Raw genomic sequence first — 72089 nt, 5'->3', positions numbered from 1 at the left:
TTTACGATCTAATAGAGCTGTTTCGGATAGGAGGGAATGCGCCTGATACAAATTATCTCTTCATGGGAGATTATGTAGGTATGTTTGTCACTTTTTCATAGGGTTCTTTCCCTGTTCTTTTAACTTTTTGGTGGATTATTTGAAGTTTGTTGTATTGATTTAAGAGCTGTCCGTTTTCCTAGTCCTTCCTCTTTTTTCTTTTAATTTTCTGAATAATATTTGCTGAGTTTGTTTTTGTTTTAAGAGTTGGAACTCATGAAAAAAATAAGGTTAGATAAACCTCTAGTTTTTGAAATCTATTAATTAGAAAATAATAGGTTGGCCGTAAATCTATTTTACACCTTATTTTTAGTAGGATTGCAAATAAATTTTTAATCCTAGTGTTAAATTAAAATTCTAGGGTAACTTATTATCCTAACCATCGATATGCCTGATAATTAACAAGACTGATAATATAATAGCATAATGAACAAAAAAAAAAAGCTCCATAGAATAGCATAATATAATAGCATAATGAACAAAAAAAAAAAGCTCCATAGAATAGCATAATAGTGGTAGCTTCCGTGTTATATTATCATGTTACTAAAATTGAGAAAACAAAAATGCCTTTCAGCATCGCCCCTTAGATGCTTAAAACTGCTGAGAATTTTGGGTAGGAATGGTATTTGAGCTTGCCCTGCTTGGTCTAAACTGTTGGCAGTCTTTTTGATTAGTTTCTTACCTCTGAGGTGGAGTTGTACTGTGAGACTAAGTTCTTGGACTAAGTTTGGACTTTCAGCTTTTTAGGGAATTTTTCTATGTACTAGAAATAATAGCCACTATTGCGTCAATCCTTATAAAAGTGAAGTTGCTACCTTGTCTAAAGCTTTTAGATGGTAAAGGGAGTGGGATGTAGGTAGAAGTCAGGACATTTTATAGTGCCTATATAATTTCTGCTGTATGCAAATCCATATTTATGAATTGGAAAGGGGTTTTATTTTAACCTTATTGCATATGTGCAGATCGTGGGTACTACTCAGTTGAGACTGTCACACTCTTGGTGGCACTAAAAGTCCGTTATAGAGATAGAATCACAATCCTTAGAGGAAATCACGAGAGCCGTCAGATTACACAAGTGTAAGATCTTTTCACCTGCATTTCCTCCTAACATTTTAGGTTTTCTTGGTACAAAGGATGAAAGGGGTGTAGGATAAAACATTGTTGATCCAATGGTTAAGTTACAATAAGTGCTTACGAAATTTAATTGTGAGGTTTAACAAATGTTCCCTCCTTACCCCTTTCTACCCTGTTTGGTCTTTGTTAAGCTGACTGACTTAAAAGGTCTTCAGGATTTGTGAAAGAATTTATTTAAATTGGGGGGTGCTTAGCTAATTTGGATATTTGTAATTGAACAAGTTTAGTTGATCAATCATCTTGGAGTTACTTCTTATATTTGACCGAGTTGTTATTGCTATTTTCATATTTTTGTGGGAGGATTTAACAATTAACATACAGCAATTGAGCAGCTTTAGTTAATCAATCATCTTAAAATTACTTCTTATATTTGTTTGAGTTGTATTGCTAATTTCATAAATCCCAGGGAGGATTTAACATGCACGTCCATGTCACATGCATGTCAGAGATGGGTTGTTGGTTTGATTAGTAAAATCTGTCTTGAAACAAATCACATGATCAGTTGTTAGCTAATTATTAATTATTGGCCATTCACAATGTTCTGATGATATGCTTTCAATTTAGTCTTGCACGAGAAGCATGTTTATTAACTGTTAGTTTGGGGCCAACCACCTTGCACTTATGATGTCAAAACCCCCTCTCTGCCTTTTCCCTTTAGTATGGGTTTCACCTATATTACCTTGACTCTTCATTCTATTTTGAAGTACCCATGTTTGACATATAGTATGGAGGTTTGATCCTCTGAAAGGCCCTTCAAAAACATGAAAATTGAACATACCCATGTTGGACACATGCCCATGTTCAACACTTGCATCCGAGCCTGAGTTACATAGCTTTTCACTTCTTAAATTTCTTTATTTCCAATGGAAGAAAACTACAGAGCATTGCTAATTGGATGCCTGCTTAGTTACCCCCTCCCCACCAGACCTCTTTATCCTTTTTGCATTTCTCTGTATGCTTGTAACTTCTTACTTTCTCTATTTCCAATGGTATGCAGTATGACTATTTAGATGCTGCGAAATGTTTGTTTAGCTGCTTTTTTTTTTTTTTTGTTGTTCAATCATATTTATACTCTTATTGAGTACTCGGACTTGTGTGAAGAAACAAGAACTGTAGGTGTGAGGCTCTATGTTCCTGCTGGGTGTCTCATATTACTATATAAAACTGATTTACACGAGTTAAAGGAGATATGAAACAGATTTGGATTGTGATTAGTCAACTTTCTCAATGTTAAAATCATAATAAAGTCTTTGAATGTCCTGAGGCTGAAATCCCATGGACTGGAGCAATGTATAGATAATAGGAATAAGGATGTCAATTTTGACATGAACCAATAGTTACAAACATCATGGTGGCTCATGAATGCTGACAAAGAATCGTTGGATTTCATTTATTAAGGTTGGAAACTTGCTCAAATTGTATGAGGTGGTATATTGGGTTCTATATTTATGGTTTCACAACTTAAGGTCTTATTTTCCCTCCTTTTCAGGTATGGTTTTTATGATGAATGCTTGAGAAAATACGGAAATGCTAATGTATGGAAGCATTTTACAGATCTGTTTGATTATTTACCCCTCACAGCTCTTATTGAGAGTCAGGTTTGACTTTAAACCGTAGTAGACTGTTTTAAGTTGATTAATATCTTTACAGCTTATTACAGCCATGGAATTTGACATCACAGGTCTTTTGTTTGCATGGAGGACTTTCACCATCGTTGGACACATTAGACAATGTTCGAGCATTGGATCGTATACAGGAGGTATATAACTGATTCTCTCAACTTTTTTTAATCACTTTGTTCCATGTCCATGGAGAGTACTGCTAATTTGCCATGTACTTTGAATCGTGCACAACCAGTTACATGAATGAGGACTTGTTAAATTATTAATGATGGGATAGTTGAGAAAATGGGCAAGAATTGGGATCTTAGTATTAAAATTATTTTCTCCTCTGGTGTTGAGGATAGAACTGATTTGTAGTCAAGTTGCCTCAGATATTTGATGCATTACTTTGAAATTTTATGATTGCTATTGATTACTTGGTTGGTTCATTGGTGTGGAATTTATGTATTTATGGATAGGTTCCTCATGAAGGACCAATGTGTGATCTCTTGTGGTCTGATCCTGATGACCGCTGTGGATGGGGTATATCTCCGCGTGGTGCTGGTTATACGTTCGGACAAGATATTGCAGCTCAGTTCAACCATACCAATGGTCTCAGTCTGATTTCAAGAGCCCATCAACTCGTCATGGAAGGATACAATTGGTGTCAGGTGTGAAACCCAAAATGAAACAGTTTAGCCTGGTTTTAGAACAATGTTTGCTTTTTATACATATTATTATTATTATTGTAAATAATATTATAATATCATGTGATATCTTTCAGGAGAAGAATGTGGTGACTGTCTTCAGCGCCCCAAACTATTGTTACCGATGTGGGAACATGGCTGCAATTTTAGAGATTGGGGAGAATATGGACCAGAATTTTCTTCAGTTTGATCCGGCACCCCGGCAAGTTGAACCTGACACCACACGCAAGACTCCTGATTATTTTTTATAAATTCTTTTTTAATTCATATAATATATACTACATGTAATATATATTCCTGCTATAGCTGTTTCTATCCCCTGTTTGGAAGCGAGAAGCTATTTGTTGGTTTAAGTTGAGGTTCATCGACAAGATCATTCATTCATTGAGTTTTGTTAATTTTGCTTTAGAATCGCATAGCAGTACTGATGAAGGTTCCCCAATGGGCCCTCGTCTGTATATTTCTTAGAATTAGGGAGGAGCATCAATAACGTGTTTATCATGTGTTCTGTAGTTTTGCAGTTTCCAGGGTAAGTTTCTAGCATTGTCATTCGTACACCTATTTGTATGGCTCACCGGGATTACACCAGTAAACATAAGACACCAAAATCAAATTTACGCCAATTAGACGTCGGTTCTATTTATTTGTTTTGTTTCTATCACTGGAAATAACTTGCAATTAATGGTTTACCTTCAATCAATCAAAATATGTAACGGATGGTACCAAGTGATGTTCAAATGTGTTCTGTCCATTAAGGTTCCTTCAGCCCTCATTTAGCTTTTATTACACACTTCAATTCTTTTGAATGTAGGTTATGATGGCCTTGACTGAGGTTCTGTGGGAACAATTTCTGTTCTTTTGAATGTAGGTTGTGATAGCCTTGGCTGAGATTCTGTGGGAACAATTTAAATAAAACGTAGATTCCATCTAGGAATTGGCATGGAGTGATGAGATTGATGGTGAAGGATTGAAGATGCCCTGAGACCGGTGGAGGGGTTATGGTGATCGTGGAAGAGCTGGAGATGGTAGAGGTGAGTGTTAAGGTGGATAAAGATTTTCCGGGTTTGCAAAGAGTTTAGAAGATTTTTTTTTCTAGTATTTTTAGATATTTGGTGTTTGAACTTGGACGAAGCCTAAATATTAGAGTAGTAATTTCACCCTTCAGCAATTACAAAAAGATTTAAGTTATATGTTTAACTGATAGAGTGTAATTGCACAATTATTTCTTATTTTATGTTTGCTTACACAAAGTAATTACACAATTATATAATATTAAATTCTAAAAAATAAAATTAATTATTATACAGACCATCAATAATAATTGAGAAAAACATTTATTTAAATGAGTAATAATACTTAAAATCAAATCGTTGTACATAATATGGTAGTACAAAAAGAAAAGCATTTGAGCTATTCCTTCTCTAAAATTAAACATATACTATTAGTCATCATTGGTTGGTTCTTCATCATGAATAAATAATTAATATAAATATTATATAATTTAGTTAAAATTAGTATAAATATTTTATAATAAATATTATGTAATTACTTAAATATTTAGTAGGTCAAAATGTATATAAAATGATCTCTCATCAATAAAAATTTTAAATTATTTAAACAAGGTTAGTAAAATGAAATATAATTTATTTTAAAAGAATATATGTTTCAAAATCAAAGTACTAATTTTATTATATAAAAGTAGCTTTTAGATTTAAATAATGTACGAGTATGTTTGTAAAGTCTTAAGATAATTGAATTTAAGTGCAATTGTTTGTAATTATTTACATAATTACTCAAATTTTAAATCTTTAATTGGGGTGTTTTAATTATACAATTCATTGAGACCTACTAATTATTATGGTTAGTAAAAACATGTCACATATGTGTAATTGCACTCAACTACAAATACTATATGACTTTCAAACGCACCATTTTCTAATTTTTATATTTTGAAAATTTTAGAATTTTTAAGTAATATATATTTGAAATTTATATATTTTAAATAAAAATCAGGTGATTAATATGTATAATCCCATAATATCATGTCTTCGCCATATAGTAAAAACTTTGAAAAATTAAAATTTTAAGTTCCAATCTAGTAAAAGAAAAGTCTGGGAAAGCCAAAACCAGGGGTGCAAAACTAAAAAGCACAAATACTTGTTTTTGGAGCAAATTAAACTTTCCTAAAACGTAAACTTAATTAAAATTTTCTCTTAATTTGTTTAATAAAAAATAAACATAATTAAAAAATAATTTAATAGTTTTATAAAATTTTAAACCCTAAAATCTAATCATTAAAATTTTAGACTTTAAAACCTTAAGCAATTTATAAACATAATTAAAAAATTTTAAATAAAAACAATTACTGACAATTGTCTGTAAGTTTATAAAGAGTTTCCTTCATGAGTGTGACTTTTCTCAAAGCAAATAACCCTAAACCTTAACCACTAAAATTATAGACACTAAAACCTAAAACTTAAAATCTTAAACCATTCAAGTTAAACCCTAAATATAATTAAAATAATAAAAATAATCAATGGTTCACAATTGTCCGTGGAAATATGAACTGTCAGCATACCATATTCTTATACGGGTGTGACTTTTCTCACAGCCCCTAATCCTAAACCCTAAACACTATTAAAATTTTAAACCATAAAATCTTAAATATTAGGCCTTAAAACCCTAAACACTTATAATTAAACCATAAACTTAATTAAAAATTTTAAAAAATAAATAAATAATGGTTCACAATTCTTCGTGAGTCTACGTGTCAATATATCGTTTTCCTTTATGTGCATGACATTAACCCTAATCCCTAAAATCATAGACCATTAAACCCTAAACACTAGACCTTAAAAATCAAAACCTTCCAAGCCAAACTCTAAACATAATTAAAACATTAAAAATAAAAATAAATAATGGTTGACAATTGTCATAAAGTTTATGGACAGTCAGCATACCACTTTCTTTTATGGGCGTGACTTTCCTCACAATTTGTCCAATAACAAACAATTTTAAGTCCTTGGATTGTAACACTAATAATAGTATTATTATTTTAGATGTAACATTATTAAAAAATTGGAAAGTATTGTAAAATTCTAAAATCATAAACTTTAACCACTAAAATCATAGACTCTAAAACCTTAAACCTTAAAACCCCAAACTTAGTTAAAACTACTTCAAAAATCAAAATAATCAATGGTTGATGATTGTCAATGAATCTACGGATAGTCAACATACCATTTTCCTTTATGGGTATGACTTTCCTTATAACCCCTAAACTAAAACCCTAACCACTAAAATCAAAGGACCCTAAAATCCTAAATGAAAACAATTAAAAGAAAGAAATTCAAGAATAAACAAATAAAAATTCAAAACAAAGATAAATGAAAAACACAAAAATTAAAAGGTGGAGGATAGATAAAATAAACTGATGGGTATGGATAGAAGATAGTTGTCCAACTAAACCCTTTAAGATATAAACCCAACAAATTCAATTAATGGCTCTAATCAATCCTCCAAGAAATAATCTTTGGGAAATTAAAGGATGAATAATGAATTACCACGACTCTTTGAAAAAATCGAGAAGAAAAAGAGCTTCTAAAAATCACAAGAAAGCAATTTTGCATGAAAGAAATCAATTCCCAAAGTTCAACATTTTATTAATTACTGAATGAATAAATTGGTCAATTTTTATCCCTTCAATGAACAATGAAGAAACCTTTATATAAGCTAGCTAATTACATCCAAATAAAACTTTCAATTATAATGAAGATCTAATTAATCTAAACTCTTATTAATCTAAAAGGAAGTAGTTTTCGAGAACTAAACTTTCTTGTTGACTAACAAATATAAAACTCCTAAACAACTTTAAATACTTAAAAATATCTTGAAATTTGGAATAAATAAATAATAAAAGAACAAACCTAATAAATACAATATTGAGCTCATATATAATAAAAATCAAGCCCAATATGATTTAAACTTGAATTAAAGCCTGAAACTCGTAATTTCTTGCAATAATCCTGTCCAGAAATTCTACTCGCGCAATCTTCACTAAAATGGACATAATTTGAGCTCTCGAACTCAAAATCTAGTAATTCAAAGTGCGCTTCGAATCTAAAAGATAGATCTTTGAATGCTATGTAGACATCTAAATCCAGAAATGCTTGGATCCCATAAAAAAAGTTGTCACAAGTCGACTGATTTTCCAAACTTGAAAATTGGTAGCTTTGGTGAATGGAATTTAATAAAATTCACCCCATCCGTACATGTATCACTAAATTACAAATATAAAAACCCTAAACACTCCAAGATAAACCCTTAAATTAATTAAAAGTTTTAAAAAATAAAAGTAATCAACGATTAACAATTGTTCATGTGTTTATGGACTGTCAGCATACCATTTTCCTTTATGGGCATGACTTTCCTCATAGTTCTAAACCCTAAACCCTACACTTTAAAATCTTAAACCCATAAAGCTAAACACTAAATTTAATTAAAAATTTCAAAAAAATAGAAATAACTAGTGGTTGAAAATTTCCCGTGACTCTATGGAATGTCAGCATACCATTTTCCTTTATTGGCGTGACTTTCCTCACAACCTTAAACCCTAACAATTGAAATCCTAGACCTTCAAACAGTAAACACTGGACCTTAAATCCTAAATCCTAAAATCTTAAACACTAGACCTTAAAATCCTAAATCCTTCAAATTAAACATTAAACTTAATTAACAACTTAAAAAATAAAAATAATTAATGGTTGACAATTGTCCTAGAGTTTACAGGCTGTTAACATTCCATTTCCCTTTCTAGGCATGACTTTTTTCACAACCCTAAACCCTAAATCATAAGTCTAAAACCTTAAACCCTTTAAGCTAAATCCTAAACTTAATTAAAAAAATCAGTGGTTGATAATTCTCCGTGAGTCTACAGACTGTCAAATACCATTTTCCTTTATGGGCATGACTTTCCTCACAACTCGAAACCTTACACCCTAAACCAAATACCTAAAAGCACTAAACCTTTCAAGCTAAATCTTAAACTTAATTAAAAAATTAAAAAAATTAGTGGCTAACAATTGTCTTAGAGTCTATGGATTGTCAGCATACTATTTTCCTTTGTGGGCTTGATTTTCCTCATAACCCTAAACTTTAAATCCTAACTACTAATATCCTAAACCATGAAACCTTAAACACTAGATCTTAAATCCCTAAACCTTTCATGATAAACCCTAAACTTGATTAATTTTTTTAAAATAAATGAATGTTGATAATTGTTCGAGAGTCTATGGATTGTCAGGATATCATTTCTTTATAGGTGTGACTTTTCTCACAACACATTACCTTAAACCTTAACCATTAAAATCTTATACTCTAAAACATAAAAATTTAGAGTTGAAAACCCTAGCCACTTCAATCTAAATCCTAAATATAATTAAATAAATTAAAAATTAGAAATGATAAATGGCTAACAATTGTCTATGAGTATACGATGTGTCAACATTCCATTTTCAAAATACTAAACCTTAAAATCTTAAACACTAGTTCTTAAAACCCTTAAACCTTCCAACTAAACCTTAAAATTAATTAAAATATTAAAAATAAAAATAAATAATGCCTAAAATTTTTCCTAGAGTATACAGACTGTCATCATACCATTTTCCTTTATGGGCGTGACTTTCCTCACAGTTCATCCAATAACGAACAATTTCAAGCCCTTAAATTGTAACTATAATATTGATAGTATTATTTTATATTTAAAATATTTAAAAATTATAGTTTTATAAAATTTTAAAACCTAAATCCTAACCACTAAAATCCTATACCTTAAAACTCTAAACTTAATTATAAAATTGTAAAGAATAAAAAAAATCAATGGTTAACAATTATCAATGAGTCTACGGATTGTCAACATACCATTTTCCCTTACGGGCATTACTTTCTTCATAGCCCCTAAACTAGCCACTAAAAGCAAAAGCCCTAAAACCTAAAATAATATACATGAAAACCCTAAAAACTCTAAACTAAACCATAAACTTAATTAAAAAAATTTTAAAATAAAAATAATCAATGGCTGGTAATTGCTCATGCTTCTACGGACTATTGACATATTGTTTTCCTTTATGTAAAAAAAAATAACAATAAGCAATTGTTGAGAATTGTCTGTGAGTCTATGAACTATCAGCATACCATTTTTGTTTATGGGTCTGACTTTTCACACAACCCGAGACCTTAATAACTAAAGTTCAACTTCTTGGAAATTGGTCCATTGTGATGTTTATAAGCCCATCGTGAAGTTTAAAGGACTCAGTTGAAAATTAGGTCAAATTGTCAAAGTGGCCCAATTTGTAAACTTTTATTATTTTTTTGTCAAATTTTATTTAATAAGTGGACCAATATGTAAAGTTTTGGCCAAATAGCACATTTAGAACCTTGGACGAATTTCCTATCATATTTCCATAGTTAGATATCTTTTCATGTTAATTAGTTAGTTATTAGTTGATGAGTTTTTATGTTTAGTCGGCATACTTATCACATTCATTAAATTTAAGAGATTAATTAGGGATTGATAGGCTATAAATAGGGTGTTTCACCCCCTTATTGATTTATTCATTATTCACTTTTGAGTTGATAAAATTCTCTTTGACCCCAAAAAAGGAGTTCTTTTCTTTTCTTGTTGATTTGAATTATTTTGCTACAAAATAATTTTTATTTTGCTTAATTCCTTATTCTACTAAACTGTTTTGTTCTCTTATTTTCATATCTGTTTGGGGGCTTCTTTGAAGTTCAAGAGTGGTTTCATCTCACCCAAAAAACCCTAGTTTGGCCATTCTTGGACTCTTTTCTAGTCGCCTTTCTGTAACATCCCGAGATCGAGCCTGGAAGTTTTGGCCTTGCAAGTAAGGGTTCGCCAAAGGGGGGAGTCCACCAAAAGTGTATCAACAAAGAGTTCGTTAATGTTTTAGCATAACAATATACCTAAAAAGATACAGTAAAGGGTTTACCAGATTTATTGCGGTGTGTGTTTACTAGTATGATTGGTGAACTAGGGGTTCGCCAGTTGAGTTGTGAACTAGGGGGTTCACTAGTCAAAGATTGAGTTAGACTTGAATTAGGAAATAAAGTTATGGTGTATCTAGGGGTACTTTACATGCAAGTAACACCTTTCCTAAGTCAAGTAGGGCATCTTAAGATTTCAAGGACACTTAGGTTTATAAATAAAACCCTTAATTCATGAGAATTCTCTCATTGAATATTCTTCCATTAAGTCTCTATTTTGAATCAAGTTTATAGCACCCAAGGTAAGTCTCTGTCTGTTAGACGATCGTCCAGAAAGCTAGGTTTGCTTGCATATGTGAATTCTGTAAATATGGTCTATTTAAGTAATCTGCGTGTTTGTTCATATTGCGAACCAGCAAGACCATCCACCAGCAAGGGTAAAACCAAAGCCAAGCTTATCTAGTTTCTCAGTTTTTTGGTGAGTGATTTGGATCATCATGAGTATGTTCACTATCATGATTTTTAGTATGAATGTTTAAGGTTCGTATCTTGTGTGCGAATTATGATAGTTTTCAAGAATTTTGTTTTTAAACTAAGTTTCAAAAGAAATTTTTCGATAAAACCTTGTTTTCAAGTTCTGAGACTTTAAGTTTTTGACAAAACCTTGTTTTTAAGTTCTAAGACTTTGTTTTCAAAACATGTTTTATGTTAGCTCCTAAGCGAACCGATGTTTTTAAGTATGTTTTTAAAACAGTTTTATAAACTGTGTTTTTACGAGCTTTTGTGCGAGCTCTTTATAGTGTTTTCAAGCAAAGCTGCCTATACGAACTTTTTATGATAAGTAAGCTCCCTATGCGAGCTCTCTAGGATATGTCTCTGTGCGTGCTCCTTTGTGAGCCATGTTGGATATATTGGTATAGCAAATGATTGTGAGTACTCACCTTTTTGAATCTGTGATTTTGGGCGTTGAGGCTCTAGGACATGTGGAGAGATAAGGGAATGTCGAGCTATGCTCCATTCACTAAGATATGTTGGTGTACAGGAGAGTGTATTGCCTCGCACTGCACTTATAGGACATGTTATAATGACTCTTTTAGTCATTCTAAGGCATTATAAGGAGATTCACATGTCCAACGAGACTAATATAAGTATGGGTTTGAACATATCTCATGTTCCTCAACCATTCTGATAAGTGTGTTAAGTGCGAGAACATATTTTAAGTTTCTCAGCCATGTTGATAAGATAAGTATGTGAGCATAATTTCATATTGTATAAGTTATGTTTTCAAAAAAGTACAAGCTAAGTTTTTAAGTATGATTTTCAGTAACACATGCGAAACTATTTTACAATTGTTGTTTTCTGACAGGATCTGTGAACTGGGTCTTGCAACCTCACCTGCAAACCCAGCAAACGAAACGATTTTAAGACTAATTCTTCTATCTATTTTTTAAAAGCTCAATTTTAAAGCATACATTGTTGATTCATGATTAATCACTGAGTTCACAATGAATTCACCCACTCCTCTCTTACTCCGCAGGTAAGTAGGTCACGGATAGCAGTGGCGAGGTAGTTGACTTGGCGGGGCTCACTCCTGACTAGATATTGGCAATCCTAGGAATATAGGGGATGGGGTTTGTTTTATATTTTGATTCTGTTAGCCAAATAATTCCTTTAAAGTTTTAGTTATTTTGTTTGGCGAACCATAACTTTGAATACTTTATTATCTTTTATTATGAATAAAATTGATGTTTTCCATGCATGAGTGTTACATTTATTTGCTATTAAAATATGAGAGTTAAATTTATTACTAAGTATTGTCTCCTACGATCCCTGTATGTATATGATTTTAAAAATTACATGCGTACCTTTGATTTAGCGAAGCCATGCATGTATGATACTTTTGGTTCGAAGACTGTTTGTTTACAAAACTATACTGCATGTTACAAACATAGGTACTATGCGAACTATTGGTATCTAGCGACCCTATACTACTGTATGCGAACCTATGCCATTGTACGAACTCATACTTAGTGTGCGAACTCATGTTGAATGCTACTAAGTGAGCTTATGTTATTCGATGTATGCGAACTCTTAAGTTTTTCTATTGTTTGGCACGTTAAATTTTCCTTTGATGTTTTGTAAGCTCGATGTTTACAGTTTGTCTATGAAAATAATTCTGTTGCAGTGTTTTTATTTAAGGCATTATTGTCGCAAGTAAGTGGTGTGTTGGAGGTTAGGTTGGGAGTTAAAGGAGAGTCACTTCGATGGCTAATGTAGCTCGCCGATTCGGGTCAAACCTACTCGACCGAATTTGAAGTGTTACACTTTCTCTTTCTTTCAATTTTGGGTTTTTCTTTCATTAAATTTTGTTCAAGTATGAATCTGTTTTATTTCTCTTGTTTAGATCTCAATTCGCCAGCTTCTTTTCATCAAAGAATGGTTTAAGTGTCCTTCAAACACTTGGTTCTTCATTTTTCTTGGCTGGCCAAATCTTTTTTGGAATTTTCTTTTATGATTTCATTCGGCTTGTAGCATTTAATATTTTAATTCACTTCTAACCGACTGTGTTTCTTGATTAGTAGCCTGTTTAACTGAATTTCATCAAGAATAAGTGTAACACCCATAACCCGTTACCGTCACCAAAATTCAGTTACAGAGTATTATCGTACAATTTGGAACATTCTATAATAATAACCTTGAATTAATCAAATTAATTAACAATATACATTAATGATTCAAAATGAAGCAAGACATACATTCATGGGTCTTAAATCAAACCTATGAGGCCTTAAAAATAGTTTAAAAACAATCAAGGACCAATTTGAAACAAAACAAGAGATTTGAGACAAAAATGAAAATTTTCTAAAACAGGGGTCACACAGCCATGTGTCCCGACCGTGTGATAGAGCTAGGACCATGTGGCTCCAAACATGGCCGTTTGGTTATCTCATGTGCCAGTGTGTGATCTCACACGCCAATGTGCATGAGCTGTATAACTCTCTGACTTGGGTCACACAACCATATCGCAGGCTGTGCCCCCACCCATGTGAACCCTGCACCTAACACGCTAAGGGCACACACTCGTGTGGGCCGCCCATGTGTGACACACGACTGTGTGGCATCCTATTTCCCAGGCCGTATGTACCCAAAAGTGACCAAAATCATGCTCACTTTTCATCCCATTACAAAGGTACCTAAACCAATTCATAACACATGATCATAAGACTATAACCACACCTAAATACAACAAAAACATACCAATTTCAACCACCTAAGACCAAACCAAAGTGTCATATAAGAATATACAAAATAATGCTCATACTCAAACATTATCATTTCATATCACCTACAAGTCAAAACATATACACCAACTAACCTATTGCAATCTCATCATAATGTACTTAAAAATGATACTTACCATTCCTTGGACAAACACTCAAGCTCAACTTTGAGTTTAACAAGCATACCATATAAGGTTACCATTCCACAACATCAAACATGCCAAAACACCACACATAGCTAAGAAACATTACAACCTAATCATTTGTCCTATTACATGCCATACAACCAAAATATTTACAAAATTTATCGAAGAGTCCTCAGGGTAGTGTGATTCTGTGAGTCGATTCGATCTTTTGATCAGAAAAAATGTTATCTACAAAACAAAGGGCAAGGCACAAGTAAGCTTACTTGAAGCTTAGTAAGTTTGCTAAATTAAACAACAAATCTTACCATAATAACATAACAAATAAAATTATAAGATCAAATAACGAAGTTCCTGTCAAACACAACTCACAATAGGTGAGAATTACACAATACATTAATTTACATCACATTCCTAGTTGTTGCATTAATAAGATCTAATATCAGGTAATCAGAGGGTATCACTCATTCGAGTTAATTTATGAGTTTTAACCGGCTCATGATGTTGCTTACACAAGCTGTAGAGAATTCGCAACAGATGCAGGATCTCAAGCCATTGTTATGGTCTGTATGACCGGTACATAGTACCTACTAAATAATCACCTGCTCATGATACTATTCACACAAGCTGTAGAGATTCCGCAACACATGCGGGATCTTAGTCATCGCTACGGCCTGTATCACCGGCTCAAGGCCTGATAGTTAATATTCATATTCATTTATCATGTAATCTCTAATCCATCCATAGTTAAGTATAACATTGAATATAATCATAATAAACATGAAATATTTAGGTATAATATAGAAATAACGGTATGAACTTACAAGACTAATTTGTAGTAATGACTCAAGTATAAGGACTACTTCGCAATCTTTTCTTTTCCACGATTGTCAACATGTTCTTGATCTAAAAAAACAATTCCATTCAATTAACTAAATCAATAGCAAAATTAAATCATTTTATGCAATTAAGTCCCTTTTTGGCATTTTACAAAATTACCTTAAACTTTTCACTTTCATTCAATTTAGTACCTAAGCCTCAAAACATGCAAATTAACCATTTTTTAAATCCAAGTTTAGCCGAATATTCAATGAACTCAATACAACCCATATTTGCAATTATTTCTTATCAAGTCCTTTTAATTTGTCACTTTAACAATTTAATCCTTAAACCTTAAAATCATAAAAGAACTGCTTTACAAAATAATCCCATATAACAACCATAATCAATAACCTTCCATAAAATTTCAATAATGACTCAAACTTAACAATGGCACAACTCAAAACATTTAGCAGTTTCACAAATTAGTCATCGAGTTAGCTAGATTAAGCTAATACGAGCTCAAAAATATAAAAATGACTAAAAACGGGCTAAGTTTCACTTGCTAATTTAAGCTTTAAAATTTCAAGCATGAAAATCTAATTAATAAAGAAAAGATGAAAACCTGGTGTGTAACACCCCAAACCTGGCCCAACCGTTATGGTCGAATCTAGCGTGTCACATCAAAGCGTCGATGAAATACTGAGTTTGTCGTTAAAAGTTCATTTCTATGTTTAAATCCTTTTTCTCGAGTCTAGCAAATCATCTCGTCAAAAACGTTTACTTAATGTCTGGCATTGATACTTTAGGTTATTCCACTCGCGGAAGCTACTAAAGTTTGAAATGTAAAAACGTCTATTTTTAAATGTTTTTGGAAAATAGTTGTTAATTTTGAAAATTCGTGTTTAGTAGTTTTAGATAAGAAAATCTAAAGCCCTTTTAAAAATTTAATCCTTCAAAGGCCTTATAACAGAATTAAAACCCAAAATATAAAATTCAAATAAAAAGGCTACAGCAGAGCGTTAGCCGTCGTGTGGCCACCTCCGAGTCTCTTGCGGCTCCAAATCACCTAAGGCTGGGGATTACCTGCACAGTTAGATAGACGGGTGAGTTTGCAAAAACTCAGTGTGTAATCCTTGATAATACAAACAGTCACATCTACGGTATGCATAAACAGACTAGGCCTGAGCCCATTAACAGAACAGGTGAACCTAAGCCCAATACAGAAATAGTATCAGATGCATATATGAAGACAGAAATCTAGCCCAATCCAACCAATACACCACCCGTACAACCCAACACACTAATGTGGGGATAAATCGACCCATCCAGCCAACACACCAAGCTTAACACATGTTGCGGCACTAAGTCTACAGAACGACTCGACACCGTAGACAAAACGGCTAAAAGTTATAAGTATTGTAGCAACGCTACCAGTTAATAGAACGACTAAAAGCCATAAGCAGAAAGGCAGTAAGCCTTGAACAGAACGGCTTCCATACACTTCCTCCGTCAATATTAACCCAACCTCATGCAGGATGACATGCCATAGTAACATACATGAATGTAGGATGTCATGCTCAGTATCAGTCATATAATTTTCATACATACATCAGTCGACCTACCACTAGGGGTGTAGCGGTCATTTCGTCAGTTAGGGGTAAAATGGTAATTTTACCTCAGGGGTATTTTGGTTATTTTACCCTTTGAGGGTATTTCGATCATTTAACAACCTTTTTGAAGGCCTACAGTCAACTCAAGCGACATAGATAACCTAAATGATCATAACGGTGCATATGAGCCCAACGTCCATATTCGGCCTAAGTGGGCCCACACGCTCGTGTGGCCCATTTATCCCAAATTTAGTCACGACTATACGAACTACATAGCCAAGTCCAGTATTTTTCACTTAACGTATATTTTATCTATGTGGGGCCCATGAGCCCTTTAGGCCCACACGACCCATTTCAGCCGAACGTGGCCCATAACGGCCCAAAAGTACGAGAACGCTCGCAGCGGCCTCTACAGTCTAACACCCATATTCGTGGGCTCGATTCACCACACGAGCGTTCGCATGCCTATGTGGCCTCAATCGCCATATTTCTGGCTTTTCAGCTTTTGCCGATTTACAGTAGAGACAGTGTGATTACACATACTTTTGGCTTTATGACAGTAATGTTTTACGGAGTACAGTTACACACCTGACTGTGAAATCGAATAAACAGTTCACCGCCAAGGCCTACATCCATTCAAGGTATACCGTCAATTTTCCCATTATTAACGTTCACAATACTTAAACCCAAATCGTCACTCACTACTCACCTTGAACGAATGAGAATTGCTTAATGCCCTTGGATCGCCGAATAAGAATCGGTCACACGACCTCATCAATTATTTTCCTGAACAATGAAACCTATGAGACTGGGTTGTTTACAAAAAAAAATACTTAAGGCCCCAATATTAAAACACAGCACCATCGACGAACAAGCCAACTTAACCCCTTCAAATATACAATTGAAAAATGAAAGAAGAATCTTAAATACCTTAGCACTCCCGAGGAACCCTCTTAAATCGCAATGAGTGCAGTACGTGAGAAAAGAAATAACAATCGGTCAGTAAGGTAATTCGATTTTGAGAAAGAAAAGCAGAGAATAGCTTTTGATCACTTACTGATAGTTAGAACCTTTGTAGTAGATCAACGCAGAGAAGGATTAACAACAGTGACATTCGGCCAGCCCAGAATAGAAGGTGAACATAATTTAAAAGAAGAGAAAAGGAAGGTTCAGGTAGGCTATGAAAAAATCTGATTGCAGAAGAAAAGAGGTAAGGAAAAATAGATGTTAAGTTCGGCCAAGTAAAGAAAAAGAGCATACCAAAGATGCAGAGAAGGAATAACACGAATGGTCAGTTTCGTAGCATAAAAAGAACTAGAGGGGACCCGAAAAAAAGATGCACAAGTGATCAGTTTTAGTTTTGGCACTAGAGAAAGAGAAAGTGAAGTCTATAACCCCAAATGTTAGAGAGGAAATTTGGCACTTATATACTCACCAATTACCGAAATGCACCAAATGAGTTCCCCTAGCCGAATTTGCACATAGAAGTTGGCACAATTCGGCTGCAACACTCCTCCCCTCCAAATCCCTTGAAAATATCCTCAAATCTCTCCCCTTATCCCTCCTTAATATCCTCCAAGACCCATTCAAACTCTCACCCATCAGAGTTCGAAACCACCTCAAACTCCTGCCCCCTCATGCTAACAAAATAAATATCCTTATTGCTTGCAATGGGATTCGAACCCAAGCTCTCACATCAATCAATTCACGCCACTTGTCTCCTCACCACAAGCTCTTTTTGTGATATATTTTGTCTTCAATTAATTAAAATTTCTAAAGGCTAAAGTCTAGGTTCCTTTAAAATAAAAACCAAAATAAATTGCAAGAGCCAAGACTTGAACCTAGGCTCCCTTGTAACCTTAATGACACCACAACCACTAAACCACATTCTTCCTAATGACATGTTTTTAACAATAATTTAAAAGGCCTACATCCAAGCATCCAGGGTTTTATTCACTTAAAATCAAAATTTTTGCTAAAGCCCAGGTTTGAACCCATGACTTTTCCAACTCCTCTCAGGACCCTTAACCACGAAAGCAAACATATTTTTGTGCACAGTTTCCTAACCGTTCCCTTACTCAAGACCTACTACTTCTAGGCCCAAATTCTAGGGCTTTACATGGTTAATGGAAAGAGAAAACATGTCATCTCTTTTCATCTTCAAATTTTGAAACCAATAAGAATAGGGAAAGGGATGAATGGCAAGGGCTTCATAAACTTCAAGCTTCAATTGGTTAGTGCAATTTAGTCATTTTCTTGAAATTTTTATGTTTTCAAAATCTCGAGAGCTTAAACTAGTCAGCCCATGTTGTAATTTTTGGTACTGTTAAGGTTTGATGAAGTTGCCATTGTTAAAATAGTTAAAGGTTTTGGTGATATCTTGATAGATTTTAAGTTTAGTATTGAAAAAGGACTAAATTGTAAAGCCAATTGTTGATTTTGTGCAATGGGGACTAAAATGCACAAATTGTGAAATTTTGGTGCAAATGAGAAATAGGAAGTTAAATTAGGCCTAGAATGAAATTGGCATACAAATTAGAGGTTAAACTTGAAAGTTATGTTAGTCCCGATTTTAGGGACTAAATTGAATAAAATGAAAAAGTTGTATAAAATATCAATTGAATTTGAAAATGGCTGTGTATTGATGATTTTATATGTTTGTTTCTAATCTGTAGCTAATGTTGACCTGAATTCCTCGAAAAAGAAAGGAAAAGACAAAGTCGTTAATAAATAGCTTGAAGTTTACGGTTTGTGTTTCTATAATACGAACTAGTTGTAAATTGTTGCATTTTGAATTGTGTTACGTGGTAAGAAATTAAGGTGAGACATTTTAATATAAGAAGCTGTTATGGAATGAAATGAACTGATTTATGATTTTGAGGATTAAATTGAGTATAATTGGAAAATGTGTGTATTTACGTAAATGTGAAAATTGAGCATTTGTTGAGATGATGTATATTGTCATATGTAAAATTTATATGTGTATGATGAAAATAAATGAGAAATGAGATATTTTTTGTTAATGAAACATGTAATGGGATCCTTATTAACTCTTCGAGCAAAGTCGGATATAATTGGCATGCCATAGGATAGGAAAAGTTTAGGGTTACTTCGACAATGGGTCAATAAGCCATTGGGTGCCAATTTACTTTGGTTTTGTGACAGCCTGTTTTCAGTCAAATCAGAACAGTGGTTTTGAGACAACAGATTTGAAGTCAGAAAATTTAGTTTAATATTATTTTATGGTTTACAGTATGATAGAAATATCGTATAAAAATTTCGTTAAGAAATTTCACCGTTTACATGCCTAATTTGATAAAAAGGACTAAATTTCATTAAGTGCAAAGGTTGTGTTCTAATAGCCAAAGGTATTAATTAGCTATAGACTTTTAAATTGGAGTTCCTTATATAGTAAATATGCCATTAAAATGCTTAGTGGATAAGTATGAATTGTCATTATTGGAAATTGAATGAAATATTAAGGTTAATTTTGGAAATTAGTGATTAAAGTTATAATAAATAAAATAAAATAATCTATTCTCATCATCATCCACCAAAATAAAAATAAAAAAAGAAACCTAGCCACGGAAGCTTGAAAATTTAGGCAAGCTTATTTTTCTCAATTAGGTATGTCTCGTTTTTGATGATTTCTATGTTTCTAAGATCGTAGTAGTTTAATCTAGCTAGTTCAGGGATTAATTTGTAAAATTGTTAAAGTATTAGGGTTTTTCCATTGATGAATATGCTTGAATTTTGAAGTTTGATGATAGAAAATGAATGGTTATTGTTAGATAAACAACTTTTGTAAAGAGAATTTTGATGAAATTATCAATTAGGGATTAAATTGAAAAGATGATAAATTTATGGTAAAATTTGTAAATTTTGTGAAATATATGGGCTGCTATTAATATGTATAAAATTTTCTAGGCTTAAATAAGGATTAAATTGTATGAATTTTATTTTTCGATCCTAGGGACTAAAATTACAAATGAATTAAAAGTGTAGGCCAAAATGGTAATTTTGCCAAAATTCCATGTTGGGTTAAATTGAATGAGAATTATATTGAAATTCATTAAATTCATTCGTATATATCCTGTAACACCCCTTACCTGAGACATTTGTCGGAGTCGAGCATGAGGCGTTACTTGACTTAACTTAAAAGTTCGGGGCATAAAAATTTAGTTTTAAAAGTTAATTCATTGTTCATAACAAGTCTGTCCACCTACGCAGTAGTAACTAAATTAATTTTAACTCGAGCTAAAAAACTCAAAATTTAGATCCGTAAATTTTCCCTGAAACTAGACTCATATATATTTTTACCATAAAGTTTTGATAATTTTTAGTTCAGCCAATTAGTACAGTTTATTAGTTAAAGTCTCCCATGTTTCACTGATTGACTATCCTGACCTCTCGTCACTAAAATTCAATTATCTCATTGTACAGACTTAATATAGTGTTCTAAATTGTTTCTAAAGAAAATAGACTCAATAAGGAATCTATAAATATAAATTAAAACTCATAAATATTTTTTACAATTTTAATGATTTTTCAAATTCAGAACAAGGGATTTCAAAACCACTTTGATCTTGTCTAACTAAAATGCAAATCTCTTAGAATATATAATTATTTTGTCTACACGTTATTTTTCTATGAAAATATACTAAATAAGCTTTAATTATATATCTCATCCACCCTCTAATTCATTTTCTACTATCCTTGGTGATTTTTCAAATTCACATCACTACTGATGTCTCAAAACTGATTCACTACAAATTTTTACTCTTTCATGATTTCTATGCATAATTTATCACCTAGACATTTATAACCACAAACACCTTCATACTTAGCCATTTTTATAACTATTCATTATCAAGCATTTATGATACGAGCCAAGGAGGTGACACTCAAGGGGTTGTTTTTCCTAGTGGTCCAATCACTCGAAGCAAGACACGACAATTAAAATCAAAGATGAATGCTTTTGTCCAAAACTTTGTTGCTACAAATTTAAGTCATCATGTTCGTGACGTTGACAAATACGGGAATGCAATTCACTGGACCAATCTTAAAATAGTGAAAGCCTATGAATTGGTGGATTAATATTTTATGTATCTTATTATTATTATTTACTTAATTCTCATTGGTTGGGACACATCACTTATGAGCTAAGTAATTTTATTGGTTAGGTTATCATTTATTTATTTTCTTAGATAATTTTAAAGAGTTTTATTAGGATTCAATTACTCTTGAAAGAGTTTTATTAGGATTCAATTACTCTTGAAAGAGTTTTATTAGGATTCAATTACTCTTGTAATTTGCCTATAAATAGGCTTGCTTTCTACATATTGGGGGGGGAATAAAAAAGAAAGTATTTTGTTTTCTTCCAAATTTGTGTGAGGCAAATTTTTTAGAGTAGATTCTTCTCTTGCTATTTAGTTTGGAGTTTGTTACTTTCGAGGGTATTTCGGAGTTACAAATATTCAAATTTTTTTCCCGTTCATCGGTGTTTCTAGAGGTTCTTCTTCTAGGGGTTTCGTACGGAGCCGCTCAATCATTGGCGTTTTTGGTTACAAGTAACCAAGGGTTCCATAGGGAAAATCTATCATTTTTTTTTCTTTTTATTTATTATTATTTAACTAATTTTATTTATTCTCATTTTTATTTCTAATTTGTGTTTCTCTTGTGTCTAGATCCGGGGTTTCCGCATTAATTTACATATCATCTTTTGGTCATATTTTAAGAATATACAATCGAAATGACCAAGTCCCTATACATGCCATAGCTCAAAACATTTATCGTCTTAAAATACCAAGTTGTGGTGGTTGATAGTGTGAACGCTCTCCGACGTCTTCAAGATCCCGACTATGCTTGATAATACTATATGAAAGAAAAAGAAATAAAAGAAGTAAGCATAAATCTTAGTAAGTTTACAAATAAATAAATGCCATCATTTAACATAAATAATGATATACAAGTATCATGTTCTTAAGTTTGCTCTTTACTTACTCTCATTTACTTGTTTACTTACTTATTTACTTAGATAGCTTAAGATTACAACTTACTCTTCTCTTGCTGAAATATTGGTTCTCACTAATAACATAATATGTTCTTAACTGTTATAACTCACCTGAAATTGCTAATTATACTTTTACTTGAACTTTCATAGAATATAATCTGTTTTCTAGCCCGTTGAGTCACATTGGAATAATAAGGATACTTGAGTCTCTTTTCTGATAATAACATGCCAAAGCCATGTCCCAGACATGGTCTTACATGGGATGTTTCCTGTACTGCCAATGCAATATCCTAGATATGGTCTTACATGAGTGTTCTCATATCGGTGCCTATGCCATGTCCCAGACATGGTCTTACGGGGGACCTCTCATCTCGGTGTCAATGCCATGTCCCAGACATGGTCTTACATGGGACCTCTCATCTTGGTGCCAATGCCATGTCCCAAACATGGTCTTACATGGGACCTCTTTACCCAAATGTCATGACATTTGTATCCAATACATTCCTAATGTTTCAACAGGGCTTATGTCACTAATTCTCTATCATCTCATACTTAAGTCAACATTAGATATTTTCATGAAATAAATACATAATTGCTGAAAAATAACAGCATTGTTAATAATTATCAAAATATTGCATTTATTTACCGTAAACTTATCTCGGTACAAAAATGTGATCAAATCTAACACTTTAGTCCTCAATTTTTTTCTTTCCCCGATCTAGCTCCAAATTTTGTTCTTCTCGATCTATAATAGCAAATTTAGCTTATTTAATACTCACATTCATTAAAACAGTCCTTGACTCAATTTTGGCAAAATTATAGTTTTGGCCCTAAACTTTTGCATATTTATACTTTTGCCCCAAAGCTCAGAAATTAAACTTCATCTCTTATTCTTATGTTTTTTAACATGTTGAACATTTTTCCCTTCTATGACAACATCAAATTCTTACTCTAACACTTACTTATGAACATTAGGTATTTTTGCCGATTATGTCAATATACTCGTTTTCACTTAAAATCGACTAGAAAAAGTTGTTTAACATAATTTCTAGCTTCATATTTTACCATAAAACATCAAAATACACACTTTTCACCTATGGGTAATTTTTCAAATTTCAACCCTAGCTCGAAATAACAGTTGAAATAGGTAAACCGAGCTACGAGAATCTCAAAAATGCAAAGAACATTAAAAACGAGGCTTGGAATCACTTACTATGAGCTTGAGAAAGTGAAGAAACCCTAGCTACGGCTTCCTTCAAATTTTGGCAGCAAGCAAAGATGATGAACACAATTTTTACATCTTTTTCCCTTTTAATTCTATTTATTTACTAAATGACTAAAATGCCCTTACTTAAAAAAATCCTATCTCACTTATCTCATGTCCATCACTAACTAATGGTCTAATTACCATATAAGGACCCCTAATTTATAATTCCATAGAAATTAAGTACCTTTAACCAATAAGACTCAACTTTTGCACTTTTTACAATTTAGTCCTTTTGACTGAATTGAGTGCCCAAACGTCAAAATTTTTAAACGAAATTTGAATGAAATCTTTCCGTGAAATTGTAGGCCATCATAATATAATAAAAATAAATTTTTCCTCATCGGATTTGTGGTCCCAAAACTACTGTTCTGACTAGGCCTTAAATCGGGATGTTACAGATCCTGTCAGACCTCGTTAGGAGTTAGATCTAGGCAAAGAGAAAATATCTGAATAGTCACCTTCATATCTACGTACATTTATCGAGGTAAGTTCGTGTAATTAAATTGAGTATTTGTATGTTTTAATTAAATCATATGTATGTAATTTGTATATTTGCCATATATAAATACCGATTGTATATCCAATGATTACCGAGTCCCGTTTGAATCGTAGAAATTCGTAGGATACAAATGACATGTCATTAGGGTTACTGATTTGGTTTGGGTCCTACATGTGTTACAGACATACCACGGTTTGTATGAGCTTTCCGATTTACAGCTCGTATAATCTTCCCAATTACAGCTCGTATGAGCTTCCCAGTTCATAACTCATGAGAGCATACTAATTCAAATCTCGTATAAGCATAAATGAATATGAATTGATGGATTACAGTTTAGTACACCTCGTGTGTACTACCCGTGTATCTAATGATATTTTAAATGGTTCAACGGGCACAGTTCTATTACGAGATTATATGAGTTCAATATGAACTATTACTGGTATTTACATGAAATAGATGAAATATGATTATTTGATGAATTCAACCATGTGTGTTGGATCTTATATGTGATTTCCATGGCTAATATATTGGTGATCATGTGTTTAGGCTTTTGGCCAAATTGGTTCAGATATGCTATGTTTACTTACCTATTTTATGGATATATGGTAAGTTAAATTTTGTGTTATACGAACTTACTAAGCTTAAATGCTTACTCTTTGTTATTTTTCATGTTTTATAGTAATTCGGAAGCTCGTTCGGGTTGGAAGCTGGTCGGAGCTATTTCACACTATCCATCGGTCCTTTTGGTACTTTCAGTAAATTAATTTCGGCTATAATGGCATGTATAGGTTATTTTGGCCAATATTGGCATATAAATGTTTTGTTCAGATTAACCATTTATATAGCTTGTGTTTGGTATATTTTGATGTGTATATAAGTGACTTTATCATGTTTGATGTGTGATTGCTATGGTAGAATGAAAGAAAGTAAAAATGTGGCTTGAATATGCATATATGAATTTGGTCATTTAGGTAAGTTGAGATACTTGGTTGACATGTCTTTAAGTTGTCATTTGAGGTGCCTAGGAGCATATTGGTTATATGTGCTGATATTTCATGTTTAAGACTTGATTTTGGTTTATTTTGAATGCCTTTTTTATGTCAAATTGGGTGAGAAATATGGCTTGGAAATTAGTCTATTTTCGTCTACACGGGCAAAGACACGGGCGTGTGTCTCAGCCGTGCATGACACACGGGTAGGTGACACAGTCGTGTGTTCCCTGTATTTTTTAAATTGCACAAGTCAGTATGCTCACATGGCCTAGCACACAAGTATGTGGCTTGCCGTGTGGCCTAAGTCAGGGAGTTACACGGGCACGGACACGGGTTGGGACACGGCCGTGTGTCCCTATTTCTATGTCCACACGGTTTAAGACACAGGCGTGTCTCTTGGCCGTGTGAGTCACACGGCCTGAACACACGGCTGTGTGACCCTTGCAGCTTTGAAAAATTTTAATGTTTTTTGAAAAAAATTTTGAGTACCTGATTTAGTTCTGATTTGTTTTTAATATGTATTTTGGGCCTCAAGGGCTTGTATAAGGGATAATATGTTTGATTTTGATTGGTTTCTGATATGAATGTTATATGATATGAAATGTCTATTTATTTGATCTGTAAACTCTGGTAATGCTCCGTAACCCTATTCCTACGATAGATATGAGTTAGGGGTGTTACAGGTTTAACCGATGAGACACTCGGTGTCAACTTATTTATAGTGTTGGGTGCAATTATTTGCTTAGGATTTATCCAATGAGGCACTAGGTGTCAAACTGGTGTGTTGGTTGTATCTGTGTATCCGTTAGAGTCTGAATCATGTTTTTAGGGAAATAAATGGTAAAAATTAAGATAATGTTATTAAAATGGCAAATGGTATTAGATGAATTGAAATTTCAAATGGAAACACAAATGGTGGATGAAATGTGACTAAAAGGTGGTGATGATCAAATGTATGTATTATGAAATATAATTTCCATGTATTGATATTAGAATGATGAATCGATTGTGATCAAAGAGTTGGTAAATTTGCATTTGTGAACGGTTATATTGCAGGTCATTATTTGATTTAAAATTTTCATCTTAATGATATCTATTTGGCTTAATTATTCGGATTACAGAAATACCATTGAGTTATACTCACTGTATTATTTTTCGTGAGCAGGTTAGGTACTTTTTTATTAGATCATCAACTTTAGCATCCATCGGCAATCCTAAACTCAAGTGTTGGTGATGTATTCATTTTGGTCTTGGCATATACCTAGGATGTCTAATGATTACAATGAAAATTGAGTATTTTTGTTGGCATTTTGGAAGTTATTTATATAAGTGTATATGTATGTGATAGAAATAGTCATGTTGTTATTATCTTGTTAGATAGCTTGGATCAAATGTTAAATGTTTAATGGTGGAGAAAATGATATGTTATTTGATATGCTTTGATTAATTTGTGATTATGGAATGATGATTGGTAAGGTTAGGTATGCTTGAAATGAATTAGTAAGTTTGGTGTCTAAATATGAAATCGATTGAATAGTCATTTTATGTTTGATTTAGATGATTGTGAAACTGTCGTTAAATGTTTATTGATTGGTATATATATATATGCGTACTCTTTTGATTGTTTTTAAAAGAGTTAAAATTGTTGAGGTGCCAATTATGGAATATTGGTTAGACAATTAGGTTGATTGTTAAAATGATATTTTTGATATGTTGGAAATGAATAGAAAACTCCTTAGTTGTTGATTTTTATGTTATAATTGTGTTTATAAGGTACCATTTGAATTCTCGGTGATTTTGGCATGAAATAGACAATTTGAAGATAGGATTTTACCAATTTTTAACTCAAGTATCGATATTTTGGCAATTGATATCAATACTTGACCATATGGACAGTTTTAAAATGACAGAATGCCAAAATGATATTGATATTTATTTGAGTATCGATACTATTTCATAAAATATCAATTCTCGAAAATAAATATCAATACCCTTGTTTTTGTAAACAAACAGAATCTTGAATTGGTATCAATATTTAATATAGCATCGATACGGTATCGATACCAAGCAATTAAATTTCGATACCAACTTTGAAAATTTGAAATTTTACAATTCAACCCTATTTCATGCCTAGATTTAATAATTAGGTTCATATGGATTGCAAATTATATGTGAATTAATGATATTTAATTGAGATATTGATAAATAAATTGCATGTAAATTGTTTGGTATTGTCCGTAGCACCCTGTTACTCGGGTTCGATGACCAAATCGGGTTAGGGTGTTACAGGTTTCAATTCCAAGTTTGGTGACTTAATAATCGATGGAAGCATCTTATCAAGTGAAGAACCCTCCGTGTTCAATGGTTCCTTGCAGTGTTTCCACCTGTCTACCCGATAAATTCGTTCTAGATGATTTCTTGTCACCTCTTCCTCCTTCGTATCTTCTAGATCAGATGTGTCTGAGTTACCACCTACTGACTCCTTGCTGCTCAATCTAACTTGTTAATTACTTCAATTATCATCATCTGTTTCAAAGCCAACTACCTCAGCAACTTTCATCGACATATCTATAGGTTCAAGCTCGCGAATCTTCCTCCAAGTATGATCATTGCTGCTTACTTTTTCCAACAACACAATTATTTCATGATTTGATTTAGCCCAAGCACTTCCCCCTGCGATAATGTCAAATTGGTGACTACTGTTGTAATCTAAACCCTCATAAAAATGTTACAGTTGAACCACAAGATCGACACCTCCTCCATGCACTTTCTGAAGAATCGTTTTGATTTGGTCCCAAGCTTGTCCTAATATATCTACTGGCTTTGTTTAAACTTCAACAATTCTTCGTATGTATTCAGAATGGTAGGCATAGGTATAATTATCCGCAGAAACAATTTTACAAACTCTTCCCATGACATTATAGTACTCGATGGTAATGCTTCCAGCCATTCCCTAACTCGACCTCCGAGTGCAAAAGGAATTAATAGTAATTTAAAGACTTTTTCGGAAACTCTCGAATACCCTACGGTACTGTAGATCTGTTCAAATCTCCTCAGGAATACCACAGTATCAAAATCAGCCTCGTCAGTATACTGAAGACTCATTGGCACCCAAGTTAGCAATGTAGTATTAATCTCAAAGTGAGTTCCATGAACAATAGGCTTTGCTATGCTTGGTTGAATCTAGCCTGTGTCGAATATTGTCCGTCCCAAGAGAGTTGTCATTGTTTAATCTAACAAATAATCAATTTGCTAATTCTAAGAAATAAAAATCAAAAATAAAATTAGTGGTTTAAAATTAAATAAGATAAATAAATAAAAATAACTAAAATTAAATTTTTTATCTATAATTCTAAATATTCATATTTATCCTATTAAAATTTAGAAAATTAAAATAAGTTTAATGCCGAAACATCCTCGAAAACGCCACCAACAACTTGATCACCGTCAGACATGCGAACGTCTGGATTAGAAATACTGCAGCAAATAAATATAGAATTAAACAGCGGTGTCCACAAGTATACAAGTCAAATTGTAATATGGTAAAGAATGTTACAACGAAACACTCCAGGAAACATTTCGAGGACCCAAAGGAGGTTGAATTAAAATTAAATTAGCTGTCTACACTAACAGGGCTTATTAGTACTAATTTAAAATTATATTACAAAAAACCAAATTAAAATCAATTAATTAAATTAACCTAAAATTATTTAACTAAAAATAAACCAATTAACAATGAAAATAAATCCAATGAAACAGGTAGGAGATTAACTCACTTCAGTGCTTCTAATTAACTTCAGACTCGGGTTTTATCTAGTTAGATATTAATTAACCAGTTATTACCTCTCATACTCTGACTAATTAACTAATCGACCAATACATGCTTACCTCTAACCCTCACTTTCTTGACCAGGATAATTATGATTTACTCAGTAACCTTATCTCTCTCATTTATCTTAAATTACTTCCTAGTAACGTCACTTCCTAAGGTTTAATCGTACATAATTTAAGCCAACTAACTCAGATTTTAAACCCTAATTCATCTATTAATTAGTCACATATTCGTTCATTAATCCCCCTAAGAAAATTAGCTACTCATGGAATCTAGATGCAATAATCCCTAAACTCATATTTAACACACAAAACAATAAATTAAATAAAATTAGGGAATACAAAAATAAATTTGTTTCGATGTCGATTTAAGCGCGAAATCAAAATTTCCCTTGACAATTGCGAAGATCACTTCAATTGCAATTGGAATCTACAAAGAAATAACTAAAAACTATTAAATTAAAGGCTTGTATCGAAATCAAATCCAAGAATAAAAAAAGAACAAAAAGTATTTAAAAGACTAAATTGAAATAAAATAAAAACTAAATTAAAACCCTAAAACTAACTAAGTAGGTCCCTTGGCCAAAACCTCCTAAAATGAGGCTAAACATGCCTATTTATAGAGTTTATGATCTGACCTAATTAGGGTTACTAAACAACCCAAAAATCCGATTAAGTTACATTGTGTGGACAAAAATACTCATGTTTAATTTTCCTAATCATCGCTCGGTGTTGCGACACTACCTTCATTTTCTGGATGTTTTGGCTTCAAATTTCGATGTTGCGACACCACTCCTCAGTGTTGTGATGTTGCAATCGCCATTCGTCTTCTAAGCCCGAAAATAGTGTCCTACACACTAAATAGAGCCGTTAGATCATCCCTAGGCCTGTAGTGGCCCATTAGGTCAAAACATAACTCAAAATTGCATAAAAATGCTTATTTTACATAAATTAAACTTAGGATAATAAAAAATAAAAATGAAATAAGAACATATAAAAACACTAAAAACAAACTCATTAAGTGTCGGAAATACATTAATTTGCCACACAAATTGTGTGAGATCTGTCATTTACATTTTAATAGAGGCCCAGTAGACTTAACAGAACACATAGGACATATAAAACTGAACAAGACACCACCGAAGAGGGTAACGAGACACCGTTAAAGTACGTAAACAGAGAACACAAATGTGCTAACCGGAAAGTATTGACGTGCTATGTAACAGCCCGATTTTCAGTGGTGTTGGAAACAATGATTTTAAGACCATAATTCCGATGAAATACTTCGTGGATATTATTTAATTAGGATATTTATGAGGTCTTTAGAGTTATGTTAAATTTTGGAAAAGAGATTCTCTTATTTAGATGGTTTAATAAGTAAAAGGGACTGAATCGTAAAAATTGTAAAAGTTGAATAGTTAAATAAAAGGGGTTAAAGGGACAATTAAACCATGAAATTTAGTTATTGGAATGGGATGATTGTTTTCATTAGTGGAAATGGATTAATTAAGCTTAATCTTAGATTAAGTAAGGCTTAATTAAGAAAGTTGATAAAAAATACAAAATTACCATAGTATATATATTAAATTAAACAAAGAAAAAGATGAGAAAAAACTCATCTTCTTCCTTTCACTCCTTCTCACCATAGAAAATAAATTAAAAAAATTAGGGTTTGTGCTTCAATTGGAAACTTTAAAATTTGGTAAGTGAATCTTAACCCGTTTTTTTTTGTTTTGTTTTTTGACTCTTATTAGCTTGATCTAGCTAAATCGATGACCAATTTGTGAAACTATTAAAGTTTATAAAAGTTTCAATTGATGAATGAAGTTATTTCTTAGAACTTGAGATGAAATATGAAACCTTGTTGATAGATTTAATTATTTTGAAAAGTGATTTTTTATGGTTTTTAATGTTTAGGGACTAAATTGATTAAATGATAAACTTCTTGTACTTGAGGTGAAATTATTACAAATAGGGGGATGATATGAAGTTATAAAATATTTGGATGTCATGGGTGTTTAGGAAAAATGGGTAAATTGCATGATTAGGGCCTAAGGACTGAATTGAATAAAATGAAAAGTTAATGGGCAAATAGGTAATTTTCTAAAAGGGACTTAGTTGCATGATAGGGTCAAATTGTGTTGTTATTCTAATTTATGGAATGAAATTATTATTTTTTAGATTAAGAACGGGCTGATAATCGTGGAAAAGGTAAAATTGCGAAATAACCCATACACTCTGGAATCTCCTACAAATCAGTCCAGTAAGTTCGTATGTTTATTTATACTCCTAAAATTCTTACATTCTTGTTAATATGCTCTTAATGAATGTTGTATCATATACTGGAAGTACGCTCAATCGAGCCAAATTTTACCGTTATACTAAATGAAGCTCAATCGAGCAAATTATATCGTTATACTGAATAAAGCTTAACTAAGCAAATCTTACCGTTAAACTGAATGATGATTAATCAAGAAAATTCTACTGTTATACTGAGTAAAGATTAAACGAGTAGATATCTACGGTTATACTGATGAAAAGCTCAATCGAGTAATGCTCATTGATTATACTAAACTACTGAAATGGTTGTAACTACCGTTATAAGCTGATAAAATAGAAATCTCTATGCTTAATGTTGATTAAATCTATATTTGATTAGAAAGGTTTATTAATTTCTAAACGAACTTACTAAGCTTCATTTAAGCTTACCTATAATTTGTTCATTTTGTAGGTCACATTGTGAAGGCTAGGAAGATCAGGTCAACGCTAGGAATCACATTATCTAGGAATCTTGGTAGACTTAATTTCTCGATTTTGGTATATGGCATGTACTAGGTCCCTATGTATTGTTATGTCAAATGCCTAGCTTTTGAGTAATATGCTGTGATGTGTTGTGCACTTGAATAACTTGTGATCTCCTACTTGTTAATTAAATGTGTTTGAAATATTATAGTATGAAATGATATGTTATAAGTTAACTTAAACTTGTAATGAAATTGATGTTTGTTTATAGAGATAAATGTGATTGTGGCTATAAGTTGGGAATGAATTGTGATGAAGCACATTGAGTATGTTTGAAGTTGAATTGCACCTTCCATATGTGTATTTGAAAGTGTGTAGGTACCTATGCAATAAGGGAGTGAAATTGAGCAAGAAATAGATCAATTTGGGTTCACACGATCTGAGACAAGGGCGTGTGACTCAGCCGTGTGAGGAACATGGCCTTGCTACATAGTCGTATGTCATCTGAAGGTCTTTTGTATGCAAGTCAGTGAGATACACGGCCTGGCATACAGGCGTGTGGGGCAACTCAAAGAGTTACATGGCTTGGCACACGGGCTGGGACACAGCCGTGTGTCCTTTGTTTGAAAGTTACACAACCTGGGAGGTTCCACACGGCCGTGTGTCATCTGTTTTCAAATGTTGCTTCTTTTTCCTGAATTTTTTATTTTGTTTTGAATTAGTCCCGAATTGCTCCCATGCTATTTTTAGGGCCTCAATGGCTCAATTTAGGGATGAAATGTATGAGAATGAATGGTTTATGATATTTCTGAATTTATTGAATGTTATGATCTTTAAAGGTTCCAAATGATCAGTAATACTCCGTAATCCTAATCCGGTGATGAATACGGGTTAGGGGTGTTACATGCTAATAATCAGAGAGTGTGCTAAGGTTTCTCAATGGCATGTCACCAATATCTCAATAGCTCTTATCTGGTCTACTTGGGAAAATCATAACATATACACATCACTTTTACACTTTTTACAATTTAATCCTTGTAACAGTATTTCGTATAATTATATCTTCCACTTTCATGGACACATGTAATTGTCTCCATATTTAATATCCTTCCATAATTTACTAATAATTCTTATTATACATTGCACATATCACTTTTACATATTTTACAATTTAATCATCATCACAACATTCCATGTAACAATATCTTTTACTTTCAAAACTCATATAACATACTTCATTTCTTTGTTTAATTTCCACATTTCACCACAAATTCTTATTATCATATTTACATATCCTTCGTGTACACATTTATTTTACTTAGCATCTATACACTTACTTATAATATTTATAATTTTACCAACATTGTCATCTTTTACAATTTAATCATTTTATTCACTTTTAATTTCTTTCTCACTTTTCTTTCATTTTCTCTATCACATATTAATTAATAAACACAATCAATTTATTATTTACTCACTCTTAGTCATTACCATACCTTGTTCTACATTTATTTAACATATAAACTTATAATTAAACATCATATTAAACTTATAATTATTCTAACAATTAACAATATATTAAATCAAGTAAGATTCTAGTTTTACTTATAATTCAAGGCTTGAAATTAAGCTTTCTTCTTCTCATTCTCCATTTGTCCACTTTCTTGCTTTATTTCTCTATTTGTTTCTCACCTTCCTTCACTTTTAATTCATTTTTAATATCAAAATACACAACATTTATACATTAAAATCATACTTATATATCATAATTCATACTATTCAACTATAATTAGCATGTATTTCAAGTGAAGTTGATAGTTCTTGCCTCAAACACTTATACTCAACACTAACTCCTATTTACTCTCTCATCTCAGAAATTTATGGATGCACTTCTTATGGAATTTAGGTAGTTGCTACACTCTTCTATTGATTTCACTCACTAATTATGAAGAAATTTGGAAGAGGCTAGCTTGATTGGTTTGGTAATATTGAAAAGGACTTAATTGAAAGAAAAGCAAAGCTTGGGATGGATGGTTTTAGTGTCTAACGTGAGAGACAAAGAAGGATGATGGATTTTATAGCCTTTTTCCATCTTTTTCTCCAAGCTTCTACATTTTTCCATATAAAATCTCTATAAAAAATATCTATTTATGCTATTTACCATTTTACCCTTTTATTTCTATTTTATTACAATTAAAGTCTATAATCATTACACTCCATAATTATCTTTTCCAATAATTACTATTTTCCTTTCATCTTTTCCTATAATTCCATAGATGATTCATATTTTCTTTTGGTAAAATTTCACCTCTAGTCCCTCCACCTTTTCATTAATTGAACTTAATCATATAACTTTCAATTTTCTCGGTTTGGCCTTATTACTTTTCACACTTTTATAATTTATTTGATAATCTAGATTAATTTCTCTCAACATACATACTTTTTCAAATACCTTTTACACCTATTTTAACTATCTCCTAATCATTGTAAATTTCCTATTTCTAACTTTCTCAAAATTCGACTAATTTATTGTTGTTATGAGTATCTTATTAAATGGATGTCCATCATGATCAAGATAAAGTTTTGATGTACTTTAAATTCTAATAATTATTAGAATTAGATCTCTATTTCTTTTATACCTCTTATGCCTATAAATAGATACTCTGATGAAGTATTGCAATCATCCCATTGATCAATAAAATAAATTTTCTATTGCTTCCCATATTTTCTTTGTTCTTTATCCTCTCCATCTCTCTTTATTTTATAACACGTTATTAGCACAATATTGCTCAAAGTGATAGTTCCTTTTATCGATGATCAAATTTATCCTCCATGATTTCCAATATCTTTAACGGCAAGATGCAAAGTTTTTACAAGAAGTCTCTTTTATTTAATGTTTCATATCTGATTATTATTTTTCATTCTTATTTCATTATATGTTATCATTGTTTTGATTAACTTATTTTACTTTTTGTTCTTAAGAATGGTGAAACATTTGATATCGTTATCTATATAAAATCGAGAAATAAGATCCACTCTCAAAGTTTGCTTTTGATATTTGCTTAGGGATGACCTCTTTCTCTTCATTACAAAGGATGTTATAATCACTACTTCTCATTCATGGTAATGTAAGTCAATCTAATGAACTTCTTTTGAAATTTGAAATGATTTCTATTAAAAGGTTCAATTTATATAATTCACTATCTGTATCTCTATGAATTTATAAAACCCTTCACGCATTTAGTTATTGGGACTTTTATGTGGAGATAAATATTTTTAATAGAATTGATTGGTTTAATTTTGATTTTGATTAATATATATGATTATTACGAATACGAGTAAAAATATTTACTTGTCATGAACTTTGGGATATTCACCTGCTTATGATAATTTCATATCATTGTAAAATTTGAAATGAAATTATGTCATAAGAGGTGGAGGTTAGAAAATGTTTATGTTTAAACCTTTATAGTTGTAAAGTTATTTTAATTTGACACTATAATATTTTGTATTTTGTTGTGTTATGATATATAAAAAAATATTATCTAACCATAATGATTTATTAGTAACATGAATTTATTATTTGTTATGTTTAATATATGTTTTATTTATACCTATTCATTTTATTATTATATGAATAAATAAAATTTTAGAAGATCGAATTTTTTTTATCATTCATGTTAAAAAGAATTGCAAAACTATATATTATTTAAAATAAATTAAGCATTCAATAAGGTTATATAATAAAATGATTATATGCTCCTCAAGAACTAATATTGCATCAAACGTAAAAAGCTCTTTAAGAGCTAATATTTTACCTCCTTATGATGCAAAATTTTGTAAAATATAATATTTTTTAGATAAAAATATATATGTTGAATAAAACCTTCACGTGGTTTACATTAAAACCATATATAGAAATAACATGAGATACTCATGTATTTGTATTATATATTCTCGGAGGAATACATTTCACTATATGATTGAAATATCTAATGTGCTCCTGCAGTAGCAATATTGTGAAAATGACTTTAAAAATATTTTCGAACGATATCGTACCTTCTAGTGGCTAAGCAAAATAATAAGTTACTAATAAAAAACTATGAAATTCTTCCCACTAGTTTTGCTTCATTCCCTGAAGTGAATGTAGCAGTACATAACAACTATGAAAAATGAAAATATAGAGATCATGATTGTTTTTGTAATTGAGGTTGTGGTTGGAGACGTTCTAATAACCGTTATCAATGTGGTTATTATAGTGGTACTTCTAACCACTAGAAAAAGAATAATAATGAATAACAAGAAAATTGTGGTCAAAATATTTGAAGATTTTGGCATATTCCCTGAAGTGAATATTGCAAATAATTTTTTGCAAATTATATTTCTTTTATTGAGTTAATAAAATTATGGGCTTCACATTGATGTAGACATTTCCAAAAGTAAATGTCACAATATTGCTTATATGTGAATACAAAATAAAAAGAATGACGATAAAATTATTAATTGTCAAAATTTATATTTACATCATTAGTTCAATTGAAAAACATGATTAAGTAAACCGAAGTTTAATGATACAAATATATTTACTATTTGACGTGACCAGTTAGACCATCCTGAATTATATATGATGCGAAAATTAAATGAGAATTCATATAGACATTTATTAAAGAACCAACAAATTCTTTAATTTAAAGAATTCTCATGTATTGCTTGTTCTCAATGATAATTGATTATTACAAATTCACTGGTTAAAGTTGAGATTTAATGTTTTGCATTTCTAAAATGAATATGGCCCCATTCATCCACCATGCGGATGATTTTGACATTATATGATTTTGGTAGATGCATCTACAAAATAATCTCATGCGTTATCAACTCGCAACCTATCGTCTGTGAGATTGCTTGTTTAAATGATTAATTTCAGATTATGCAATTAAAACAATTCATCTTGCTTATGTTGGTGAGTTTATGAACAAGCTTTCAATAATTATTGTATGTCTATTGGGATAAAAGTTGAAAATCTTGTAGTTCATGTTCACACATAAAACGATATAGCTGAATCATTTATCAAATGCCTCCAACTAATAGCTAAATCATTACTTATGAGAAAAAAATTCCTATTTCAGCATGAGATTGTATTGATTTACATGTTGTATGCATCAAGCCAATAAATTATAAATACTCCCCATTACAATTGATTTTTGGTCAAGAGACAAATATTTCCCACCTTACAATTTTTGGATGTGCGGTATATGTTCCAATTGCTCCACCACAACGCACGAAGATGGGTTATCATAAGAGATTGAGAATGTGTATTTATATGAGTCTTGTAACACCCCAAACCTGGTCTCCTTTTAAGTTAACAAATTATTTCGTAATGAAAGGTTGAAAATCGTTTAAAACCAAACCAAGCTTGTTTTCCAAAAACCTTTTGTTTAAACCATTTGTTAGCGTAGTGTTTTCATCAAAAGAATGCAAATCGAAATCCAAATCCAAAGTTAAACCATACAGACCAGAGAGTCCCAAAAATTACAAACTCTAAAGAAAACCAGATTTTTAAATTAAAACATTATTACTAAGTAAAAAATGGATCTCAATAGATTGGTCACCTTTGGGCCTCCGCCGTATCGACCCGCCTAAATCCGTGGATTACCTAAATAGAACAGACAAACAAATATGAGTTTTCATAAACTCAATGTGTAATCTAATAGAAATAGTCATGCAACATACACAGAATTTCATGACCAGCCAGATACAAACTCAGACCTAAATACAGATATCAGAATCAGATAAATAGAATAGATATAGTAAGTCCTACCCCCATCCTCTACACACCATCTATGACCATCCCATCACACCATTTTGGGGTTGAAAACTCCCACCCATCCTTACATACCATATAGTGTCGATGCGACACATAACAGATAATATGTAGTCAAGCTGCCAGAATATAGGCGAAGAGTCACCATACAGATCACTTCCTCCACATATAAAATTCTCACCCCAAACACAGGTATAGAATACAGATGCAGATATATCAGATTATACATGCTTACATGCTCGTATACAGATAGATACATACTTAAATAGTATAGACAGTCATACGTATTAGTATCCTACTCAAATCAGTCTATCAGAACATCAAATCATATAAAATAGGGTTTGGTTAGCCTTTATTGACCCTATGGTAGGCCCACAGTCAATCGGAACAACCTGTGTGACCCCAGAAAAATTTTTAGAATTATGGGCCTACAAGTCCGTAGGCGTGTAGGCCCACACGCCTGTGTGGCCCACACGCCTGTGTGGCCCACACGGCCACACTCACACCATCACATGGTCGTGTCTTGCGCACGGCCACACCTTCGTCAGTTACAAGACTGTGTCTCGCACACAGCCAACCACACGGCTGACCACATGCCTGTGTGGTGTCGACAAACTCCACTTTCTACTTTCATCAAAACTCAATTTTTCGTGTTGGGATTACACACTTGGTTTGTTTCAAAGCACTTGCAATCTTGAAACCATCAGAACCTTTAATGAACAACGCTTCTCAAACCAAATTCGCCAAAGAAATGATCGTTTCTAGGCCCTCTCAAAAAACCCGACTATAGAACCGATAATTAGAAGCACCCGAACAATTAAACAAAATCGAAGAACTTACCACTTCGTCCTTTGACCGACCGCAAGGAAAAGAAGGAAAAAGAAAACACAATGAGGAAGATGGGGGAAAAAAGGAACGTGAATTTGGGAAAGGGCAAAACTTGAAAAAGAAATTAAAATAAAATAAAATAAATTAATATTATTAGTCACATCCCTAAAATCTCTCTAACTCCCCACTAACCCGAACCTACCACTACAAAATTCCAGCTCCACCAAAACTTGGTCGGACAACCGAGACAAAAATTAACACTCATGCTCACGCGGGGATTCGAACACAAGACCTCTAGCACACTAACTCCTTACCACTCAAACCAGTAGGCTTATTCTAATATAAGTTACTAAAGATAAAATAAAGCCCAACCTACCAAGGATAAGGCTAGGACAAAACATAACAGAATTTGCCAAAAGTGGGACTTGAACCCAAAACCTCACACACACACCTAGAACTCTTAACCACTGAAGCAAATACACATTTGTGCCAAGATTTACAGAAACAAAAATAAATTATTTAGGGCGTTACAAGTCTCCTTATAATATTTTTGAGCTATTAATTTGAGATTTAGTTATGACATGAGTTGTCAGTTTTCCCAACATTAGAGGGAGAAAATAAAAAGCTAGATTAATAAAGTACTTGAAATGAATTATCAATGTTTAAGGTCCTCATACAAAGCAATGTGAACTAAAAGTTCAACAGATAATTCATTTTACAAATCAACTGCCATATTCATTAAATCTCACATACCAGTTGAAAATGCTATAATACGAATTGATGTCCTAATAGGGCAAACTGTTAATGCAAAAGAAATTAATTCATGCCTAAAGCGTGGAAGACTAATCAATTCCAAAGATAAAAATCCTCGTAAAAGAAAAGGAGCAAACATTTAATATGGTCATATTGTGGAGGCAGGGGTTATTGAAGAGACCCATGAGATAACTAATTATAAAACTCAAGAAGAGATTCAGGTACCTAAAAGTGAAAATGAAAATGACGAAAATAAAGAGATCTTGATAAGTTATGTCAATATGAGAAAAAGATGGAACCGAAAAAACTATAGTTGTCGACAATAATTTTGCTTATAATATTGCTATTTAAATAATAAAAGAAAATGAGGATCTTGAGCCTAAATCTATTGAGGAATGTAAAAGTAGAAAAGATTGGTCAAAATGGAAAGATACAATTCAAGCAGAATTGAATTCACTTTCTAAATGTAAAGTTTTTGGACCTGTAGTCCAAACACCTAAAGGTGTAAAACCGGTAGGATATAAATGGGTATTTGTGCAAAGATGAAATAAAAAAAAATGAAGTCATAAGATATAAATCATGACTTGTAGCACAAGGATTTTAGAAAAGGCTCGACATTGATTATAAAGAGACATTATCTTGTGGTGGATGCAATCACATTTATATATCTTATTAGTCTAGTAGTACATAAAAAACTTGACATGCATCTAATGGATGTTGTTACAACCTATTTATATGATACACTTGATAGTGAAATTTATATGAAAATCCCTGAAGGATTTGAAATTCCAGAAGGATATAGAGTTTCTCGGGAAAATTGCTCGATCGGATTAAAGAAAAGTTTATATGGATTAAAACAATTCGGGCGTATGTGGTACAACCGTCTTAGTGAATACTTGTGAAAAGAAGGCTACAAAAATGATCTAATTTGTCCATGTGTCTTTATAAAAAGGTTTGGATCAGATTTTGTGATAATTGCTATTTATGTTGATGATCTAAATATTATTGGAACTCTTGAAGAGCTTCAAAATTCAATAAATTGTTTAAAGAAAGAATTTGAGATGAAAAATCTTGGAAAAACAAAGTTTTATCTTGGCTTACAAATCGAGCATTTAAAAGATGAAATTCATGTTCATTAATCAACTTGTATGGAAAAGATATTAAAGAAATTTTACATGGATAAAACACACCCATTAAGTACTCTAATGGTTGTACGATCGTTAGATGTGAATAAAAATCAATTTGGTCTTTGCGAGAATGATGAAGAGTTTCTTGGTCCTAAAGTGTCATATCTAAGTATCATAGGGGCATTGATGTATCTTGCAAACAACAAAAGACCTGATATAGCTTTCGCTGTAAACTTGTTAGCAAGATTTAGTTCTTCTCCAACATGTAAACATTGAAATGAAATTAAACATGTATTTAGATATCTTAGAAGGACCATTTATATGGCGTTATTTTATTCAAATGATTCAAAATCCCTATTAGTTGGCTATGTTGATGCTCGATACTTATCAAATCCATATAAAGGTCAATTTCAAACAAGATATTTATTTACATGTGGAGGTACTACCATATCATGGCATTCGACAAAGCAAACATTAGTCTCTACTTCTTCAAATCATGCAGAAATAATACAATGCATGAGGCAAGTCGAGAGTGTGTTTGGCTAAGGTTATTGACCCAACATATCCAGAAGATATGTAATTTACCTTTACAAGAAAAGATGTCAACTATCTTATATGAAGATTATGTAGCATGTATAGCTCAATTGAACAGTGGTTACATAAAATGTGATAGAACGAAATATATTTCGCCAAAATTATTCTTCACCCATGATCTTGAGAAAAGAGGTGATATAAAATTCATTCTAGTGATAATTTAGTAGATATTTTTACTAAGGCATTGACAACTTCAACATTTAGAAGACTACTACACAAGATTGGAATGCGTCAACTCAAAGATGTAATGTAATGTTGCCATTAGAAAAATTCTAAAACAAGTTGTACTATTTTCGTTTAACCAAAATTTGTCCCATTGGGGTTTCCTAGTAGAGGTTTTTAATGAGGCAACTTGTCATAGAAGATTGTGTACTCTTTTTCCTTCATTAGGCTTTTATCCTATAAGGTTTTTCCTAATAAGGTTTTAACGAGGCACATTATCTACCAATGGACATCCAAAGGGGGGTGTTATGAATATCTTATTAAGTGGATGTCCATCATGATCAAGATAAAGTTTTGATGTACTTTAAATTCTAATAATTATTAGAATTAGATCTCTATTTCTTTTATACTTCTTATGCCTATAAATAGAGACTCTGATGAAATATTGTAATCATCCCATTGATTAATAAAATACATTCTCTATTGCATCCCATATTTTCTTTGTTCTTTATTCTCTCTATCTCTATTTATTTTATAATAATTGTGTATTTATCACTGTTCCGAACTCCGAAAATTTTAAGGATGTTACAATAAGTATAGTAAGAGACTTGTATAAAAGTTTATGGCCATTTCATTACTTTAAGCTTGTATCGATACTTGTTGACTTAAAGGACTTTGCATTTTGACATATTTTTTTCTATAGTGGCCTTATCTAATCTTTCCATATTAGTGACATGATTCATACATATCCACCAATACTTTCTTGGCACCTCAAAATTCTTATGTCATAATTTTAATTGACAAAGCACCTCATGGCTACATAATTACAACTTCACGTTTTAATGACTTACTCATATGATAATGCCATGGAATTTCACACTAATATTAGCACCACTAAACACTTAATTATAACCTTAATTTCATAAACTCTAAGCTTACTAATTTAGGAGAAAGAAGAGCATCCATGATAGTTACCTCAGTGGATGCTCTACAACATTAAATCAAACTTCCATGAACTTCAACCCATCTTCAATCAAGCTTGGAACTCTATAAATAAACATTTCCTTAATTTTCATACAATAAAATACATTCAAAAATTAATATAAATTTCTTTCAAGCTTTCTCATAACATTTCTCAACAAATATAAAGTAAATGGAGGTGTAGAAAGCCATTTTTTTTACCTTGATGTAACTTTCTCACTCTAGCTTTAACTTCTCTCTCTAAAACTCCATAAACCCTAGGCTGAAATTGATGGATGAAATGAGCTCAGGATGTTGTTTCCACGAAGTTTTTAATAAAATTTTAAGGTGGGTAGTGGAAATTTTGGGAAAAATATAGAAAAGAAGAAGAAGAAGGAGAAGAAGAATGGCAGGAAGGGTTGTTTTTGGCTAGAAAAGAAGAGAAATGGGGCTAATGAGGGTTCTTATCCCCTAAAAAACACATATGGGCTTTAGGCTCATGTCTAATAACTTAAGTCCAAATTTGTCCATTTAAAGCCCATTTCCTTAATACGGGGTTCCAATGGATCAAAATAATTTTAGATATTGAATATAATATTTGAATATTTTTTCCATCATAAAAGTCTCAAGAATTGACCAAATTACCCTTTTACGAAGAAATTACTATTTTGCCCTTTTTATTACCCTTTTAGCAATTTCTTTTAAAATTCAATAATTAGATCAATTCAATTTCATGATTCATAATAAATATTTAATATACTACTAAGAGATAAGAGAATTACACTTTTGCTCATTCCTCGATAAAAGGAAAATCTACAATTTAGTCCCTGTACTTTCCATTTTTTCCAATTTAGTCCCAAAATTGATTTCCATAATAACAATGCATATTCTAAATTTTTCTCATGTTAATTAACCATTAATAACTCACATTTTGCATTTAGGTCAAATTGCACTTTAGTCCTCATACTTTTCAAAATTTATGATTTGGTTGTTTTTGTCATATTTCCACTTTCACAACTCTTTTAACATATTACCATCTCCAATATCAAATTATTTTCATAAAGCCTCTTATCTGAGTCATTCCATAAAATTTTCCATAATTTTCTCAACATTCAAGCCAAAATTATACCATTCATACTAAAATTTTGAGGCATTACAAATTTGACTTTTTTTAAATGTTGAGAGCCAAAATTTGCTAAAAAGAATAAAAAATGTAAAATTAAGTGCTGAATTTGACATTAGACCAAACATAAACTATCCAATTTTTAAGTACACAAGCAAATATCATATGCAATTTAGAATATCCAAAACAAAAACTAGAATACAACTAACACAAAGTTATAACTCTACAATGACATTGACAAGCAAGCACAAGATAATAGAAACATGCAAGACTAATAGAAAATTAATGGTATATTTGAAATCTTTGTATTATTATGCTTGAACGAGTTTGAACAAAAGATAAAACAGTTCTAAAACAAAACATTAGTCATGGCATTGCTACAAAAATAAGTTTGTTGTGTGTTCCATGTTCATGATTTAATCTAAATATCAATTTTTGTACTGTAAAATCATGTTGTCGAAACATTACAATCATAGTATCACAATTTCCATCAACGTTGCAATCATACAGAAGCCTATATATGAAGAAATAGAAAAACCAAATAGATTCCCTCGTTTTAACACTCAAGGAAAAAATTGTAAATATAATCCTCAAAACTTAAGAACTAAAACCCTAATTATAAAAAATATATATATTCGAGCTCCAAAATAACTATAATCGAAAACACAAAACCCATATTGAATCTAAAAAAAATGCTTACTAAAACAAAAGTAAATCAATTTCACAAGACCCGTTAGCAAACAGAAATGGAAAACATAAACAGTTATTCAAAAAAGCAAAACCTAGAATAATGCTACTTGGATTAAGTCAAAAGTTTACTAGAATTTAAATATCGTTAAAAGGAAGAAACAGGGAAGAAAGAAACTGACCTGCTTTTTGAATTAAAATAGGGAAATAGCAAAGAAGTGAAGGGAGGGGTTTTGGAGGTTTGAGAATAGAATAGAAACCAAAGGGGAAGGAAGAATTGGAGACGACATTCACATTCAACCGGTTAATAATGTAAAATCTTATTTTATCATCTATTTCTTCCTAGCCTGAATTGGAGATTTAGAAGAGGGTGCGTTGAATGCTGTTCAGGCTTCCCTTCGAACAAAAGTTAAAACGATATTACTCGTAATATTCAATTACAATAAATTAAGTAGATGTTTTATTTAAACTTGTTGAATCAATATCTCATTTCATCTAACCAAATATGTCGTAAAACTTCAATGAACATCACACACTTGCTTCTCATCTCTCCAAGTGGATTTGTCACCAAGCCCTACAGTCGATGTCTAAATTTCCCAGGAGGGTTGTTTTTATTTTTTATTTTTTTGAGCTTTCAAAAATCGAAGATTATTATACGATGGGAGAAAGTGTATGAAATTAGCATAAAAAAGACTGAAAAGATGACTTCATGATATTAAAGCTTAAATTAAAATAGGCCATCAAGGCTTTTCTTGGGCTAAAAAAAAATTTAATTTCGAGTTCTTTTAACATGTTTTAAGATAAAAAAGAAAATAGAAAAGAAGCAACACCTGTTATTATTTAAGTGAGTTACGTGTTGTAGTTAAAAAATAACATCTTAATGGAAGATACATTCAAATTTTTTATTAAAGTACATGTGAAAATTTACCATTATCTTTTTTTATTTATACGAACTTGTTTATAAAACAAGAGAACCTGTTTTGGTGTAGAGGTGTACATGGGCCAGCGGCTTGGCCCTGCTCGACGGCCCGTCCGAAATATGAGAGGGTTCGGGTAAAAGTATAGGCTCGAAATATGGGTTTGGACAAAAAACGAGGGCCATTTAAAAAACGGGCCGGGCATCGAGCACCACTTTTTTTAGCTCTGGCCTGGTTCAAATATAATAAATATATTTTAATTTTTTAATTTTAAAATATTATTAAAATAATTTTTTTATTTTTTTATTTTTAAAATAAATTTTAGTGTTTATTAAAAAAATAGACCTAATCAGGCCAAGCTCAGGCTTAGGAATTTTTCCCGAACCAGGTCTAGACAAAATTTTGAGCTCATATTTCAGGCCGAACTGGACCCAAGTCTAGGACGAGAGTCAAAATTTTTTTTAGATCCAGCCCGAACTCAGCCCGGCCCGGTCCATGGGCATCTTTATTTTGGTGCCGATAGATGGAATTTTAAATTTATATCAATAAATTGTCGGAACACGTGTGAAAATTTGTAAGAAAAAGAGAGGTAGGGGGTGATATATAAATATGAAGTGGGAAGTGATAAAGAAAGAAAGGACTTCTGGAGCTATCGCTGTCGGTTGATTGATGGAAGTGACGCGCTAAAGTAAAAGTGGGGTTAATATCTTGGGTTTTTGGCCAATGGCAGTCGTTTACTATCCATTGTACGGAAAGCGTCGTCCACAAAAAAATCCCCAAAATAAGGATTATTTTGAATAAAGAAAAGGAGTTAAATGTAGTTACTTTGTTTGGTTTGATCAAATCTGCTATTATTGGTGATCAGAGCTGATTTTGGCTATTCCTTTCTCTCCATATAAAAAAGAAAATAAAACGGAGTGAGACTCTTAATTTCCAAAAACAAAATGTCCGAAGACTGAAGATAAAATATAGAAAGCTTCTCTTTATATGTAGTTCTAAAAAGCAAGGTCGAAGAGGAGACCTTTCCTTTCTTGAGTCAGGTAACAGTCCCAAACCAAAGGGCTTTTGCCTTTCTTTTTCTCTCTCTTTTATGGTTTTTCAGTTTAAAACTCTGTATTTGGGAGGCTTTTGATTTCTGTCACCAGACCTAACTCCAGCTCCTGAACAAATATATCTCAATAAGGTAAAATTAATGAAAGTAAACCCACCAATCCTACTCCTTTTGTGTCTGAGTTTTTAGTTCTGTCAGTTTCTTTCTTCTTTTAGAAACCTGGATCTGAAACATGGGGTCTTTCACTAGGGCTTCAGCTTAAAATTTCCTCAAATGAACTTGGCACAGAAAGTCAAGAAAAGCCACTTTTTCCCTCTTGTTTTTAAGTCATTTTATGTATTATTGTTACAATTTTTTTTTCCTCTGAGAGGAGAAATCGGACATGGGAAAGGCAAACTGTTTATCTTTTTGTTTTTTTATATTGTTATTTTTAAGGTAGAAATGGCGAGGGAGAAGATCAAGATCAAGAAGATCGACAACTTGACGGCAAGGCAAGTGACTTTCTCTAAAAGAAGGCGAGGGCTTTTCAAGAAAGCCGAAGAGCTTTCAGTTCTTTGTGACGCCGAGGTTGCTCTCATTATTTTCTCAGCTACTGGAAAGCTCTTTGAGTTTGCTAGCTCCAGGTATATTTTCCATCAACTTCCAATAATACTCTTTCTCTTCTTTTACTTTCTGTCTGCTTATATCATAGTTATAGATGGAGAGAGAGAGAGCAAAGGGAACTTGTAGTAAGCTTCCATTGCCATGTCCGGTTTAGATCCTGTGAAAGATCTTCCAAAACAAAAATTAAGCCTTCAATGAAAAAGAACAAAAAAAGTTAAGTCTTAAATAAACCTGGTAACATGATCTTTGTTTTGTTCAGATTCCATAGATCGTGGAGGCTATACTACCATACTGATATCTTTTGCATAAAATAGCCACACACACTCTCTCTAAAAAGATACCAATATATCTTTTTATGATTAAAAAAAATTCTCGATGTCATTTTGATTTAATTTTTCCTGGCTTTATTCATTAATCGATTGGTTTTAATTCATAAGTGTTGGATAAATTTGGGCACTTTGCATTTGATCTTCCTATGCCCTTCGGTTACTGATTTATTGGGGTATGAGATCTTTGTTTTTCCATGGTATATGTTGAGAATCTTTACCGGCACATTTAGCTAAAGATTATATCCATTTTAAATTTACCCACAAACTTATTATTATATTATATTTATATCTTGTTTGGATTTTTATGTTTATTTTTTATTAAATATTCGTTTCAATATATATATTAAAATATAGGGGTGAGGTTTAATCTCCCAAAGTTAGTTGCGTTGGATGTTTTACAATATATTAATCCTCATATGTTATCAGATCTTACCTTTGATTTCAATGTATCCCGACTCATTTTCCAAACTGTTTCTAATCAATGTTATGCAAAGAGCATTTATTGGTAAGCAAGCATACAAGTTTTTGCATTCAGGTCTAGTTTCTTGCATTACGTACGGAATATTCGATATATTTTCCAAAAATCAGTTCTATCACAAAATTATATATTCGGGGAGGAACTTCAGTGTCGAAGCTTAAACTTTAGACCTTAACTAAGACTAAACTAAAAGTTAGTTGACAATTTTTAAAGCTTATATTGCGAATAAATTCTACAAATAAGAACCCATTTATCCGGTTAACGTCTAAAAAAGGTTGAGTTCGTAAAAGTCTAATGATTTCAGTTCAGGAGAAAAATCTGGAAAATGCTAATTTTTGGTTGCCCTTCTTGTGTATTTTTTGTGGGGCTGGAATGGGTTTTAGTTGAGACTTTTCTTTTAGGTAATGTTGATATTAGAACTTGCAAAATACTATGTTTTGCTTTAATAGGTTGTAGCTAGTACTGAAATCGTTTTGGTTTTTAATAAATTATTTGACTTGGCCAAAAAAAATACACTTGTTTATTAATATTGCATATTTGATTACTCAATTTATTTTTGAATATTGAAAACTTCTTTTTGAATTTATGGGTTAGGGTATTAATTAAAGAGTATTTAGTTATCTATCTCTATTCCTTTTAAGTGAATATTATATACTAATGCTTCCTTTGGTTATTAGTATATTATAATAAGATAAAAGCAAAAGATTGTTTATTACATATATTACAATAGTTAAATATAAAAAATAACTAGTACAAATTTAAATTTAAAATTAAAAAATTAATAATAACTTTTATAAAAATAAAATATCTTCAAAAAAAAAAACTCCTCTTTCCCATAAATAGGTGCATAATAGTTTATTACTTTTCTTTTATTTCGGTTTTAAAGTAAAAAGACATGAATAGGAGTTTACTTTTTGAAAATCTCAAAATGCAAAAATTTAAAAGGAAGTTGAACGTAAGATTCGAGCATGAATACATGCCGGAATCATTCTTTTAACATTCGAGTTTGAATGTTAAATGTACAAAATGGATTCATGTTTGAGATCCAATATCAACTAATTTTTTCTATTGCTAAATAGCTAGTTGCTTTCTTGTTTGTTCTGCTGTGTTTTGTATTCACTTCTGTTGCCGTTCAATTATGTTTTGTTTTGTATTTTTACACATTTGTTACAAATAAAAAGATTATGGAGAACTTTGTATTAGAAGTTGGATTGTAATTTATTTATTTTATTAAAAAAGTAAATTAATTCATGTATAGTTGTTTGGTTATTTCTCATGTCAGTATCTAATAGTAGAAATGGATAAGATTTTTAACTAATTTATCATTTTTTGAATAAAAAGTGCAAAATAATATCTAACTCCTTGTGCAGTACCTTACTTTTACCCTCTGCTAGATCTTTTCATGTATTTGTGCTGCTTCATGCTCATGGACCCTGTTGTTGCTCGCTCTTTTTAGTCATATATTATCATGTCTTATAAAGGAAAAAAACTTTGATTTTGGGGAAACTTTCTGGTTCCTTGTATTAAAAAAAAAAAATCCCTTATTGAGAAAAAAAAAAGAAGCTAGTTCGCTCATCGATAGTAGCAGTAAATGTTTAGGCTTTGCCGCTAGCATCTATGGATTTGCTGTATGCTTTGGACTCTGATTGCCAATTGGAGTTTAGTGCTACCGCTCGCAGTAGTAATAGCAGGCATCTTTTACCTTACTCTTTTCATTTCTGGTGAATTCCTCAAGAGGAAGTTTTGCTGAAGAAATAATTTTAACCCGTTCCTTGTTTTAATGTTTTTTTTTGTTTGGCCTGTTGTTTATTTCATATTTATTTTTTTGCTAAGCCATTAATTTTTTTAAGAACCAAAAAGGTTACAAAGCTAGCATAATGCCAGTGAGACAATGAGTAAAAAAACTCATCACCAAAGTACCAAAATTTCCGAAGAAAAAGCACCAAAAAAAAAACACCTCACACCTAAGAACCAAAATAACAGAAATTGTGTTGAAATATTTATATATTTTAAATTTATTTAGGTAGATAAATTTTATTTAGGTAGATAAGTTTTATTCATATTCTAGGAATGTTTTATTTTATCTTTTAGTAGTTTATTAGAATAAGAAATTATTTACCTTTATGTTTTAGTAATTTATTAGAATAAGGAAATTATTTTACCAATTAGGATTAAGATTCTTTTCTCTATTTAAGTTTAGTTCTTTAGTTAATAAAAATAGAGTTTTATTAAAAGCTCTATTGAAAACTTTCATGGCATCTGAGCTAGGTTAAATCTCTAATAACATCATGGTTAAAACAACCTTCATTGGAGATAAGAGATTCAACAATCAAATAGAGGAAGAAAGTTCTACCATTGAAACAACTACCAAGAGTACGACTTAAGGGACAGAGGCATCTTACATTTCTTTTTAGTTGACATCTTACAAGTTGAAGGGAAATAATTATCTGGAATGGATGCAGTCTGTAAAATTAGCAATTGATGGGTACGGCAAGCTAGGTTATTTAACTGGAGAAGTCCAACCATAGGTGGGTGATCCAAAGATGAGTAAGTGGAGGTCAAAAAATTCTATGATAATTGCGTGGCTTATTAATTCTATGAAAGTATCCATAGATATTTCTTTTTCTCTCGATTGCGAAACATGTTTGGGACGCTGTGAAAGACACCTATTCAAATTTAGAAAACGCTTCACAGATTATTGAGTTAAAAATGAAACTTTGGAAAGTTAGGTAAGAGGAAAAGGAAGTTACTTTTTATTATAACGAGATGGTGTATTTTTGGCAAGAGTTGGATCAGTATTATAATGATGAATGGGAGTGTCCTAGAGATGGTGTAAAAGCTATGAAAAGAGAAGAGAACGAATGAGCTTATTTGTTGCTGGCTGGTTTAAATAAAGAATTTGATGAAGTGAGATCTCGAATTTTAGGAAAAAAATCGCTTTTAAAACTTCGTGAGATTTTTTCTGAGGTTAGAAGAGAGTAGACAAGGAGAAAAGTAATGTTTAAGGCCAGAGTTTAAAGCTAATGATGATAATTTTGCTATTGTAACTATTAAAAATAATGATGGTAGTAAAATGGGAAAATCCTTACTGCGATCATTGCAAGAAAAATTGGCACACTCAAGAAACGGTTAGAAGCTCCATGGGAAACCGACGAATGAAAGATAAAAGAGTGGCAATGGTCGTGGTTCACGATCAAAAGATAGTAGAGCTTTCCAAACAACTAATGAAAATTATGAGGGCCAAAGTTATCTGGGAGGGTTTCCATTCACTAAGGAACAATTAGAGTATTTACACAAGCTTTCTAAATCATCACAGTTTCGGATGGATTCTTTTATTCCTATTTCATCCAATAATCCTTCTTCCTCTTTTGCCTAATTAGGTACTAATTTTCTGCTTTTAGTGTCAAACCTTGTAAAATAAGCACGTGGATCGTTGATTCTGGAGCTAGTGATCACATAATTAGTAATCATTTTCTTTTTTCAACTTACACCTTGTGCAAGAAACAAAAAGATCAGTACCTGCTATTAAAGTTTAATGTCTTAAAACAAAAAGTAGCAGATGGGTCTTTCTCGGCAATAGTTGGGAAAGGCACTGTTAAAATTTCATCTTCCTTGGTTTTACATGATGTTTTACATGTGCCAAATCGAGCTTGTAATCTCATATTGGTTAGTAGATTATCCCAGTCCTCGAATTGTTATGTTATATTTGACTCCTCTATGCGTAAATCTTAGGACATGGTCTTGGGGAGGATGATTGGAAATGCTAAAAATTTTGGTGAAATTTACTTTCTTGATGACGACCATCTGAGTAAACCAACAACTACTTTATGTTTAAATTCTGTTTCTAATTTTGGTAAGGTTATGATTTGGCATTATAGGCTTGGACTTCTTAATTTTTACTATTTAAGATATTTGTTACCTAATCTATTTAAAAATAGAAGTCCTTCATATCATTGTGAATTTTGTGAATTGGCTAAACATCACCAGTCATTCTTTTCACCTTAAAAATATAAGGCCTCTAAATCTTTTTCGTTAATTCATAGTGATGTTTGGGGACCTTCAATATCTTAACTTTTTCAGGAAAATGTTGGTTTGTCACATTTATTGATGATCGTACTCGTATTTGTTGGGTGTTTTTATTAAAAGTTTAGTCTGAAGTTAAAAATGTGTCTTTTTATGCTATGGTGAAAACACAATTTGGTGTGAAAATATAAGTTTTTGGAGTGATAATGGTGGGGAATTTTTTAGTAATCAATTAGGTGTTTTCTTAACCAAACATGGAATAGTTCACAAAAGTTCTTGTACAAATACACCACAGCAAAAATGAGATTGTAGAAAGAAAAAATTGACATATTCCAGAAGTAATTAGAGCCTTGTTGTTCACTAGTCAGGTACCACGTTATTTTTGGGGTAAAGCCTTGTGAACAACTACATATCTTATTAATAGAATGCCCAGTGAAACTCTAAACAATATAACTCCTTTTGTCTCTTTAAAGATAACTTTCCCAACTCTAAATTGATCATAGATTTATCCTTTTGAGTTTTTGAGTGTAGTATTTTGTTCATATTTACAACCAAGGTAAACTAGATCCTAGAGCAAAAAAATTTCTTAGTTGGCTATGCTTCTAGTAAAAAGGGTTACAAATATTATAATCCAATTGATAGGAAGATTATTGTTACCATGGATGTCACATTTGTTGAAACGCCATCTTATTTTGACTATAATCTTCATGGAGGGAATTATAGTAAGGAAGATTTTATAATTAATTAAGAAAAGAATAGGAATATACAACATAGGGATTTTAATAATGGGGAAGGTGAATTTATGGTTAACATAAAAATTAATGATATTGATAAAAAGGAGTATGAAGGTGTAGAGTCTGATAATGAGAAACAAAGGAGTTAATTGTTTACTCAAGAAGAAATCGAAATCAAAAAAGTGGAATTTACCAGATTCATCACCAAAAATCTGACTCGTAAGATCTTGTCAAAAGTCCAAGTAAAATTCATAATCTAGCCAATGAATTTTCTAATTTAGTTATTCCAATTGCTAAAAGAAGATGTGTTAAAAATATTGTCAAATATCACACGTCTAACTTTGTATCCTATAAAGCCTTGTCTTCGACATTCTTAGCCTTTGTTTTGTGTCTCGATACTATAAAAATACCCAAAAATGTGAAAGATGCTTTATAGGTTCTCGAGTGGAAGGAGGCTATTTCAAAGGAGATGCGCTCTCTTGAAAAAATAGGTACATGAGAAACAATGGAATCACCTGTAGGGAAAAAATAGTGGGGTGTAAATGGGTGTTCATAACCAAATTCAAACCAGATGGATCTTTAGATAGATACATAGCCCGATTGGTGGCTAAAGGGTACACTCAAACATATGAGATAAATTATCTTGAAATATTTGGTCCAGTAGCCAAATTAAATTCCATTAGGGTTCTTTTATCAATTGCTGTTAATCTTGATTGGTCTTTACAACAACTAAATGTGAAGAATGCTTTCCTAAATGGGGAACTTGAAGAAGTTTACATGAATCCTCCTCCAGCTTTTGAAGAAAGATTTGGATTTCGAGTATGTAAACTCAATTTTTTTATGGTCTAAAACAGTCTCCTCGAGTTTAGTTTGAATGGTTCACTCAAGTTATTAAAAAACAAGGTTACTCCCAAAGACAAACTGATCACACAATGTTTTATCGATATTCAGAAAAAGGTAGAATAGTAGTTATTATAGTTTATGTCGATGATATCATTCTTACAGGAGATGATTTGGATGAAATAAGGCATCTCAAGGAGCATCTAGCATTGGAGTTTGAGATCAAAGACTTGGATCATTTGAAATATTTTCTTGGAATGGAAGTTGCTCGATCAAAGAAGGGTCTTGTGGAATCTCAAAAAAAATGTGATTGATCTTTTAAAAGAGACTGGGACGAGTAGTTGCCGCCTAGTTGACACACCAATTCATCCAAATGTAAAATTCGGAAATAAAGAAAGTCGATTAGTTGATACAGGGCAGTACCAAAGATTATTTGGTAAGTTAATTTACTTATCACATATAAGGCCAGACATAGCTTTTGTACTGAGCTTAGTGAGTCAATTTATGCACTCCCAATGAAGGAACATAAAAAAGTAGTGTTTCGGATTCTAAAGATACTTGAAGAGTTCATCTGGAAAGGGCTTACTCTTCAAGAAATTCGAATAAGAGGAATTGAAGCTTATATAGATGCAGATTGGGTAGGCTCAATAATAGATAAAAGATTTACTTCAGGATACTGTACATTTGTTTGGGGAAACCTTGTGACTTGACGAAGCAAAAAAACCAAGTGTTATAGCAAGATGTAATGTAGAGGCTAAGTTTAGATCAATAACTTAAGGAATTTAAGAAATGATGTGGTTAAAAAGATTTATGGAAGAGCTAAGGAAACCAATAACTTCACTAATGAAGTTGTACTGTGATAGCAAAGCTGCCTTTAATATTGCTCACAGCCCAGCCCAACATGACAAAGCTAAACATGTTGAGATTGATAGACACTTTATCAAGGAAAAAATTGAAGAAGGCCAAGTGTGCATGTCGTTTGTTCCTTCAAAACAATAGATTGTTGACATACTCACTAAAGGGCTCTCTAAGACGAGCTTTGATTTTCTTGTAAGTAAGTTGAGCCTGATTGATATATATGCATCAAATTGAGGGAGGGTGTTGAAATATGTATATATTTTAAATTTATTTAGGTAGATAAATCTTATTTAAGTAGACAAGTTTTATTCATATTCTATAAATATTTTATTTTATCTTTTAGTAGTTTATTAGAATAAGAGAATTATTTTCCCAATTAGGATTATGACTCTTTTCTCTATTTAAGTTCAGTTATTTAGTTAATAAAAAATAGAACAGTTTTATTAAAAGCTCTCTTGAAAAATCTCATTGGACACCGACATACTAGACACTTAAAAAGCCAATTAAACACCAAAATGATCACACAGAGATCCTATCAGACTCCATAAAACCATATGCCTCACAGAGGAAATTAAAAATAAAAAGACAATACTAGCCTAGAGAAGGTTAACAAGTGAAATGAAAACCACCCACCAGCCAACCCTGCCTTGCAAAGGATCCTCAAACATCAACATTTGAATAATAAGTTTGTAGAAAATCCGTAAATCCATAAATGCTTATATGTTTATTTCATATTTATGATGCTTGCTTCAGGTTTTCACTTGAAGAATACTTTCGTCTAACTAATTTTTACCGTTCTTTTTCTCTACAAGCATGAAAGACATGCTGGGAAGGTATAATCTGCATTCCAACAAATTAGATCAACCATCTCTTGAGCTTCAGGTAATTCAGTAAGTCCATCCCCGTTTCTGACACCTATTTGAATGTTGATATAAGGTTATAGAGAAAAAAAATTTGAGTATATTTATGTTGCATGATTAACCATATTAATGCCAATATCATATGTATAAGTTGTTTGTGACCACCTAAACCATTTTTTTGTCATACCTTCTGAGTGTCCTTTGGAGGCTTCGAATATTTCATGAAGATTAATGCAATTGCTTTCATTAATCATACATATGTAGAACACTCATCTTCTAGGTTTCCAATCTTCTTTCTCTGAACTCCTGTGTTTGGCCTAATGGCCAAAGGGTTGTTCATTCATAGAATTCACTTGGATTTGGATTTGAGCTTTCGGAGAGTAAATGATAGGCATTTATTTGGACAGCTCCCTTTAAATGTACCGTGTGGGTGAATACAAATACACTAATTATACAATACCAAAACAAAAAAGAAATCCCTTTTTGCAAAATCTATTTTTCCTCATTGTGTTCCACTTTTGATATTTGAAGTCTTGCAAATTGAGAATGTATAGCTTTTTATGGCGTTTGTTGTTTTTCTTTCAAATTGTAGCTGGAAAACACTAATGAAATTAGTTTGAGCAAGGAAGTTGCTGACAAAACACATCAACTGAGGTCAGTAATCAGTTATTTGTTGACTGTTGCTGAAGGAAATTTGACATATAAATATAGTCACATATATAATAGACAGATGAGAGGAGAAGATCTTCAAGGATTGAACATTGATGAATTGCAACAACTAGAGAAACTGCTGGAATCAGGACTCACTCGAGGTCTTGAGACCAAGGTTCATATATGTTAATTTGCGAAGCAAATTCTTGAATTTTGTCCATTGTAATAACATATTATATATTCTTTTTTTTCTCTCAGGGTGAACGTATTATGAATGAGATCTCTTCACTTGAAACCAAGGTTAGTACAATGGATTTGATTTTTTTCTTGAAATACTTGGTACGATCAAATATATAGAAAAACATGAAAAAATGAATATACTTATGTTAAACAAATGCCCGAACTTACCCTTTACTTTTTGTAACATTAATTTCCATATATTTTTCATGAAATATCTTCCTTTGTTTGGAAGGCTTTATTAGCGGCAAAATTATAGGAGTATTCGCCACGAGATACATGTTTAGAAAACAAGTGCCATTTGATCCATGTAAAGAAGGCTGATCTGAATATGGTTTTTGTTCATTATTCAAAGTCATGCATTGAAGTACTAGTTGATAAATGATAAAAAGTTGCGTGGTACGAATGGTAAAAATCATTCAAAATCAAAACATTTCAACCAATGAACAAGAAGCCTATAAGTATGTTTCAAAAATCAAGATAACTGAACCAATAAGACTGCTGAAGAGGAAGAACTAGTTAAATTATGTAGAAGAACAAATTAGATTTTTTTTTCATGTGTTAAATACCCCTCATAAACTGAAGGTTATGTCAACGACCTTAAGCTTGAGACGATGCTATAAAGCTTGACAGGGCAACGGTGTGGTGGTGGTATTTTATTTCTACTATGTTTTTACCTTTGAATGCGAGTGAATTGGGAAGGGTTTTTAGTGTTGAATCATGAGCTAGGTTTTAAAGGTGATTATTGTTGAAATGGATTTTTTTCTTGAAGTGAATTTGGAGTTGTGGATAACAAGTAGACTAATTGTTCTTGGGGTGGTATTGTTTTCGATTTTGAGCTTTCGGTAGCAGTGGGGAGGTTCAGTGGCTTTTTTCTTCAATCTGTTTGTTAGGGAGAGGATGATTGTGATATAAAGTTCATGGTTTTAGTAAACGTTTGCAACTATGGGGAGTTTTTGATGCACCTTTGGCATATTTAATACTTTTTAAGCTAGCATGGTTAGAATAAAGATGCACCAAAGAGGGGTTTGCCATACTAATGACTATCTCTAGTTCTTCTAAACCGTAAGCAAACATTAGTAGTATCTCGTATCTTAAAATCCATTGAATTGCTTTTCAGTGTTCTTTATTCGAGATTTGCCATGTATTTACTAATTGCACTAACTGGATATGATAAATTTGAATGTGAACAAATCATAGCATGCATGAGAGATCTCACTGCGCTAGAATATGGAACATGCGACATGTACTCAATCTCATCGTCTAATTTGGAGACAAAGCCGATGAAAGTTTAAAATGAGTTGCTAACGGAGTACTAATAGGGTTAGCACTCTGTATAGTGAAACTGTAAAGAACTTTCTTAATGTACCCATTCAGATCTACGTACAATTTACTTTTCCATCTCTAAGAATATTTATACCAAGTATCTTCTTTGCTGGTCTCAAATCTTTCATATCAAATTCTTCACTAAACTAGGCTTTAACCTTTTTTATGTGTCATTTATTTTTCACTGCTATCAACATGTCATCAATATAGAGAAGTAATAAAGGAATCAAACCTATTGTACCACTATCTTGGTGACTTTCAACCTGTAAAGACACTTTTTAGCAAGTGAATGTAGTCATCTTTTTCTAAAATTGTAAAACCCTCTGGTTGTTTCATGTAAATATCCTTAAGTTCTTTATGCAAAAATGTAATTTTTACATTTAACTGCTCAAGCTCTAAATCATGAATGGTCGCAATACCAAACAAAACTCGAATCGACATATATTTCTCAACTCAGGAGAAAACATCTGTGAAGTCCACCCCTGAAATTTAACTGTAACTTTTTGTAACAAGCATTGCTAATCACAATTTTTTTATTTTCATGACACTAACTTATATCATTTTACACCAGCTTTATAACCAAAGAAAACACATTTGATGGAACTTAGTTCCAATTTTCCATTATGAACATAAGCATACGCAGAACACCCAAAGATCTTTAAATTAGAATAATCAGTAGGATTACCAGACCATACCTCTTGTGGAGTATTTTTTTCAATGGCAACGGATGAAGATCGGTTGATCAGAAAACATGCAGTTGAGGTTGATTTAGCCCAAAACGACTTTGGTTAGTTGGCATTTGACAACGTACATTGAACCTTTTCCATGATTGTTCTGTTCATTTGTTCTATAACACCGTTTTGCTGTGGAGTATGGCGAACTGTCAAGTGTCTCACGATCCTTTCTGACTTGCATATTTCATTAAACTCATCAAAACATAATTTTAAGCCTTTGTTTGTGTGGAGGTGTTTTATTTGTTTTCCCATCTATTTTTCAATCATAGTTTTTCAAGATTTAAATGTGGAAAACACATTACTTTTCTGCTTCAGGTAAAACACCCAAATTTTTTCAGAAAAATCATCAATAAGTGTTAGCATATAATTCGCTCCACCTCTCGAAGGCACTCTAGATGGCCCCCACTTATCAGAATGAACATAACTTCAGTTTGCAAATTCTTTACTAATCTAGAAGTCCTCTTTTGCTCATTCTCACCCATATGCCCTAGGTGCATATTCAAAGTCTAGTAGTATCATCATCTGACAAGGAAGAAGAAGTGAAAGCTGCATCACCAGTAACTGTAGAACCCTACAAAACATATAACTTGGTCGTCTTTTTTTGCCCTTTCATCACAACGAGGGAACCTTAAGAAATATTCAAAACCCCACTTTTAGCTGTGTATTTGTACCCATTTGAATCAAAAGTACTCAACGAAATCAAATTTCTCTTCAATTTGGAACATGTCGCACGTCATTATGTGTTTGACAACTTTGTCAAACATCATAACTTTAATCATTCCAAACTTGTGATTTTACACGAAATAATATTTCCCATCAAAACAACACCTTCAGACATTGTTTCGTAAGCTGTAAACCAATCCTGATTGTAACTCATGTGAAAGGTGCAACCCGGATCAAAGATCCACTTCTCGCTCACTTTAGAATTGTTGACAAAAGCGACTAGAAGTTCATTGTCGCTGTAGTTTTCTACAACATTAGTTTCACCGGCTTTTTTTGGTGGTTTGCTTTTTTGAGTTGCAGCTTTCCTTTTGATCTTGTTTTGTAGCTTAAAATATTCAGATTTAATGTGCTTCTTTTTACAAAAGTTACAAGTTTTACCTCTGTTTGAAGACTTTGATATTCTTTTAGATTTACCACGAGGATTCCGTTTCTATATCCTTCCACGATCATCATCATCATCAACATTCTGATTCAGTCTCCCACAAATAATGAGATCCTCTTCTTGAGAGTCAAGTTTAACCACAAGAGGTTTTATCTTATCATATGAGGTCAAAGAATCATAAATCTCATCAACTGTGAGAGACTTGTGGCTATGCAAAATCGTGTCTTTAAAGGTTGAATAAGACGGGGGCAACGAACAAAGAAAAACCAACCATAGTTCTTTATCATACTGAACCTCCATGGCCTCAAGGTCTGAGAGAATTTCTTTAAAAGCTGTTAAGTGTTCGTGCACAGACACATCTTTCTTCAGATGATGAGTATAAAGACACTGCTTCTTATGAGGTTGATGATTAGAGCTTTTTGCATACATAACTGCTCTATCCTTATTCATAATGCAGTGACGGTCTTCTCCTTCATCACATCCTATAAAATTTCGTTAGACAAATGTAGAAGTAATTGCGTTAAAGCCTTTTGATCCTTACTCTTCTTCTCTTCATCCGTTAATGTCGAAGACATCTCATCTATCCCTAGCAGGATATCCTTTAGATCCAATTGCGCAAGAACGACTTGCATCTTAATCTGCCACAACACGAATCTGGTGTTGTGATCTAACAACGGAATTTCATACTTCGAAGATGCCATTACCGTGATCAAGATAAGAAATTGGGAAACCTTTGATACCAATTTGTGAAAAATGTAACGTTGATAATGATAATTTATTGCAAAGAAAACAGAGAAAAATAAAAAACACAAATTTTATGTGGAAACTCTTTCGAAAAAAAATCATGAGCAGAAGAGAAGATAATTCACTATGTCAAATTCGAATGAATACAAGAGGAGTAGATTATGTCTATTTATAGGTGTATAAAACCATATTCTAATTTAAATAAAATAGAAGTAATGAGTAAGGGTAAAACATATTCAAATCAACAATAAGCGGAGGAAGTATACTTCTATTCGAACTTCTCTTGCACACTTGTATTTTATTTTATCATGAATTTGGGTTACATCTCTAACAATACGTTTTGATATAATATAGCCATTTACAATTGCAACAAAGGTAAAAATCGAATGAAAATTAAGAAGTAGAGAAGACTTGTACTATTCACATATTAGAGTTTTTTCTCAACAAATTGAATTTTATTGATAGCTAAAACTTTTAAAACTATTATAGTATATTACGATAATGACACTAGAAATTATCGCAAAGTAATAAGAAAGAAAAATGAGAACACTAAGATTTTACGTGGAAAACCTTTATCAGGAAAAAATCATAGGGAGATGAGAAATTCATTAATGTTGAAAAAAATAATACAAGAGGAGTTCGAATGCATCTATTTTAAGAGTAAAACAACCCTATTATAATCAATGACTAATAGAATTATAGTCCTATACGAATTCAACTTGTGCAGCATGACTCGTACTGTGGGGGCTCTGCCCTCGCACCTCCAATCGAGTTTAGTGTTGAATGGGGATTTGTGGTAGGCTACGACCTCAGGCCTTCGCCCCTATAGATTCCCTTATTTTTTTAACAAGTGATAGGATTTAAGTCACATAATTCTAACAAAAATCAATGGGAGCAAAAAGTCATTATAGAATTATGACCTCAACAGCGTCTACATCAAAATAACAACATATACAAGAAAATTACCTGAAACCATAATAACAACACAATGTTAAAAGAATACAACAAAAACAAGGCATAAAAATTTAAGAATTCTCAACTTTGACCCATATCTAATCTCTTAGGTTGGGTGCATAAGAGTTTGGTTAAGAGAAGAAGTCAAAAGTAAATAAAAACTCCAAAAAGACCAATACAAATTAATATCTTAGTTAGAATATTCCTTAAAATTAGAGCTTAAATATTAATCATGCCAACTTGTTACAAATATAATGAATTCGAGTTCCATTCAAAGCTTTTGTGAAGATCTCTCCTAATTGATCTTCAGTTTTAACATAGCTTATAAAAATGAACTTTTTTTAAATCTTTTCACGAACGAAGTTGATAGAGAAGTTCATTTTGTTGCGATATGGGTGATGTATGCTATGATTGTGAGGACGATGGTGGTTTTGGTTGTACGAGGAATTTTGTGGATGCCATTGTTGGGAAGATTGACATCATTTTCTATTGTTTCAGGGGGTTGAATCGTTTGTAGATGATTTCTACACTATTGTTGTTATAATTAGGTCTTGAATATTTTGAGTTAATTATGTTCCTGAAAGAGCTCAAGATTGTGTAACTTATAAAAAAGATCCTTATAAGATATTGAGATTGAGGAATTAAAAGCTTGAATAGTTGCAAAGATGTAGTCATATTTTATTCTTAAACCATTGACTTTGACAATTAATTTTGTGTTGGTGGTAGGAGTACCACGTATGGCAAGTTCATAGGTATGTTGTGAACTTCATATATTTATAAGTAGTCCTTGGTTCTTTTGTATTGGCGGCTAGAGAATTCCATAACCTAAAGACCTTTGTATGTGACTTGTTGGTCTACAACGTGTGTAAAGCATCCCAAGCTTGCTTTGAAGTAGTGGTTTTGGTGATTATGGAAGCAATAGTTAGATTTACTGATACCATAATTAGATTGTAGATTAGTTGGTCCTAATGAAACCAAATTTTGTATCTAGGACTTGGAGTTTCCATGTTGACGTTGATGGTCTGTGATGGTTGCAAAGTTGATGGTTTAAGTGAGCTATAATGGTAGTATTTAGGAATCATTTGGATTCACCATGGTTGGGGTGTTGGTTGTGGATGCCATAAGAAAGATGGGGTGTGAAAGCGAGGGTTGGAAAGGGAAAACAATGTGCAGGCTGAGATTGATTCTCGTTGGAGATTAGTAATACTTTGATACCATAAAGGAATCATCTTACAAATGATGAAAAAGTACAATGTATTATTGATTCTATGAATGGTACCTTGAAATAAACAAGAAAGTCGAAAAATATCTCTAATATCACAATAGAAATTATTCAAAATCAAAGCAACCTAATCAATAAACAAGAAGCCTATATATGATTAAAAAAAATCAACACATAAGATTGCTTAAACCGTAGAAAGGAGGAAGATTAAGTCGATTTGTGTCATGTGTTAATAATCCATTGTATAGTTTCTAACTCTACTAGCTTCTATTCAATTTAGAGAAAATTCCAATGTTAAAAACTATAAGTATGGGATTGCTCCGGATATGCTTCTTTGTAATTTTATAAAGATGACCAATTTAACAATATGTTTTAAGAAATATGTATCATGTTGAAATGTGAATCCAATGTTAAAAGCTATAATTAGAGTCTTGCTACAAATACTTGAAATGTTAAATCTACAACAATTTACAATTATAACCATTCAAGTTTAGTGAAAATTTAGGCTTCACAATCACGTGTTTTCTCATGTCATAATTGTGTTTAAATTATTTATAGTTACAAAAATTTTGATAAGTTAATTATTTATGTTACATAGATTTACGTGTTATGGAGTGTTTGGTTCACAAAATAATATTATCTTTGGCAATAGGATTGCTAGAATGTAAGGTTAATTAACATATTATTAGATATGTTACATTATCTTGTTCGATTCAATTGATAGAATGCAAGATTATCTAAAAGCACATTTTAATAAATTGTCATTGTTATAGAAATTTTTAAAATTTTTAATGTGTATAAAAAGAAGTTGAAATAATTTTAAGAATTATTGACATATAAATTACGTAGATTTATAATTTTGGATATGAATTGCATTGAATTTAGTTTTTGTAAATATTAAAGGAACTTCATATGAATAATATGAACTCAAGGTATATGAACCATGTGTGTAATGCCTTATTTTGAGATTTTATAAATAAGAATGAGAAAATTTAAGTTGTAAAAACTATTTTAACCTTAGTTAAAATGGTTTAGTTAAAATGGATACATGCACATTGTTTAAGAATAAAATTAGGAAACTTAAAAGAAATCAAAATTTTGCACTAATCATCTATTATTAAGAAAATCGAATGCAAATCATCATAATAATTAAATGGCCATATATATTTTAAAATTAATCTCAATTATTTAAATAAAATCTAATATTTTCTTAGTAAAAGAAAAGAGAAACACAATTTCCTTTTAAATAAATTATGATATTTTTTGGTTTAAAAGGGTAAAATTGACTAAAACTAGAAAAATGTCATAAAATGAATATAAGGTTGTGTAAGGAAGAGGTGGTATTGAAATTACTTTTTATATATTGCAATCTTGACTTTGTTCAGACTATAAAATTAGCAGCACGGTAATTTTTAGAATCTAAGCGTTGGAATGCTATCTCAAAATCTCACATAACTTGTAGGAATATCAAATTACTTGAACCTGTAGAAAATGTTCTCAATATAAAATTGTTCTCTCTTATAAAATCAAAAGCTTACAAACTATTTATAGGCTATAGTCTACCCTTTAAAACAACAAAAAACTGAAAATATTAAAATCTAATAATAACCATAAACCAATGACTCTTGACCTTTCATTTTCCTAAACAAAAAACTACTAATTTAAACCCATTAAAAACAACATAACTTTTGACATTTCAACTCTTGACCTTTCACTTACATAACTCTTAACTTTCATTTAAGTTTATTTAACAAAACTCCCCTGTAAACTTAAATGCTTCTGCCATCCTTCATGCCGATTAATTTCTTGTAGTTGTCGAAGAGTACCATCGGTAGCGGTTTTGTAAAGATATCCGCGACTTGCTCCCGACTTGCCACGTGCACTAATTTCACACTTTACATGATCTCGGATGAAATGAAAACGAATGTCAATGTGTTTGCTTCTTTCATGATTCACTAGGTTCTTTGCCAACTCAATCGCTGACTTATTTTCAACTCGTATCTCAGTTGCACCAAGTTGCTCCAACTCACCCAACAATTTTCTGAGCCATATAGCATGACACACACACCAAGATGCTGCCACATATTCAGCTTCACATGTCGATAGTGTCACGATTGGTTGCTTCTTTGAAAGCCAAGCAAATGCTGTGTTGCCCATAAAGAACACATCCCGATGTACTTTTCCGATCATTTAAGTCTCCGCACCAATCACTGTCGGAATACCCAATTAACTTGTAATCTTCCATATTTGAATAGAATAACCCGAGTGACATCGTTCCTTGAATGTACCGTAGGATTCGCTTCAACGCCTTCCAATGTGAATAAATCGGCTCCTCCATGAACCGACTTACAATGCCAACACTTAGCGAAATGTCAGACCTTGTGCAAGTGAGATAGCGAAGGCTTCCCACCAAACTTCGGTATTTACTTGCGTCAACTCGTTTTCCTCCATCGAATTTCGAGAGTTTTACACCTGGTTCCATTGGTGTTGATACCGGGTTACAATGTGCCATCTTGTACTTTTTCAAAATTTCCTTTGCATATGCCTCCTATGACACAAATACCTGTCCTTTCTTGTCAAACCTCCAAACTAAGGAAAAATTTCATTAAAACCAAATCTGTCATCTCGAATTCTTGTGTCATTTTGCTCTTAAAATCCAGTATCATCTCACTATTGTTCCCCATAAAAATGAGGTCATCGACATAAAGAGCAACAAATAACATTACCTCCATTCTTCACGTAGAGGGCATGTTCATAAGGACATTGTTTGAACCCATTCTCCTTGAAGTATGTATCGATACGAGTATTCCATGCCCGCGGTGCTTGCTTCAACCCATAAAGTGCCTTCTTCAATTTCAGCACCTTCTCCTCTCCATTTTTCATATACTCGGGTGGTTGTTTGATGTAGACTTCTTCTTCGAGCACACCATTCAAGAATGCCGACTTGACATCCATTTGAAATATTGGCCATTTAAATTGTGCCGCTTGTGCAATGAGCAACTGGATTGTCTCCATTCTTACAACGGGAGCAAATACCTCATCATAATTGATCCCCTCCTTTTGCTTATATCCCTTTGCAACAAGTCGCGCCTTGTACCGTTCTATCTCGCCTTGAGCATTCATCTTTCTTTTGAACACCCACTTCACACCAATGGGCTGACTTCCTTTCGGCAATTCCGTTAACTCCCATGTGTTGTTGCGGTCAATTGCTTTAATCTCCTCATCCATAGCAGTTTGCCACTTCTTGTCTCGCACCGCCTCTTCAAAACTTATAATCTCGGAATCTGCCAAAAGACATACAATATGTACCTCATTTGTTGAATCATACAAATCTTGCAAACTTCGCATTTTTGGTTGTTGCGGTTCATCTTCTTCATCGGTAGTTTCAGGATTTGTCGGTATGATTGTTGGTGTAGCGATTGATGGTCCTCCATCTTTGATAATAACCTCCGTTGAGTTATTCCAATCCCACTTGCTTCATTACATCGTACATCATGACTTACCACAACCTTCTTACTTATCGGGTCGAGTAGCTTGTATCCTTTTGTTTTCTCATCATACCCAATAAAAATAAACATTTTTCTTTTGTCTTCGAGCTTCGTTCTTCGCTGATCTGGCACGTGCATAGGCCTCACTACCGAATACTTTAAGATGAGACTGATGGTTTTTGTCCGCTCCAAGCCTCTTGTGGTGTTTGATCATCCAACTTCGCATGTGGACATCGATTTTGCACATAGATGGCACATTGCACGGCTTCCGCCCAAAATTCCTTCGGCATCTTCTTGCTCTTGAGCATTGATTGAACCATGTCGAGAATAGTCTGATTCTTCCTCTCGGCCACACCATTTTGTTGGGGAGAGTACGGTGCGGTTAGGAATCGTCTTATGCCTTGCTCCTCATAATACTCCATGAAAGCTGTCGAAGTATACTCGCCACCTCTATCAGATCGTACAGTTTTAATGTGTCTACCAGTTTCTTTTTCAACCATCACTTTGAATTTCTTGAACACCTCAAATGCCTCGGATTTTTTAAGAAAATAAACCCAAGTTTTTCGTGAGAAATCATCGATAAAAGAAATGAAATACCTTTTATCGCTAAAAGATTCGGGGGTGATTGGTCCACATATGTTGGTATGAATCAATTCGAAAAGTTGCTTAGCTTGATATTCTGCCTTCTTTTGAAACGAAGTTCTCGCATGCTTATCGAGCACACATTCTTCAAAATTTTCCCTCATAGTCCATGTTTGGTAGCCCATGCACCAAATTCTTCTTCACCAACTCGTTAGACCACCATAATGTAGATTGCCAAAACGGAGATGCCACAACGACGCCTTGTCTTCAACATCAACTCGTAAACATTTTCCTCAAACACTTCTCAGATTCGACCTGAACATGCGATTTCTCTCCATTTCAACTCGAGCGACCAAACACCCTTCCTTATCTTTCAAGTGTAACACTCGATATTTCATAAGTACCGAATAACCTTTTTCCATGAGTTGCCCCATACTCAAAATGTTGCTCTTGAGGTCTGATACGTAATACACATCATGGATTGACCCAACTAACCCATCATTTTGTAAATAACAAATGGTACCTTGGCCTTTTACCTCAACCTTCGACGCATCTCCAAATGACACATGTCCCGTTTCAACCTTTTGCATCTCTTTGAAAAGGTACTTGAGCCCACACATATGGTTGCTTGCACCTGTGTCAAGGTACCACACCATGTTGTTGGTGTTGACTTCGTTGTATGCCATCAAGAGAAAACCTTCTTTTGCCTCCTCATTTTCCGTGGTTAGGTTGGTTTTCTCTTCCACCTTTTTTAAGAAGCGACATTCTTTCGCGAAATGTCCCGCCTTACCACAATTTTAACACTTATCAGAGTTACAATCCTTCGCATAGTGACCATATTTGCCACACTTGTGGCACTCGACATTGGAATAATTCGACCATCCACCTCTTCCACGACCACGTCTTCTTCCACGCAAATTTTGTTGGTTTGAATGATCCTGCTCTTCATAATTCCCTTTTTGATCACGGCCTTTTCCACCACGACCATTTCCTTGATCTCCACGACCATGGCTTCTACCTCGAAAGCTTTGAGAATTGAGAACCTTTTCGTCTTTGATTGATGCCTTGGTTTGAAGTGCTTGCTTGAGTGTCTCCTCTTTCTTCTTCTTATGTTGTTCATGTGCCTCGAAAGAATCGGCGAGTTCGACTGTGAGCGTTGCTAGATCTTTTGATTCTTCTATGGCACATACGACATTCTCAAAACTGCTAGTTAATGATCTCAAAATCTTCTCCACAACTCGTGCATCGATTAACGCTTCTCCGTTTCGGTTGAGTTGGTTCACCACAGTTTGAACACGCGTGATGTAGTCGGAGACACCTTCCGAGTCCTTCATCTTCATACCTTCCAGCTCGCCACGAAGAGTTTGAAGGCGAACTTGTTTAACTCGGTCGGCTCCTTTGTACACCTTTGCTAAAATGTCCCACGCTTCTTTTGAAGTTGTCGCACTTGCAATCTTCTCAAAGCCCGACTCATCAACGGCTCGAAATAACATGTACAATGCCGCCTTATCTTTCGACCGCATTTCTTTCAACGCCTTGTTTTGAGCCGTCGTATATCCCGCAGTAGTTGTCGGTTCTACGAAACCTTCTTGGACCACCTCCCAACCATCTTGAGACCCGAGCAGAGCTTTCATTTGGATGCTCCAATTCTCATAGTTCACCTTTGTTAGTCGAGGCAATGGCACATTACTAGTCACACTCTTCATAGCTCTGATACCAAATTGTAGAAAATGTTCTCAATATAAAATTGTTCTCTCTTATAAAATCAAAAGCTTACAAACTATTTATAGGCTATAGTCTACCCTTTAAAACAACAAAAAATTGAAAATATTAAAATCTAATAATAACCATAAACCAATGACTCTTGACCTTTCATTTTCCTAAACAAAAAACTACTAATTTAAACCCATTAAAAACAACATAACTCTTGACCTTTCAACTATTGACCTTTCATTTAAATAACTCTTAACTTTCATTTAAGTTTATTTAACAGAACCAACTACTCCTTTGATGTATTTGCTTTTTGTTCTCATCTCCTATCATGGTTTTAGTTTCTTTCTTTCTTTTCTTGTTTATCATGTCTAGCATTGTCATGTTTATGCTAGTCATTAGGAAAATTTCATTTCCTTGATGTGTTTACTTTCCTCTTTGACGAAAATGATAGGGAGCACAATTGCAGGAAGAAAAAAGCTACTTAAAGAAAAAGTAAGTAGTAGTTTGATAGCTGTTAATATGTTATACTTCAATTTCCAAGTTCATTATAGCATTATTGACAAAAGATTTTAGTGATGTTTTCAGTTGGTGTCATTTTTCAAGGGCAAGAGACTTGCCTTAGTAGATTCAGAAGTTGCAACTCAGGAAGAAGGCATGTCATCACAATCTGTCAATAATGTTTATAGTTGTAGTAGTGGCCCTCCATTGGAAGATGATAGCTCAGATACTTATCTTAAACTAGGGTAAGCTAAAATTTAATATCTTCCAACCATTCTTTGTTAAATCAAGCGGTAAGGAGCTCAGCTTTCCTTAAGTAAGATTTTGTTCCGGGTCTTGTAAATGTAAAAAATAAGTACAGAGATAGCATCTCTTGTTTGAGATCCAATTTGTAAACTCTGAAATAATGGAGATCTAATCAAAAGAATCTCTTAAAACAATGGATGCTTGAAATTATGAAAACTAAAGTTTGAAAGATAAAAGCCAGATACCAGTTGCTTACTACTACTTTTAATCACACAATTAAATTGGAGATAACTAAAAAAATTTCTAGGAAAAGGCTGTGATCAGGCTTTTTTGGATAAAAAATAAAGCTATGATTTGTGAAGACAGAAAGGGTTTGTAGATGTTATAGTTTCAAATTTGATTTATTGAATGACTATGAATCAATTAAATCAAGCTTAGGGTTCTGGTATGATCAAATGTAATTGAGTAGAATTAGCTTTCCTTTTTTATAGAATAATCAACAATGTGCACTCCTTTACATATGTTTGATAACTTTTTTTTTCTGTTTTCTTTATCGTGTTTTTTTGCAGGCTTCCCTTCTCTTAGCTAATATAGATTAGCAGTGACGCATCAAATTCCAGCAAAGGATAAAAGCTGAACTTTGCGAGAATACATTTCTATTATGTTTCAAGTTTAAAGCAAATATGAAACATATAATATGTATTATTGTTTTGAATTTGGATAATTTACCTTAAATTACTTTAAACTTATTCTAGTATTTTATGTACTTGGATGTATTTCTCTTACCAGAAGTCCAAAGGAGCTTAATAATGATGATAATGGGTTTTAGAAGAATTTGATTAAGTTAGCCTTTTATGTAGCTACTTTTAAAAGATGATACTTAATATTTTAGGTTTGAATTTCAAACTTAATATGTTTTTTTATTTATATTTAATGCAAGGAAATTATATGGATTTATAAACTATTAGTAAATCATGTTAAAGGCAACTTGTGAACAAAAAATTGTTAAAATAATTTTATGTTAGGAATAATTTGAATGGATTATATCTCGAATAGGGAGAGCGTTTTCCTTTTTGAGGCTTAATCCGCGACTACTGCAAATTACGATATCATCCCGTCTTTTGTCTAATTGATACCTTTTCCAGACTCTTTCACGGTGGATATTGTGTATTATTTCCACTATAGTTCTGGTAAGGGGTGGTAAGTTAGTTTATGTCGGTTTACCTGTGTTTTAACTATTTGAGTTGCTTTTATTATCTCTTTTGGTAGGATTGATTCTGTTTGTCTCTGCTGTGGTTATTGGGGGTTCTTTGGGTTCTTTCTGGTGTTTTATATACCTTGATTATCTTTGGATTTTGAGGGTATTGAAGTCTTATATCGGATTATAATCTATGTTCCTTAATTACTCCCCTTTGGTCCTCTGTTTCGTCTTTTGGGTAGCTTTTGGGCTTCTTTGGTCCTACCAATTAGTGCTATATTTTTTCCTTTCTCCTTTTTCAACTGCTCTTTGATTGATAGCCACTTTCTGTACTATTCCCTATCGTATATGGAACGACACGTTGATAGATTCTTTATGATTTGATGGGGTTCCTAAGACTACTCCCCAGAGACACACGTGTTCTATAAAAGATAAGAATTCTCTATTTATTAAGAGGAATACTGTGGATGCAAAAGATGTACAACACCTTTGTCTTACTCCAGTTCTAAGTGTCCGGTTTCTCAGTTTAAGACTATGGGTCTTGATCGTGAAAGTAGTTGGACTGAAAGTGCAAACATAGATTCTTCTGCTTCACAACTCTCTTTATCTGATTCTGAAGAGATTAATGGAGACATGTAGGATTTTTCTAGGATTCGTAAGTCGTTCCTTCTGACGAAATTGCGTTCTAGCTTATCTGCATGATGTACGTAGGTTCTCTGTGGATTTCTTACAAGGTACTTTAAGTGATATTTGGCGTCTGAGATTTAGGATTATTGTGATTAGTCGGGATGATAATTCTTATGTTATTAGTTTGAAATTAGAGATGAAATGGAACATATTCTAAATAGAGGCCCTTGGTCTATAGAAGTCGTCCTCTTGATGGTTACTAGATGGAAACCTAATGTTTACCTTAACAGAGACTTGTTTTCCTATGTTGATAAATGGGTACATAATTGGGGCTTGCCTCTCGAATATCACAGACCTTTTGTAGCAAGACGAATAGCACAAGTTGCAGAGGAGGTACTAAGAATTGATTGGGAAAATATTGCACCATGGAATATCCGTTACATGCGAGTATGCCCCCGTCTTAGACCTTAGGAACCTCTGCTACCTGGGTGTGTTATCCAAAAAGATGATGGGAAACTTGATTGGATTAATTTTTATTATGAGCATATTCGTAAAGTTTATATGAATTGCGGAAGAATTGGAAATTCAGCCTTTGTTTGTCTTCATCAATTCCATGAAGTTGAGGATTCTATTTCTTTACAGCTTTAAAGTATTCAACAAAGATTTGGATTCCAACCCATGGTTGATTTTCACCAACCGCACTTTCTAAGTAAAATTCAGGCTTTAAATAGAGGTCGACATGCATCTACCTATGTTGATTACAGACATGGCCATCGTTCTCGAACCGCATCAACCCTTTTGAAGATTAAGTTGTTGGATTTTTGATGAAGAAAGAATTGAAACAAAAGCAAAAAGATCAAAGATGAGAAAAATCAGTTTGTGATTAACTGCTTCATTAATGAAAAAGTTAATACAATGTTTACAAGAACAAGTGAGCTTAAATAAGCTAAATATAACCATAAAAAAATTACAACTTGTCTTAATCTTGCAACTTGATTCATACAATTTACTTCCTCATTGACTGATTTCAGTCTAATCAGTGCAAGTTGACAAGAACTAAGGAGCTCGCAGGTATGGGTTCGCCTGGCAGAGCTTGCACCTTTGATGTCATCATAGGTTTGGTGAGCTCGCAGATTTATGTCAGGGTTCACCATTGCATGGAAGGTCACTTCGCAACACTCCACCTTGGCCTCCATGTTGAGAACCCCATTATCATAACGTAGCTTTTCAAACTTTATCTTCCTAAGGGGTTTTGTTAGAATGTTAGTCAATTGATCTTGCGAACTGCATTGAACCAAGGTTACTTCCTTTGCTTGTTCCACTTCTCACACAAATTGATATTTGATTTTGAAATGTTTTGTTCTCCCATGGAACATTGGATTTTTTACAATTGCAACAGCAGATTGATTATCAAACTTAATCTCTATTGCTTCTTCTTGTTTTAAATTCAAATCACTAATCAGTTTCCTTAACCAGATAGCTTGATTCACAGCTGTTGCGGCTGTCAAATTCTTAGCTTCAACAGTTGACTGTGGTATTGTTTCTTGCATTTTAAAGCTCCAACAGAACACACTCGATCTTAGAGTAAAGAAATAACCTGAGGCACTCTTCATGTCTTCAATAGACCCAGCCCAATCATTATCTGAATACCCAAGTAGTTTAACCTTTTCAGTTTTCACAAACTTCAGTCCATGGCTTAAAGTTCCTCTTATGTATCACAAAACTCTTTTTGCTGTTATATAGTGGTTCACATTGCAGCAATGCATGTATCTTGACAACAGGCTTAGAACGAACATTATGTCAGGTCTGGATGCTGTCAAGTAAAACAAACATCTTCATTGTTGGTGAGTTTCTCACCTTGAGTGATAGGGGTGCTCACATGTTTACAATTCTCCATGCATATTTTCGCAGGATTTTTATCATGAACCCTGTCTGGTTTATGAGGATTGCATCACGAGTTTGATTTACCTCTTGACCAAGAAAGTATGTCATTTTACCTAAGTCTGATATTTCAAACTTTTCTTGCATTTGGTTTTTGAATACGATCACTGGTTCACTGTTGCTGTAAATCACAAGTAAATCATCAACATATAATGAAATAATTAGAAATATTTCATTACTAGTTTCCTTTACATATAATGTGGGTTCACTGATGCTTCTTACAAAACCTATCTCTGTCAGATGATTGTAACACCCTATACCCGGGCTGGTCGCCAAGCCCGAATATCAGGATGCCACACCATCGTCTTATGTCATACATAACAAGTAAAATCTCATTCTAAACGATACGTTTTCCATTTTAGTATTCGTATAGGTTATAAGTCAAACTTACT

At 32.6% G+C, this 72089-nt stretch overlaps 2 protein-coding genes across 11 annotated transcripts in view; both read left to right on the top strand.

Annotated features, from left to right (window-relative positions):
* LOC105785304 (serine/threonine-protein phosphatase PP2A catalytic subunit) overlaps positions 1–3865 on the top strand; it is a 4270-nt gene extending 405 nt beyond the window's left edge. The window contains exons 1-6 of the mRNA XM_012611339.2: positions 1–78; positions 1002–1116; positions 2663–2771; positions 2855–2932; positions 3254–3445; positions 3559–3865. The exon at positions 1–78 is cut by the window's left edge and continues 405 nt beyond it. Of these exons, the coding sequence (XP_012466793.1) occupies positions 1–78; positions 1002–1116; positions 2663–2771; positions 2855–2932; positions 3254–3445; positions 3559–3732 (746 nt within the window). The 3' untranslated portion in view covers positions 3733–3865. The remainder of the gene's footprint in view (positions 79–1001; positions 1117–2662; positions 2772–2854; positions 2933–3253; positions 3446–3558) is intronic.
* Positions 3866–45470: 41605 nt separating this feature from the next.
* LOC105785302 (MADS-box protein SVP) lies at positions 45471–68774 on the top strand. Of its 10 annotated transcripts, none has more exons than XM_052632697.1 (9): positions 45472–45695; positions 46142–46329; positions 54384–54453; positions 55024–55085; positions 55143–55257; positions 55341–55382; positions 67639–67679; positions 67761–67839; positions 68501–68774. In XM_052632697.1, exons 2-8 carry the CDS (start codon positions 46148–46150, stop codon positions 67807–67809), a joined length of 561 nt encoding a protein of 186 aa, XP_052488657.1. In that variant the 5' UTR covers positions 45472–45695; positions 46142–46147; the 3' UTR covers positions 67810–67839; positions 68501–68774. The 10 variants fall into 10 exon arrangements, 4 of the variants coding, with proteins under 4 accessions (XP_052488664.1, XP_052488657.1, XP_052488662.1 ...); XR_008196931.1 differs by having other exon boundaries at positions 45475–45695; positions 67761–67930; XR_008196932.1 differs by having other exon boundaries at positions 45476–45695; positions 46146–46329; positions 67761–67930.
* Positions 68775–72089: the final 3315 nt, after the last annotated feature.

This window comes from Gossypium raimondii, chromosome 1 (assembly GCF_025698545.1).
Source record: "Gossypium raimondii isolate GPD5lz chromosome 1, ASM2569854v1, whole genome shotgun sequence".
Lineage (NCBI taxonomy): Eukaryota > Viridiplantae > Streptophyta > Magnoliopsida > Malvales > Malvaceae > Gossypium > Gossypium raimondii.
Note: the sequence above shows the minus strand (reverse complement) of the source record. Positions and strands in the feature narration are given on the sequence as shown.

What these genes read in the sequence shown, in the direction of transcription:
- LOC105785302 (XM_052632697.1), top strand. Translation starts at nt 46,148, where the DNA reads ATGGCGAGGGAGAAGATCAAGATCAAGAAGATCGACAACTTGACGGCA. An exon ending in TCTCTTCACTTGAAACCAAG is followed by an intron (nt 55,383 to 67,638) that starts GTTAGTACAATG and finishes CGAAAATGATAG; the next exon opens with GGAGCACAATTGCAGGAAGA. An exon ending in AAAAGCTACTTAAAGAAAAA is followed by an intron (nt 67,680 to 67,760) that starts GTAAGTAGTAGT and finishes AAAAGATTTTAG; the next exon opens with TGATGTTTTCAGTTGGTGTC.